The sequence below is a fragment of the Rhinatrema bivittatum genome, chromosome 19, assembly GCF_901001135.1.
Source record: "Rhinatrema bivittatum chromosome 19, aRhiBiv1.1, whole genome shotgun sequence".
NCBI lineage: Eukaryota > Metazoa > Chordata > Amphibia > Gymnophiona > Rhinatrematidae > Rhinatrema > Rhinatrema bivittatum.
In genome coordinates this window covers 41,688,074-41,758,052 of record NC_042633.1, presented here as the reverse complement: position 1 = coordinate 41,758,052, position 69,979 = coordinate 41,688,074, and the positions used below count along the sequence as shown (strand labels likewise).

At 53.6% G+C, this 69,979-nt stretch overlaps 5 protein-coding genes across 5 annotated transcripts in view; 1 reads left to right on the top strand and 4 right to left on the bottom strand.

The window, feature by feature from the left end:
* Nucleotides 1–11,802: 11,802 nt before the first annotated feature.
* LOC115080986 (DAN domain family member 5-like) lies at nucleotides 11,803–15,514 on the bottom strand. The gene is made up of 2 exons (XM_029585483.1): nucleotides 15,020–15,514; nucleotides 11,803–12,381 (listed from the first exon to the last, which is right to left on the bottom strand). The coding sequence occupies exons 1-2, from the start codon at nucleotides 15,491–15,493 to the stop codon at nucleotides 12,109–12,111; spliced, it is 747 nt and encodes a 248-aa protein (XP_029441343.1). The 5' UTR covers nucleotides 15,494–15,514; the 3' UTR covers nucleotides 11,803–12,108.
* Nucleotides 15,515–26,533: 11,019 nt separating this feature from the next.
* Nucleotides 26,534–28,350, top strand: LOC115080825 (growth arrest and DNA damage-inducible proteins-interacting protein 1-like). Its single transcript, XM_029585266.1, has 2 exons — nucleotides 26,534–26,983; nucleotides 27,397–28,350. Exons 1-2 carry the CDS (start codon nucleotides 26,634–26,636, stop codon nucleotides 27,692–27,694), a joined length of 648 nt encoding a protein of 215 aa, XP_029441126.1. The 5' UTR covers nucleotides 26,534–26,633; the 3' UTR covers nucleotides 27,695–28,350.
* Nucleotides 28,351–29,919: 1,569 nt separating this feature from the next.
* LOC115080826 (tetratricopeptide repeat protein 39A-like) lies at nucleotides 29,920–45,225 on the bottom strand. Its single transcript, XM_029585267.1, has 18 exons — nucleotides 45,154–45,225; nucleotides 39,851–39,955; nucleotides 38,688–38,819; nucleotides 37,788–37,855; nucleotides 36,528–36,595; nucleotides 36,111–36,175; nucleotides 35,541–35,640; nucleotides 35,194–35,259; nucleotides 34,912–35,020; nucleotides 34,385–34,453; nucleotides 34,199–34,278; nucleotides 33,907–34,068; nucleotides 33,687–33,778; nucleotides 33,486–33,606; nucleotides 32,940–33,051; nucleotides 32,727–32,841; nucleotides 32,510–32,626; nucleotides 29,920–31,808 (listed from the first exon to the last, which is right to left on the bottom strand). Exons 1-18 carry the CDS (start codon nucleotides 45,180–45,182, stop codon nucleotides 31,688–31,690), a joined length of 1,731 nt encoding a protein of 576 aa, XP_029441127.1. The 5' UTR covers nucleotides 45,183–45,225; the 3' UTR covers nucleotides 29,920–31,687.
* A 2,672-nt stretch (nucleotides 45,226–47,897) lies between these two features.
* On the bottom strand, nucleotides 47,898–54,140 carry LOC115080946 (UV excision repair protein RAD23 homolog A-like). The gene is made up of 9 exons (XM_029585420.1): nucleotides 53,902–54,140; nucleotides 52,726–52,887; nucleotides 52,052–52,263; nucleotides 51,310–51,365; nucleotides 50,768–50,895; nucleotides 50,324–50,399; nucleotides 49,944–50,074; nucleotides 49,497–49,661; nucleotides 47,898–49,292 (listed from the first exon to the last, which is right to left on the bottom strand). The coding sequence occupies exons 1-9, from the start codon at nucleotides 53,965–53,967 to the stop codon at nucleotides 49,179–49,181; spliced, it is 1,110 nt and encodes a 369-aa protein (XP_029441280.1). The 5' UTR covers nucleotides 53,968–54,140; the 3' UTR covers nucleotides 47,898–49,178.
* Nucleotides 54,141–63,025: 8,885 nt separating this feature from the next.
* Nucleotides 63,026–69,979, bottom strand: part of LOC115080868 (calreticulin-like) — an 11,289-nt gene continuing 4,335 nt past the window's right edge. Inside the window, exons 3-9 of the mRNA XM_029585326.1 lie at nucleotides 67,552–67,755; nucleotides 67,122–67,216; nucleotides 66,777–66,986; nucleotides 66,169–66,282; nucleotides 64,525–64,668; nucleotides 64,298–64,390; nucleotides 63,026–64,101 (exon numbers count right to left, since the gene is read on the bottom strand). Of these exons, the coding sequence (XP_029441186.1) occupies nucleotides 63,898–64,101; nucleotides 64,298–64,390; nucleotides 64,525–64,668; nucleotides 66,169–66,282; nucleotides 66,777–66,986; nucleotides 67,122–67,216; nucleotides 67,552–67,755 (1,064 nt within the window). The 3' untranslated portion in view covers nucleotides 63,026–63,897. The remainder of the gene's footprint in view (nucleotides 64,102–64,297; nucleotides 64,391–64,524; nucleotides 64,669–66,168; nucleotides 66,283–66,776; nucleotides 66,987–67,121; nucleotides 67,217–67,551; nucleotides 67,756–69,979) is intronic.

Genomic DNA, 69,979 nt, shown 5'->3' with positions numbered 1-69,979 from the left:
TATGGAGGGATAGGCCCCCAATCCAGGGGGTGCCTGGGCCGTAAGCCCCGTCCCGCGCAGTCCGGCCGCGCGGGCTGCCTGTCATGGTTTTGTGTCCCCGGCCGACGCCGTCCTGTCCCCTTCTGCCCCAGGGCTGGGATGGAAGGACAGGAGGCGCTGCCATTGACCGAGCCAGAAACTCAAGACACTGCTGCAAATTAAGCAATCACAGGTCAGGGCCCATAGATCTTGGTTTATCAAGCTTAAGCCCCCTGTTTTTGTTTTTTTTAGGCAAACAGCAGCCCCCAGAGAATCTCGCAGAGCAGGGCCACTCGGTCTGAGCACCAAGCTCTGGGGTAGCGGGGAAACACCCCCCCCCCCCCCCCCAGGGCTCTCTCAGACCTGGCATTCGGGACAAGGCAGGCGATGACATCCGCCTATGCCCTGCCCTCACCTTCATGGCACCGGCAGATCCCATCTCTCCCCGGTGAACGGGAATCCCCTCCATGGCCTCATTAATCTCTTCCGCCACCAGCAAAGGGGACCCCTAGGACGAGGCACCGAGTGGGCCAAGCAATGTCCCGGCCACCCAGTGACGCCAGGGACTACACTCTGAGCGGAGCAATAAAAGACAGAGCAACCATTTATATAGGAAGGGTTACAGGACGGGAGGAAGGTTACAGGACGGGAGGAAGATTACAGGATGGGAGGAAGAGTTATAGGACGGGAGGAAGGGTTATAGGACGGGAGGAAGAGTTATAGAATATAAGGAAGGTTTATAGGACGGGAGGAAGAGTTATAGGAAGGGAGGAAGAGTTATAGGAAGGGAGGAAGAGTTATAGGACGGGAGGAAGAGTTATAGAATGTAAGGAAGGGTTACAGGATGGGAGGAAGGGTTATAGGACGGGAGGAAGGTTACAGAACGGGAGGAAGGGTTATAGGATGGGAGGAAGGGTTACAGGATGGGAGGAAGGGTTATAGGACGGGAGGAAGGTTTATAGGATGGGAGGAAGGTTACAGGACGGGAGGAAGGTTTATAGGACGGGAGGAAGGTTTATAGGATGGGAGGAAGGTTATAGAATGTAAGGAAGGGTTATAGGTCAGGAGGAAGAGTTATAGGACGGGAGGAAGGTTTATAGGATGGAAGAAAGGTTTATAGGATGGGAGGAAGGTTATAGGACGGGAGACAGGCAGGAAGGGAGCAGACTCAACAAGTGAGAGGCTGTTCGGAGGATTGTCAGTGTGTGAACGTCTGTGCTGTCAGGAAGGCACAGAGAGGGGCTCTGCGCACACCACAAATATTACAACATTACCAACTGTCCCCCTGGAAGATGCCAGCTGGTCCCATCTGCCTCCCTCACCAGGCTGCCAGTCTGTGCTTTCTCTGCTTAGGATGGGCTTAGCCCAGCGTCATATCTCGTGCCAAGCAGAGCCACCTGCAGCAGCCGCAGCATCCAGAGATGTGGCAGCCCCCCTCCGTCCACTCTCCACTGACCACAGGAGTCCAGTGAGCTCCAACTCAAGGAGATATCTATATTAGCCAGGGCATCGTCCTACAGTGGCCGTATCTTGCTCACAGAGGATATACACATATATATCTCACACACAGGGACCACCCCTCCATAAACAAAACACACACACACACAATTAGAAATGATGCATTTATAAGAACCGATTCAACATTAAAAAGCACTACATTATATTTTATATATATATATTACCCAGGCATCGTCCTACACTGGCCGTATCTTGCTCACAGACTGCTACACCTCAAGGATATACATATACATATATATCTCACACACAGGGACCACCCCTCCATAAACAAACACACACACACACACAATTAAAAATGATGCATTTATAAGAACAGACTGTGCATTAAAAAGCACTATCTCCTGAGGTAAAAATAGCACTCACAGCAACCTCTACCTTATATTTACACGCACCGCTCTGGTGCCAACCCGAAAACCCTATTGAATCGCGTGTTGGACGTGGGCTTGACCCCAAGTCAGTCCTGAGAAAACAGTTACAGTACTGTACAGTAAACCCCCCCATACCAAAACAGCACTAACTGCTAACACTCAAGCAGTAACAATCTTACCTGTGAAAATGCAACACTGCAACTATAACACCAGCTCCTAAAACACCAATACACCTACTACTGGGAAACGGGACAAGCCAGGCTCCCCCCACGGAAACCACAGCCCAGCACAGAAGCTCATCTCAGTCCCACACCCAGAAACACAGACGGATCCCCACTAAATACAGAATAAACAGACCCTAAAGCAGGACTAAGCAAACCAGTCCTGGGGACCCCACATCCACAAGGAATACGCGTGAGATAAATTTGCATATCGTAGAAACTCAGACTGCCCTGCCTCTGCGGTATCTCCCCCGGGGGCCTGCCCCTGCTGTATGATATATAATACAGTGACCGCCCTGCCCCTGCTGTATGATATATAATACAGTGACCACCCTGCCTCTGCTGTATGATATATAATACAGTGACCGCCCTGCCCCTGCTGTATGATATATAATACAGCGACCTCCCTGCCTCTGCTGTATGATATATAATACAGCGACCACCCTGCCTCTGTGGTATCTCCCCCGGGGGCCTGCCCCTGCTGTATGATATATTATATAGTGACCACCCTGCCCCTGCTGTATGATATATAATACAGTGACCTCCCTGCCACTGCTGTATGATATATAATACAGTGACCACCCTGCCACAGCTGTATGATATATAATACAGCGACCGCCCTGCCTCTGCGGTATCTCCCACGGGGACCTGCCACAGCTGTATGATATATAATACAGTGACCGCCCTGCCCCTGCTGTATGATATATTATACATCCCTGCCCCTGCTGTATGATATATAATACAGCGACCGCCCTGCCTCTCCTGTATGATATATAATACAGCGACCGCCCTGCCTCTCCTGTATGATACATAATACAGTGACCGCGCTGCCTCTCCTGTATGATATATAATACAGTGACCACCCTGCCCCTGCTGTATGATATATTATACAGCGACCTCCCTGCCACTGCTGTATGATATATAATACAGCGACCGCCCTGCCTCTGCGGTATCTCCCACGGGGACCTGCCACAGCTGTATGATATATAATACAGTGACCGCCCTGCCCCTGCTGTATGATATATAATACAGTGACCACCCTGCCTCTGCTGTATGATATATAATACAGTGACCGCCCTGCCCCTGCTGTATGATATATAATACAGTGACCGCCCTGCCCCTGCTGTATGATATATAATACAGTGACCTCCCTGCCCCTGCTGTATGATATATAATACAGTGACCGCCCTGCCCCTGCTGTATGATATATAATACAGTGACCACCCTGCCTCTGCTGTATGATATATAATACAGTGACCGCCCTGCCCCTGCTGTATGATATATAATACAGTGACTGCCCTGCCCCTGCTGTATGATATATAATACAGCGACCTCCCTGTCCCTGCTGTATGATATATAATACAGTGACCGCCCTGCCCCTGCTGTATGATATATAATACAGTGACCACCCTGCCCCTGCTGTATGATATATAATACAGCGACCACCCTGCCACAGCTGTATGATTATATAATACAGTGACCGCCCTGCCCCTGCTGTATGATATATAATACAGTGACCGCCCTGCCCCTGCTGTATGATATATAATACAGTGACCGCCCTGCCTCTGCTGTATGATATATAATACAGCGACCTCCCTGCCCCTGCTGTATGATATATAATACAGCGACCGCCCTGCCTCTGCGGTATCTCCCACGAGGGCCTGCCCCTGCTGTATGATATATAATACAGCGACCTCCCTGCCTCTGCTGTATGATATATAATACAGCGACCACCCTGCCTCTGTGGTATCTCCCCCGGGGGCCTGCCCCTGCTGTATGATATATTATATAGTGACCACCCTGCCCCTGCTGTATGATATATAATACAGTGACCTCCCTGCCACTGCTGTATGATATATAATACAGTGACCACCCTGCCACAGCTGTATGATATATAATACAGCGACCGCCCTGCCTCTGCGGTATCTCCCACGGGGACCTGCCACAGCTGTATGATATATAATACAGTGACCGCCCTGCCCCTGCTGTATGATATATTATACAGCGACCTCCCTGCCCCTGCTGTATGATATATAATACAGCGACCGCCCTGCCTCTCCTGTATGATATATAATACAGCGACCGCCCTGCCTCTCCTGTATGATACATAATACAGTGACCACCCTGCCCCTGCTGTATGATATATTATACAGCGACCTCCCTGCCACTGCTGTATGATATATAATACAGTGACCTCCCTGCCCCTGCTATATGATATATAATACAGCGACCGCCCTGCCTCTGCGGTATCTCCCACGAGGGCCTGCCCCTGCTGTATGATATATAATACAGCGACCTCCCTGCCTCTGCTGTATGATATATAATACAGCGACCACCCTGCCTCTGCGGTATCTCCCACGGGGACCTGCCACAGCTGTATGATATATAATACAGTGACCGCCCTGCCCCTGCTGTATGATATATTATACAGCGACCTCCCTGCCACTGCTGTATGATATATAATATAGCGACCGCCCTGCCTCTCCTGTATGATATATAATACAGTGACCGCCCTGCCCCTGCTGTATGATATATTATACAGCGACCTCCCTGCCACTGCTGTATGATATATAATACAGTGACTGCCCTGCCCCTGCTGTATGATATATAATACAGCGACCACCCTGCCTCTGCGGTATCTCCCCCGGGGGCCTGCCCCTGCTGTATGATATATTATATAGTGACCACCCTGCCACAGCTGTATGATATATAATACAGCGACCACCCTGCCCCTGCTGTATGATATATTATACAGCGACCTCCCTGCCCCTGCTGTATGATATATAATACAGTGACCGCCCTGCCACTGCTGTATGATATATAATACAGTGACCGCCCTGCCACAGCTGTATGATATATAATACAGCGACCGCCCTGCCACAGCTGTATGATATATAATACAGTGACCGCCCTTCCTCTGCGGTATCTCCCCCGGGGTCCTGCCCCTGCTGTATGATATATTATACAGCGACCGCCCTGCCTCTGCGGTATCTCCCACGGGGGCCTGCCACAGCTGTATGATATATAATACAGCGACCGCCCTGCCTCTGCGGTATCTCCCACGGGGACCTGCCTCTGCTGTATGATATATAATACAGCGACCGCCCTGCCTCTGCGGTATCTCCCACGGGGACCTGCCACAGCTGTATGATATATAATACAGTGACCACCCTGCCTCTGCTGTATCTCACACAGGGACTGCCCCACCACAAGTATAGATATCACAAGGGACTGTCCTGCCTCTGCGGTATCTCCCACGGGGACCTGCCCCTGCTGTATGATATATAATACAGCGTCTGTCCTGCCTCTGCGGTATCTCCCACGGGGACCTGCCCCTGCTGTATGATATATAATACAGCGACCGCCCTGCCTCTGCGGTATCTCCCACGGGGACCTGCCACAGCTGTATGATATATAATACAGCGTCTGTCCTGCCTCTGCGGTATCTCCCACGGGGACCTGCCCCTGCTGTATGATATATAATACAGCGTCTGTCCTGCCTCTGCGGTATCTCCCACGGGGACCTGCCCCTGCTGTATGATATATAATACAGCGACCGCCCTGCCTCTGCGGTATCTCCCACGGGGACCTGCCTCTGCTGTATGATATATAATACAGCGACCGCCCTGCCTCTGCGGTATCTCCCACGGGGACCTGCCACAGCTGTATGATATATAATACAGTGACCACCCTGCCTCTGCTGTATCTCACACAGGGATGCCCCACCACAAGTATAGATATCACAAGGGACTGTCCTGCCTCTGCGGTATCTCCCACGGGGACCTGCCACTGCTGTATGATATATAATACAGCGACCGCCCTGCGTCTGCGGTATCTCCCACAGGGCCCTGCCACAGCTGTATGATATATTATACAGCGTCTGTCCTGCCTCTGCGGTATCTCACACAGGGACTGCCCCACACACAAGTATAGATATCACACAGGGACTGCCCTGCATCTGCGGTATCTCACACAGGGACTGCCCCACCACAAGTATAGATATCACACAGGGACTGCCCTGCCTCTGCGGTATCTCACACAGGGACTGCCCCACCCACAAGTATAGATATCACACAGGGACTGCCCTGCCTCTGCGGTATCTCACACAGGGACTGCCCCACCACAAGTATAGATATCACACAGGGACTGCCCTGCCTCTGCGGTATCTCCCACAGGGCCCTGCCACAGCTGTATGATATATTATACAGCGTCTGTCCTGCCTCTGCGGTATCTCACACAGGGACTGCCCCACACACAAGTATAGATATCACACAGGGACTGCCCTGCCTCTGCAGTATCTCACACAGGGACTGCCCCACCCACAAGTATAGATATCACACAGGGACTGCCCTGTCTCTGCGGTATCTCACACAGGGACTGCCCCACCCACAAGTATAGATATCACACAGGGACTGCCCTGCCTCTGCGGTATCTCACACAGGGACTGCCCCACCCACAAGTATAGATATCACACAGGGACTGCCCTGCCTCTGCGGTATCTCACACAGGGACTGCCCCACCACAAGTATAGATATCACACAGGGACTGCCCTGCCTCTGCAGTATCTCACACAGGGACTGCCCCACCCACAAGTATAGATATCACACAGGGACTGCCCTGTCTCTGCAGTATCTCACACAGGGACTGCCCCACCCACAAGTATAGATATCACACAGGGACTGCCCTGCCTCTGCAGTATCTCACACAGGGACTGCCCCACCACAAGTATAGATATCACACAGGGACCGCCCTGCCTCTGCAGTATCTCCCACGGGAACCTGCCACTGCTGTATGATATATTATACAGCGTCTGTCCTGCCCCTGCGGTATCTCACACAGGGACTGCCGCACCCACAAGTATAGATATCACACAGGGACTGCCCTGTCTCTGCAGTATCTCACACAGGGACTGCCCCACCCACAAGTATAGATATCACACAGGGACTGCCCTGTCTCTGCAGTATCTCACACAGGGACTGCCCCACCCACAAGTATAGATATCACACAGGGACTGCCCTGCCCCTGCGGTATCTCACACAGGGACTGCCCCACCCACAAGTATAGATATCACACAGGGACTGCCCTGCCTCTGCAGTATCTCACACAGGGACTGCCCCACCCACAAGTATAGATATCACACAGGGACTGCCCTGCCTCTGCGGTATCTCACACAGGGACTGCCCCACCCACAAGTATAGATATCACACAGGGACTGCCCTGCCTCTGCGGTATCTCACACAGGGACTGCCCCACCCATAAGTATAGATATCACACAGGGACTGCCCTGTCTCTGCAGTATCTCACACAGGGACTGCCCCACCCACAAGTATAGATATCACACAGGGACTGCCCTGCCTCTGCAGTATCTCACACAGGGACTGCCCCACCCACAAGTATAGATATCACACAGGGACTGCCCTGCCTCTGCAGTATCTCACACAGGGACTGCCCCACCACAAGTATAGATATCACACAGGGACTGCCCTGCCCCTGCAGTATCTCACACAGGGACTGCCCCACCACAAGTATAGATATCACACAGGGACTGCCCTGCCTCTGCAGTATCTCACACAGGGACTGCTCCCACCCACAAGTATAGATATCACACAGGGACTGCCCTGCCTCTGCAGTATCTCACACAGGGACTGCCCCACCACAAGTATAGATATCACACAGGGACTGCCCTGCCTCTGCAGTATCTCACACAGGGACTGCCCCACCACAAGTATAGATATCACACAGGGACTGCCCTGCCTCTGCAGTATCTCACACAGGGACTGCCCCACCACAAGTATAGATATCACACAGGGACTGCCCTGTCTCTGCGGTATCTCACACAGGGACTGCCCCACCACAAGTATAGATATCACACAGGGACTGCCCTGCCTCTGCAGTATCTCACACAGGGACTGCCCCACCCACAAGTATAGATATCACACAGGGACTGCCCTGCCTCTGCAGTATCTCACACAGGGACTGCCCCACCCACAAGTATAGATATCACACAGGGACTGCCCTGCCTCTGCGATATCTCACACAGGGACTGCCCCACCCACAAGTACAGATATCACACAGGGACTGCCCTGCCTCTGCAGTATCTCACACAGGGACTGCCCCACCCACAAGTATAGATATCACACAGGGACTGCCCTGCCTCTGCAGTATCTCACACAGGGACTGCCCCACCCACAAGTATAGATATCACACAGGGACTGCCCTGTCTCTGCAGTATCTCACACAGGGACTGCCCCACCCACAAGTATAGATATCACACAGGGACTGCCCTGCCTCTGCAGTATCTCCCACGGGAACCTGCCACTGCTGTATGATATATTATACAGCGTCTGTCCTGCCCCTGCGGTATCTCACACAGGGACTGCCGCACCCACAAGTATAGATATCACACAGGGACTGCCCTGTCTCTGCAGTATCTCACACAGGGACTGCCCCACCCACAAGTATAGATATCACACAGGGACTGCCCTGTCTCTGCAGTATCTCACACAGGGACTGCCCCACCCACAAGTATAGATATCACACAGGGACTGCCCTGCCCCTGCGGTATCTCACACAGGGACTGCCCCACCCACAAGTATAGATATCACACAGGGACTGCCCTGCCTCTGCAGTATCTCACACAGGGACTGCCCCACCCACAAGTATAGATATCACACAGGGACTGCCCTGCCTCTGCGGTATCTCACACAGGGACTGCCCCACCCACAAGTATAGATATCACACAGGGACTGCCCTGCCTCTGCGGTATCTCACACAGGGACTGCCCCACCCATAAGTATAGATATCACACAGGGACTGCCCTGTCTCTGCAGTATCTCACACAGGGACTGCCCCACCCACAAGTATAGATATCACACAGGGACTGCCCTGCCTCTGCAGTATCTCACACAGGGACTGCCCCACCCACAAGTATAGATATCACACAGGGACTGCCCTGCCTCTGCAGTATCTCACACAGGGACTGCCCCACCACAAGTATAGATATCACACAGGGACTGCCCTGCCCCTGCAGTATCTCACACAGGGACTGCCCCACCACAAGTATAGATATCACACAGGGACTGCCCTGCCTCTGCAGTATCTCACACAGGGACTGCTCCACCCACAAGTATAGATATCACACAGGGACTGCCCTGCCTCTGCAGTATCTCACACAGGGACTGCCCCACCACAAGTATAGATATCACACAGGGACTGCCCTGCCTCTGCAGTATCTCACACAGGGACTGCCCCACCACAAGTATAGATATCACACAGGGACTGCCCTGCCTCTGCAGTATCTCACACAGGGACTGCCCCACCACAAGTATAGATATCACACAGGGACTGCCCTGTCTCTGCGGTATCTCACACAGGGACTGCCCCACCACAAGTATAGATATCACACAGGGACTGCCCTGCCTCTGCAGTATCTCACACAGGGACTGCCCCACCCACAAGTATAGATATCACACAGGGACTGCCCTGCCTCTGCAGTATCTCACACAGGGACTGCCCCACCCACAAGTATAGATATCACACAGGGACTGCCCTGCCTCTGCGATATCTCACACAGGGACTGCCCCACCCACAAGTACAGATATCACACAGGGACTGCCCTGCCTCTGCAGTATCTCACACAGGGACTGCCCCACCCACAAGTATAGATATCACACAGGGACTGCCCTGCCTCTGCAGTATCTCACACAGGGACTGCCCCACCCACAAGTATAGATATCACACAGGGACTGCCCTGTCTCTGCAGTATCTCACACAGGGACTGCCCCACCCACAAGTATAGATATCACACAGGGACTGCCCTGCCTCTGCAGTATCTCACACAGGGACTGCCCCACCACAAGTATAGATATCACACAGGGACTGCCCTGTCTCTGCAGTATCTCACACAGGGACTGCCCCACCCACAAGTATAGATATCACACAGGGACTGCCCTGCCTCTGCGGTATCTCACACAGGGACTGCCCCACCACAAGTATAGATATCACACAGGGACTGCCCTGCCTCTGCAGTATCTCACACAGGGACTGCCCCACCACAAGTATAGATATCACACAGGGACTGCCCTGCCTCTGCAGTACCTCCCATAGGCAGTGCAAGACTCCGGTCATATAGCAGACGGCCTCTGCTGTACACCAGGCAGGAACCTGCCACATACAGTCCTGCTATTCCCCTTCTGGCTCTCATGCCTGATGACATTTTGGGAGCATGTACGCTGTGGAATGTGTTGGAAGAATGCACAAGATAAAATCCTTATTTTTTTTTTTCGTACATCAATCTTGTAAAAGATACAGATTTATTAAATCGTGATAAGATACACACAGGTGATCCTGACAGGATGGGAGGAATGATGTATAACATTTTTAACACACACACACACATGTGAAGGCTGCAGCCGTATGTACAGAGACGAGACAGGAATCAGAGAGGCCAGAGCGTGTGCGGGAGCCAGGATTCAGGAAGCAGAGGCAGCTTGCGCTTTGTCAGGGTTTGGGGGAATCGCCCCTCTGCCTCGCAGACAAGAGGGTTGTCGGGGAGCCTAGCCCCGAGCTACCGGCCCCTGGGTCAGCTCTGCCACTAAAATGAGGCATAACCACATCTCACGTGGCTAACGCCTGCGCCACTGGGGGGGAGGACGGGGGGGGTAACAGCCTGCTTATAAGAACCCCAGGGGGTGCATCCAGCTTTTTATCTGCCCCGTTTTCCATTCAGCACGGCTCGTCTTTCTTTTTCCCCCTTAAACACGGAGGATGCAGCTACTGCCGAGGGACGCCAGCTTGCAAGGCTCAGGATGTGCTCCATGCAGGGCTCGAAGGTAACAGGGTGAGCGGCGAAGTTAGCAACAGGGAAAGCCATTGCAACATCAAAAATCCTCTTCCAGTGCACAGTAAAAAAATAAAAACAAAACAAACACACACACACACAATCAGGTTACATGCACACACACACACACACACACACGATCAGGTTACACATACACACACACACAATCAAGTTACATGCGCGCACACACGATCAAGTTACATGCACACACACACACACACACACACGATCAGGTTACACATACACACACACACACACAATCAGGTTACATGCACACACACACACGATCAAGTTACACGCGCGCGCACACGATCAAGTTACATGCACACACACACACACGCACGCGATCAGGTTACATGCACACACACACGCACACACACACGATCAGGTTACATGCACACACACACACACGCACGCGATCAGATTACATGCACACACACACGCACACACACACGATCAGGTTACATGCACACACACACACACACGATCAGGTTACATGCACACACACGATCAGGTTACATGCACACACACACGCACGCGATCAGGTTACATGCACACACACGCGCACACACATACGATCAGGTTACATGCACACACACACACGCACGCGATCAGATTACATGCACACACACACGCACACACACACGATCAGGTTACATGCACACACACACACACACACGCACGATCAGGTTACATGCACACACACACACACGATCAGGTTACATGCACACACACACACACACAAACACACACACGATCAGGTTACATGCACACACACACACACGCATGCGATCAGGTTACATGCACACACACACGCACGTGATCAGGTTACATGCACACACACACAATCAGCTTACATGCACGCGCGATCAGGTTACATGCACACACTGCCCATACAAAACTCAACAGTGATGTTTTTCACCAGGAAACTGGGCAGATCCAAGAGTCACAGCAAAAACAACAAAATGCTGTCCCAACAGGTGCTGAAAATACCGGGGCCTCCTCCGCGGGCATCAGCCTGACCCCGACTCGGTAGGGTGCAACGCAGCCCGAACTGCCGAAGCCACGGATAAACAGCACAAAAAAAAAGTGATTTCGCTGAGAGAGTCTCCGTTTCACACAAGCTTTGTTCTCCCTCATTTAGTCAAGGATCCTCCATCCGCCCAAGTCCCTGAGAGAGGGAGGCCTGGCTCGCTTCGCACTGACACTCCTCCACCACCGTGACCTCCACAGCCCGGGCCAGCGCCTGCCGTCCACACCGCAGGGAGACCACCACCGTCCGGACCCGGCGGGGGGCGCAGCCGGAGCAGGGGCGCGAGCTGTCCCTCTGAGAGCCAGGCACATAGAAGGAGCTGCAGTGGCCAAAGCAGAAGTGGTTGTGGATGGAGACCGAGGAGCAGCCCCTCTGGGAAATAGTCTGCAAGAAGGAAGGAAGACGTTGTCCTTACAGCTCACCAGTCAGGTTAACAGAGACAACACCCTCCAAATTCTTTGACAAGATACCTGCCCTGCAGCACCCCCTGCTATTCCAGTACTGAGACCCTCACACACAGCTCTGCCAATGCACCTCACTCCTGCCCTGCAGCACCCCCTGCTATTCCAGTACTGAGACCCTCACACACAGCTCTGCCAATGCACCTCACTCCTGCCCTGCAGCACCCCCTGCTATTCCAGTACTGAGACCCTCACACACAGCTCTGCCAATGCACCTCACTCCTGCCCTGCAGCACCCCCTGCTATTCCAGTACTGAGACCCTCACACACAGCTGTGCCAATGCACCTCACTCCTGCCCTGCAGCACCTCCTGCTATTCCAGTACTGAGACCCTCACACACAGCTCTGCCAATGCACCTCACTCCTGCCCTGCAGCACCCCCTGCTATTCCAGTACTGAGACCCTCACACACACACAGCTCTGCCAATGCACCTCACTCCTGCCCTGCAGCACCCCCTGCTATTCCAGTACTGAGACCCTCACACACAGCTCTGCCAATGCACCTCACTCCTGCCCTGCAGCGCCTCCTGCTATTCCAGTACTGAGACCCTCACACACAGCTCTGCCAATGCACCTCACTCCTGCCCTGCAGCACCCCCTGCTATTCCAGTACTGAGACCCTCACACACAGCTCTGCCAATGCACCTCACTCCTGCCCTGCAGCACCTCCTGCTATTCCAGTACTGAGACCCTCACACACAGCTCTGCCAATGCACCTCACTCCTGCCCTGCAGCACCTCCTGCTATTCCAGTACTGAGACCCTCACACACAGCTCTCCCAATGCACCTCACTCATTCCCTGCAGCACCTCCTGCTATTCCAGTACTGAGACCCTCACACACAGCTCTGCCAATGCACCTCACTCCTGCCCTGCAGCACCTCCTGTTATTCCAGTACTGAGACCCTCACACACAGCTCTGCCAATGCACCTCACTCCTGCCCTGCAGCACCTCCTGCTATTCCAATACTGAGACCCTCACACACAGCTCTGCCAATGCACCTCACTCCTGCCCTGCAGCACCTCCTGCTATTCCAGTACTGAGACCCTCACACACACACAGCTCTGCCAATGCACCTCACTCCTGCCCTGCAGCACCCCCTGCTATTCCAGTACTGAGACCCTCACACACACACAGCTCTGCCAATGCACCTCACTCCTGCCCTGCAGCACCCCCTGCTATTCCAGTACTGAGACCCTCACACACACACAGCTCTGCCAATGCACCTCACTCCTGCCCTGCAGCACCCCCTGCTATTCCAGTACTGAGACCCTCACACACAGCTCTGCCAATGCACCTCACTCCTGCCCTGCAGCACCCCCTGCTATTCCAGTACTGAGACCCTCACACACAGCTCTGCCAATGCACCTCACTCCTGCCCTGCAGCACCCCCTGCTATTCCAGTACTGAGACCCTCACACACACACAGCTCTGCCAATGCACCTCACTCCTGCCCTGCAGCACGCCCTGCTATTCCAGTACTGAGACCCTCACACACAGCTCTGCCAATGCTCCTCACTCCTGCCCTGCAGCACCCCCTGCTATTCCAGTACTGAGACCCTCACACACAGCTCTGCCAATGCACCTCACTCCTACCCTGCAGCACCTCCTGTTATTCCAGTACTGAGACCCTCACACACAGCTCTGCCAATGCACCTCACTCCTGCCCTGCAGCACCTCCTGCTATTCCAATACTGAGACCCTCACACACAGCTCTGCCAATGCACCTCACTCCTGCCCTGCAGCACCTCCTGCTATTCCAGTACTGAGACCCTCATACACAGCTCTGCCAATGCACCTCACTCCTGCCCTGCAACACCTCCTGCTATTCCAGTACTGAGACCCTCACACACAGCTCTGCCAATGCACCTCACTCCTGCCCTGCAGCACCTCCTGCTATTCCAGTACTGAGACCCTCACACACAGCTCTGCCAATGCACCTCACTCCTGCCCTGCAGCCCCTCCTGCTATTACAGTACTGAGACCCTCACACACAGCTCTGCCAATGCACCTCCCTCCTGCCCTGCAGCACCCCCTGCTATTCCAGTACTGAGACCCTCACACACAGCTCTGCCAATGCACCTCCCTCCTGCCCTGCAGCACCCCCTGCTATTCCAGTACTGAGACCCTCACACACAGCTCTGCCAATGCACCTCACTCCTGCCCTGCAGCACCTCCTGCTATTCCAGTACTGAGACCCTCACACACACACAGCTCTGCCAATGCACCTCACTCCTGCCCTGCAGCACCTCCTGCTATTCCAGTACTGAGACCCTCACACACAGCTCTGCCAATGCACCTCCCTCCTGCCCTGCAGCACCCCCTGCTATTCCAGTACTGAGACCCTCACACACAGCTCTGCCAATGCACCTCCCTCCTGCCCTGCAGCACCCCCTGCTATTCCAGTACTGAGACCCTCACACACACACATGCACAATGTAATTCATTCCTGCCCTGCAGATCCCCTTGGTATAAAGTCTTTTAATAACACATATAAGGTAACAGAGTTAGTAAAGTGTCCTGCTTAGCTCAGGCACAGTTTGTAAGGGAAGAGACACTGACCTGATTGAATGGTAAAGCCTTACAGGAGGTCTTGGTGACTTCCCCTGGGCTGAGGGGCAGCACTACCCTGCCCTGCTGCTCGTCTCCCCCTCTCTGGATCGTTCTCCTCCACACCTGCATCGGTGGATTCGTGTCCACGTCGGCCGAAGTGGATGGAGGGGAACCCAGGAAATCCATCCCCACTCCCCCAGGAAGGGGCCGGGGGGAACCAGCAGCGGGGTTCCCCCTCCGGGTAGGACGCACAGAGGCCCCCGACCTCCGCAGGAGGAGGAGAAAGTGCGGGAAGGCGCCGGGGAGAGGCCGGACGGCGCGCACATCCCCCCCGGGAGGCTCGGCGCTGCCCGGCTCGGAGGCCGATGGAGACGTTTCCTCTTCAACCTCGCTGGGGTGGGGGAGTCCCGGCTCTCCCTCCGGGGCTGCTGACCCCGCAAGGCAGAGCAGAGCAAGGGCTGTTGCTGCCCATGCATTCATCATCTCCGGCCCTCGGGAGCGAGGCTGACCTGCAGCGGGGAGATTAAGTGCCCTCTGTCCTTGTCCAAGGTTATAACCAGTTAACCCTGCCGTCGTGTCCCGAGTGTGGCTGGCAGGGGGGGAGATACAGACCCTTTATACCCACCCGAGATGGGGGCTGGAACCCGAGCACAAAAGCTAATTATAACATCCTTATCAAGTGCAGCAGGGTCTACATTCAAGAGAGACCTCCTAATTAGATTGGCACGCCGAGGCGGACCACACAGCTATCAAAGGGGCTTCCGTGGGGAAGAGGGAGGAGGCTGGGAAAAGGCTCTTCTGAGCCCCTTTGTTTCATATATTAAACTCTGCGGGTACAGCACTGGCCCTGCCGAGGCTAGAACAGGTCAGGGTCCCAGAACATATCCTGTGCATGAGAGAAGACACCGCACCTCACTCCTGCCCTGCAGCAGCCCCTGCTATTCCAGTACTGAGACCCTCACACACAGCTCTGCCAATGCACCTCCCTCCTGCCCTGCAGCACCCCCTGCTATTCCAGTACTGAGACCCTCACACACAGCTCTGCCAATGCACCTCACTCCTGCCCTGCAGCACCCCCTGCTATTCCAGTACTGAGACCCTCACACACAGCTCTGCCAATGCACCTCACTCCTGCCCTGCAGCACCCCCTGCTATTCCAGTACTGAGACCCTCACACACAGCTCTGCCAATGCACCTCACTCCTGCCCTGCAGCACCTCCTGCTATTCTAGTACTGAGACCTTCACACACACAGCTCTGCCAATGCACCTCCCTCCTGCCCTGCAGCACCCCCTGCTATTCCAGTACTGAGACCCTCACACACAGCTCTGCCAATGCACCTCACTCCTGCCCTGCAGCAGCCCCTGCTATTCCAGTACTGAGACCCTCACACACAGCTCTGCCAATGCACCTCACTCCTGCCCTGCAGCGCCTCCTGCTATTCCAGTACTGAGACCCTCACACACAGCTCTGCCAATGCACCTCACTCCTGCCCTGCAGCACCCCCTGCTATTCCAGTACTGAGACCCCCACACACAGCTCTACCAATGCACCTCACTCCTGCCCTGCAGCACCCCCTGCTATTCCAGTACTGAGACCCCATACACACAAAGCTCTGCCAATGCACCTCACTCCTGCCCTGCAGCACCTCCTGCTATTCCAGGGCTGAGACCCTCACACACAGCTCTGCCAATGCTCCTCACTCCTGCCCTGCAGCACCCCCTGCTATTCCAGTACTGAGACCCTCACACACAGCTCTACCAATGCACCTCACTCCTGCCCTGCAGCACCCCCTGCTATTCCAGTACTGAGACCCTCACACACAGCTCTGCCAAGGCACCTCCCTCCTGCCCTGCAGCACCCCCTGCTATTCCAGTACTGAGACCCTCACACACAGCTCTGCCAATGTACCTCACTCCTGCCCTGCAGCACCCCCTGCTATTCCAGTACTGAGACCCTCACACACAGCTCTACCAATGCACCTCACTCCTGCCCTGCAGTACCTCCTGCTATTCCAGTACTGAGACCCTCACACACAGCTCTACCAATGCACCTCACTCCTGCCCTGCAGTACCTCCTGCTATTCCAGTACTGAGACCCTCACACACAGCTCTGCCAATGCCCCTCACTCCTGCCCTGCAGCACCCCCTGCTATTCCAGTACTGAGACCCTCACACACAGCTCTGCCAATGCACCTCACTCCTGCCCTGCAGCACCCCCTGCTATTCCAGTACTGAGACCCTCACCACACAGCTCTGCCAATGCACCTCCCTCCTGCCCTGCAGCACCCCCTGCTATTCCAGTACTGAGACCCTCACACACAGCTCTGCCAATGCACCTCACTCCTGCCCTGCAGCACCTCCTGCTATTCCAGTACTGAGACCCTCACACACAGCTCTGCCAATACACGTCACTCCTGCCCTGCAGTATCTCCTGCTATTCCAGTATTAAAACCCTCACACACACCTCTGCCAATGCACCTCACTCCTGCCCTGCAGCAACCTCCTGCTATTCCAGTACTGAGACCCTCACACACAGCTCTGCCAATGCACCTCACTCCTGCCCTGCAGCACCTCCTGCTATTCCAGTACTGAGACCCTCACACACAGCTCTGCCAATGCACCTCACTCCTGCCCTGCAGCACCTCCTGCTATTCCAGTACTGAGACCCTCACACACAGCTCTGCCAATGTACCTCACTCCTGCCCTGCAGCACCCCCTGCTATTCCAGTACTGAGACCCTCACACACAGCTCTGCCAATGCACCTCACTCCTGCCCTGCAGCACCCCCTGCTATTCCAGTACTGAGACCCTCACACACAGCTCTGCCAATGCACTTCACTCCTGCCCTGCAGCACCCCCTGCTATTCCAGTACTGAGACCCTCACACACAGCTCTGCCAATGCACTTCACTCCTGCCCTGCAGCACCCCCTGCTATTCCAGTACTGAGACCCTCACACACAGCTCTGCCAATGCACCTCCCTCCTGCCCTGCAGCACCCCCTGCTATTCCAGTACTGAGACCCTCACACACAGCTCTACCAATGCACCTCACTCCTGTCCTGCAGCACCCCCTGCTATTCCAGTACTGAGACCCTCACACACAGCTCTGCCAATGCACTTCACTCCTGCCCTGCAGCACCCCCTGCTATTCCAGTACTGAGACCCTCACACACACACAGCTCTGCCAATGCACCTCACTCCTGCCCTGCAGCACCCCCTGCTATTCCAGTACTGAGACCCTCACACACAGCTCTGCCAATGCACCTCACTCCTACCGTGCAGCACCCCCTGCTATTCCACACACAGCTCTGCCAATGCACCTCACTCCTGCCCTGCAGCACCTCCTGCTATTCCAGTACTGAGACCCTCACACACAGCTCTGCCAGTGCACCTCGCTCCTGCCCTGCAGCACCTCCTGCTATTCCAGTACTGAGACCCTCACACACAGCTCTGCCAATGCACCTCACTCCTGCCCTGCAGCACTCCAAACCTGTATAATAAGTCCGGTAGCTCAGCATTTCTAGTACTTCTTACAGCTCAGACATAATGTACAGGAAGAAAGGGGACTGTCAAAGTATCTGATTCTCCCCACAAACTATTCTGTTAGGGATGGAAAGCCACCATGGATCAAACCCTTTCCCTCGGCAGAGACTGTGTCTGCCGCAACTAAAAGGTCTGTGAGAGTCAAACTCTTTCTCTTCTAACCTCAAATTAAAAATAAAATAAAACAAAGCTAAACTTCCATAGTGCTGCAGTTTGCTCTGACCGCACACAGAACTGAGGGAGCCAAAATAAACCCTAACAAGGCCCCAGAGAAGAAAGAAGCCAGGAGCAAGCCAGGATCCACACAGAGCAATGGTGCAGGCGAGGAAAGGGGCCAGAGGGGAAGGCATTGCACAGCCAAGAGAGCAACACATGCATGCAGAGATACACAACCTCCCACACAACCATGCATAGATACACAGCCAAGAGAGCAACACATGCATGCAGAGATACACAGCCTCCCACACAACCATGCATAGATACACAGCCAAGAGAGCAACACGTGCATGCAGAGATACACAGCCAAGAGAGCAACACATGCATGCAGAGATACACAGCCTCCCACACAACCATGCATAGATACACAGCCAAGAGAGCAACACATGCATGCAGAGATACACAACCGCCACACACCATGCATAGATACACAGCCAAGAGAGCAACACATGCATGCAGAGATACACAGCCTCCCACACAACCATGCATAGATACACAGCCAAGAGAGCAACACATGCATGCATAGATACACAGCCAAGAGAGCAACACATGCATGCAGAGATACACAGCCTCCCACACAACCATGCATAGATACACAGCCAAGAGAGCAACACATGCATGCAGAGATACACAACCGCCACACAACCATGCATAGATACACAGCCAAGAGAGCAACACATGCATGCAGAGATACACAACCTCCCACACAACCATGCATAGATACACAGCCAAGAGAGCAACACGTGCATGCAGAGATACACAGCCAAGAGAGCAACACATGCATGCAGAGATACACAGCCTCCCACACAACCATGCATAGATACACAGCCAAGAGAGCAACACATGCATGCAGAGATACACAGCCTCCCACACAACCATGCATAGATACACAGCCAAGAGAGCAACATATGCATGCAGAGATACACAGCCTCCCACACATCCATGCATAGATACACAGCCAAGAGAGCAACACATGCATGCAGAGATACACAGCCAAGAGAGCAACACATGCATGCAGAGATACACAGCCTCCCACACAACCATGCGTAGATACACAGCCAAGAGAGCAACACATGCATGCAGAGATACACAGCCTCCCACACAACCATGCATAGATACACAGCCAAGAGAGCAACACGTGCGTGCAGAGATACACAGCCTCCCACACAACCATGCATAGATACACAGCCAAGAGAGCAACACATGCATGCAGAGATACTCAGCCTCCCACACAACCATGCATAGATACACGGCCAAGAGATCAACACATGCATGCATAGATACACAGCCTCCCACACAACCATGCATAGATACACAGCCAAGAGAACAACACGTGCATGCAGAGATACACAACCGCCCACACAACCATGCATAGATACACAGCCAAGAGAGCAACACATGCATGCAGAGATACACAGCCACCCACACAACCATGCATAGATACACAGCCAAGAGAGCAACACGTGCATGCAGAGATACACAGCCAAGAGAGCAACACATGCATGCAGAGATACACAGCCTCCCACACAACCATGCATAGATACACAGCCAAGAGAGCAACACATGCATGCAGAGATACACAGCCTCCCACACAACCATGCATAGATACACAGCCAAGAGAGCAACACGTGCATGCAGAGATACACAGCCTCCCACACAACCATGCATAGATACACAGCCAAGAGAGCAACACGTGCATGCAGAGATACACAGCCTCCCACACAACCATGCATAGATACACAGCCAAGAGAGCAACACGTGCATGCAGAGATACACAGCCTCCCACACAACCATGCATAGATACACAGCCAAGAGAGCAACACATGCATGCAGAGATACTCAGCCTCCCACACAACCATGCATAGATACACGGCCAAGAGATCAACACATGCATGCATAGATACACAGCCTCCCACACAACCATGCATAGATACACAGCCAAGAGAACAACACGTGCATGCAGAGATACACAACCGCCCACACAACCATGCATAGATACACAGCCAAGAGAGCAACACATGCATGCAGAGATACACAGCCACCCACACAACCATGCATAGATACACAGCCAAGAGAGCAACACGTGCATGCAGAGATACACAGCCAAGAGAGCAACACATGCATGCAGAGATACACAGCCTCCCACACAACCATGCATAGATACACAGCCAAGAGAGCAACACATGCATGCAGAGATACACAGCCTCCCACACAACCATGCATAGATACACAGCCAAGAGAGCAACACATGCATGCATAGATACACAGCCACCCACACAACCATGCATAGATACACAGCCAAGAGAGCAACACGTGCATGCAGAGATACACAGCCAAGAGAGCAACACATGCATGCAGAGATACACAGCCTCCCACACAACCATGCATAGATACACAGCCAAGAGAGCAACACATGCATGCAGAGATACACAGCCTCCCACACAACCATGCATAGATACACAGCCAACAGAGCAACACATGCATGCATAGATACACAACCGCCCACACAACTATGCATAGATACACAGCCAAGAGAGCAACACATGCATGCAGAGATACACAACCGCCCACATAACCATGCACAGCCTCACACCAGCACACAGATACGCACCCACCCTCCCCACCAACACACACAGATACACGCCCACCCTTCCCACCAACACACAGATACGCACCCACCCTCCCCACCAACACACACAGATACACGCCCACCCTTCCCACCAACACACAGATACACACCCACCCTCCCCACCAACACACACAGATACACACCCACCCACACAACATTGCACAGTAGGCATTCAAGTGGACTTACATGGCAGTCACCCTGCCAGAATTTATGAGTTTCATACACTCACAAACTGACCGACACATAGTGCATTCCCACATACAACACAGGCACCTTAATAAGATACACTTAGTCACACCCACAACCATGGACACACCACAAAAATCCACATACACACACCACAAGACACACTGACACCCAGAACTACAGACACCCACTTACAGAGATACACACATACAAGACACACTTAGTCACACCCACAACCATGGACACCCACCCACAGAAATCCACACACACACACAAGACACACTTACTCACACCCATAACCACAGACACCCACGTACAGAGATACACACAGACACACACACATATATTTCCCTTTCCTAGCAATGGTAAAAGAAAAGATAAACAAGTCCCAGATCTGCTGATGGTACATGAGCTGTGCCAGGCCAGGACAACTAATGAAAGAGGAAAGTAAAACCCTGTACAAGCTGAAAACCCGCAGTATCTTTCCACTCCCAATCTGCTGATTCCTGACTCTCTGTCTCCCTCTGCTGGTCTCACTGGTGTCCTCCTACTTTTATGTGAAAGCTGAAAAACATTTATCCACAGGACAGGTGCTGCACGGGAAGCCGTAGTGCAAGCTTCATGCACACACACACCCGACAGGTAATTAGAGGAGATGCTGAATCAGACAGATGAGACAGCAAGAAGAAAGGTGACTTGCTAAAGTTAAGAACGTGCCATACTGGGGTCAGACCAAGGGTCCATCAAGCCCAGCATCCTGTTTCCAACAGAGGCCAATCCAGGCCACAAGAACCTGGCAATTACCCAAACACTAAGAAGATCCCATGCTACTGATGCAATTAATAGCAGTGGCTATTCCCTAAGTAAACCTGATTAATAGCCGTTAATGGACTTCTCCTCCAATAACTTATCCAAACCTTTTTTTTTAAACCCAGCTACACTAACTGCATTAACCACATCCTCTGGCAACAAATTCCAGCGCTTTACTGTGCGTTGAGTGAAAAAGAACTTTCTCCGATTAGTCTTAAATGTGCTGCTTGCTAACTTCATGGAGTGCATTTAAATCGAATGCAACCTGTCCTTCCTTCATTCTGCATTTCTGATTTACTCCCAACTGAGAAATCCTCCCCCCAAGCCCTGGGACCTGTGGGCACTTCTTTGGAGCTGCGCCTGGCCCTGGCTTTGTCACCTTTTGCTGTTCAGGCCCTCACACTAGAAGCTGAGTGGGGAAAAGCAAACAGACAGCCCTTGAAAGAAGGCCGAGCCCTGGATCAGAAGAGGGCTTAGAGGTGTCAAGACTTTTAGCATTCACAGCTACTGTTCTTCAAAGCCCGCCTTACGGCTTCCAGAGAAAACACCCAGGCTCCCACGATGCTGTTCCTGTGCTACCTTTGCATTTATCACCGTCCTGCAGAGTGCAGGAGGATTTTAGATTAATTACTTGCCTAAGTCTTTTCCCCGAATGGGACCTCAAGCTGCGTTACAATTCAGGCTCTGTAGTCATTTCCTTGCGCTAGAGGGTTTACAATCTAACAGGCCGATACAGACCAGTGCGGAGCGCAGTTAACCCGCGATTGGACGCGCGCTAGCGTTACCCCTTATTCAGTAAGGGGCCGAAAACGCGCGTCCAACCCCCCCAGAAACTAATAGCGCCCGCAACACGCAAACGCATGTTGATGGCCCTATTAGGTATTCCCACGCTATTCACAAAGCAGCCAAGCCGCACATTTTACTTTTAGAAATTAGCACCTACCCAAAGGAAGGCGTTAATTTCTGCCGGCGCCAGGAAAGTGCACAGAAAGTGCTTTTCTGTGCAACCTTCAACTTAATATCATGGCGATATTAAGTCGGAAGTCCCGAAGAGTAAAAAAAGTAAATAAATAAATTTGAAGTTGGCCCGCGGCTTGAAAACCGGACGCTCAATTTTGCCGGCGTCCGGTTTCTGAGTCCGTGGCGGTCAGCGGGCTCGAGAACAGACGCCGGCAAAATTGAGCGTCGGCTGTCAAACCCGCTGACAGACGCCGCTCCTGTCCAAAAAGAGGCGCTAGGGACGCGCTAGTGTCCCTAGCGCCTCTTTTTACCACCAACCCTAATTAAAATACTGAATCGTGCGCTGGGAGAGTGGCCTGTGCGTGCGCCGGGAGAGAGGGCGTTTGCCCGCTCTCCCGCGGACTTTACTGTATCGGCCCGATTGTTGTACCTGAGGGTGAAGTCACTTGCTCTAGGAAGACGGGAAATGTGATCCCTGGATTCTATCATTTCTAGAGCGCTACGATAGCACTTCTAGTTCTAGCCATGCACAGACAGGCTAGGCTTTGAGTAAAGACTGTCCCCCTGCTGTATAGAGCTACAATCTATTCAACCCATTCTCCTAATAAGATTTTACAAGGAGAAGCTAGCAAAATGCGCTGAAAATACCAGAAGAGGCTGGCAAAACACAAGGTGCAGGGGCTGAGGAAAATAGAGGAGGCTCCGGCGAAGTGCAGAGAGCGCAGGGGCTGGAAATACCAGAGGAGACTCCTGAGAAAAGCAGAGAGCGCAGGGGCTGAAAATACCAGAGGAGACTCCTGAGAAACGCAGAGAGCGCAGGGGCTGGAAATACCAGAGGAGACTCCTGAGAAACGCAGAGAGCGCAGGGGCTGGAAATACCAGAGGAGACTCCTGAGAAACGCAGAGAGCGCAGGGGCTGGAAATACCAGAGGAGACTCCTGAGAAACGCAGAGAGCGCAGGGGCTGGAAATACCAGAGGAGACTCCTGAGAAACGCAGAGAGCGCAGGGGCTGGAAATACCAGAGGAGACTCCTGAGAAACGCAGAGAGCGCAGGGGCTGGAAATACCAGAGGAGACTCCTGAGAAAAGCAGAGAGCGCAGGGGCTGGAAATACCAGAGGAGACTCCTGAGAAATGCAGAGAGCGCAGGGGCTGAAAATACCAGAGGAGACTCCTGAGAAACGCAGAGAGCGCAGGGGCTGGAAATACCAGAGGAGACTCCTGAGAAATGCAGAGAGCGCAGGGGCTGAAAATACCAGAGGAGACTCCTGAGAAACGCAGAGAGCGCAGGGGCTGGAAATACCAGAGGAGACTCCTGAGAAATGCAGCGAGCGCAGGGGCTGAAAATACCAGAGGAGACTCCTGAGAAATGCAGAGAGCACAGGGGCTGAAAATACCAGAGGAGACTCCTGAGAAACGCAGAGAGCGCAGGGGCTGAAAATACCAGAGGAGACTCCTGAGAAATGCAGAGAGCGCAGGGGCTGGAAATACCAGAGGAGACTCCTGAGAAATGCAGAGAGCGCGGGGGCTGGAAATACCAGAGGAGACTCCTGAGAAATGCAGAGAGCGCGGGGGCTGGAAATACCAGAGGAGACTCCTGAGAAAAGCAGAGAGCGCAGGGGCTGAAAATACCAGAGGAGACTCCTGAGAAATGCAGAGAGCGCAGGGGCTGGAAATACCAGAGGAGACTCCTGAGAAAAGCAGAGAGCGCAGGGGCTGAAAATACCAGAGGAGACTCCTGAGAAATGCAGAGAGCGCAGGGGCTGGAAATACCAGAGGAGACTCCTGAGAAATGCAGAGAGCGCAGGGGCTGGAAATACCAGAGGAGACTCCTGAGAAAAGCAGAGAGCGCAGGGGCTGAAAATACCAGAGGAGACTCCTGAGAAATGCAGAGAGCGCAGGGGCTGGAAATACCAGAGGAGACTCCTGAGAAATGCAGAGAGCACAGGGGCTGAAAATACCAGAGGAGACTCCTGAGAAAAGCAGAGAGCGCAGGGGCTGAAAATACCAGAGGAGACTCCTGAGAAATGCAGAGAGCGCAGGGGCTGGAAATACCAGAGGAGACTCCTGAGAAATGCAGAGAGCACAGGGGCTGAAAATACCAGAGGAGACTCCTGAGAAAAGCAGAGAGCGCAGGGGCTGAAAATACCAGAGGAGACTCCTGAGAAATGCAGAGAGCGCAGGGGCTGGAAATACTAGAGGAGACTCCTCAGAAACGCAGAGAGCGCAGGGGCTGAAAATACCAGGGGAGACTTTTATATTAAATATTTGATAGGGTTAATTTTGAATTTCTTTTGTAATATCATTGTGATTTGCATTTGAAAGGAGCTGCTCTTGGGCCTGTATTAAGCCCCTGTTAGAGCAGGCAGTGCATCAGAGAGACAGTGCAGGGTCACTAAGACCTGCCCCCCCCCCCGGTTATAGGAGGAAAAAAAAAACCATACGGGCAGCGCGCCGAAATGTGCTAGAGGCGGAGTCAAGCAATGTGTCGGACAGCCCTTGCCAGCGTTCGGGCCTCCGCTTTATGGACGGGCGCCCACCTCTGAGCCAGAAGGACGACTTGGTCAAGCATCTCCCGTCCACCATCAGACACTCAATCTGGCGGTCGCGGCAGGAGGTCCCTCGACTGCGAGGTCCCCTTCCGAGGAGCGGCGCGCACCCCCGGCTGAAAGCAGAGCACTTCTGCGCGCTGCCCGCCAGGCGGCTGGAGGAGTTTGCCCGCCGGTGGACGGGGTGCTCTGCCCCCCCCACACTTTTTGAGTTAATCCTTAAAATTCGAGTTCCTTTTGTTGTAGTGATATTTTAAGTTGTGCAATTTTTGGATGCCCCTCCACCCCTCGCTAGGAAACAAAGTGAGGGGTCCCCCCCCCTACCCCTGGTCCCAAAAGGGATCCCCCCGTACAGGTGGCGGATTAGGTGCCCCCCTCCCTTTCAGCGCTGAGAGGACTGACGGTGGTTGATGGCCGTGCCCCCTCCCCCCCCCCCCCCCGAGGTAGGGTAGCAGCAGGAGCGTGAGGCAATGTGGCCTGCCAGTGCCCCTCCCCTGGTAAGCAGACACAGGAGGTATTTATAGTCACTCTCTGGTACCCTCACCAGGGGGCGCCGGAGAAAGGAATCTTCTCATTATTTTTTTGCTTTTCTCCCCCTTTTTGCTTGGAGGGGCGGGGCGGGGCGGGCCCCCCCCTTCTTTATCACCATTGGTCTCCGGCGCCCTCACTAAAAGGCGCCGGAGGAGAGGATTTTCCCCGCTTGCCACTTCCGCCCTCACCCGCAGTAAAGATGGCGGCGGTGGCGCTGGCCTTGGCCCGGACGGGGCGGCTCTGGCTGCCGGCGGCCGCGTCGGTAGCCCGGTACCACGCCAGGCCCCTGCGCCGGCTGCAGGGCGGCCTCTACCTGCCCGATCCGCGGGACGAGCGCACGCCCGAGTGGCAGCGCCGCCCCCGCTGGCAGGCCAAGCTGTACGGGCGGCACGGGGCGGCCTCCGGCCTCGACCCGGCCCAGCTCTGGCCCGACCCGGCCCGGCTGCGGGAGCTGCGCGAGGAGGAGGCGGCCTGGGAGCCGCCGCTCGCGCACATGCAGGCCCGGATCCGCGCGCGCGAGGAGGAGGAGCGGCGCCAGCGCCTGGACAGGTAGCGCGCGCGCGGGGGGGGGCAGACCGGGCTTTGCACTCATCCTCCTCCTCCTCCCTCTCCCGGTATTTCCCTTAGATTCCCCTCCCCTCCTTTATCGCCAGGTCACCCGAAAGGGCACCTCCAGGCCTGGTTTGAGGCCGGGGCATGCCGGGAGTTGTAGTTCCTGCTTTTTCTTAGCGCAGTCGAGACTACAACTCCCGGCAGGCAAGCCAGGACTGGCAACCCTACCTACCCCTACCCTCCATCGTTCCCAGCAAATGTTGCAGCCCTAATCCTGTGTATGGAGGCAGAGAATGGGGGATTCCCCTCCCCTCCACACCCTTTTCACTCTTCCTTCTGCTGGCTTTAAAAGACGTTGCTGTTTTATTTTATTACATTTATTGTTTGCTTTCTGAATGTTCTGCCCTCAGGGAGAAGCTGATCGCCGCCAACATGGCCCGGATGCCGCAGATGGTGGAAGACTGGCGGCGGGAGAAGAGGGAGAAGCGGGAGAAGCGGCGGGCGGAGGCGGCCCGGCGCAAGCGCCTGCTGGCCCAGGCCCAGGAGCGTTTCGGCTACAACCTGGACCAGCGCAGCCTCAAGTTCCAGGAGATGGTGAAGGAGATGGAGAAGGAGGAGAAGAAGAAGGAAAAGCTGGCCAAGAAGAAGCTGAAAGCGGAGGCTGTGGCTATGGCGGCAGCAGCGCCGCCCGCCCAGGCCGCAGCGTGAAGCCCTGACCCTGACCCTCACCTCGGCAGGGCCCTTCCTTACAGAACAAAATTTTAGACTCCAGCTGTGTCTCCGCCGCAGGGGACAGTGCACAGATGTGCGGCGGCCCGGGGAAGCGCTTTGCTTTTCCTTGCCTAGAGCAGGCCCTCCAGCTGTGGTGGCTTTTCCCTTTCTCCCAGCAGGTTGATGGAGCGGGGGTGGGTCTTCTCCAGGGAGAAGGGGGGGGGGGACCCTCCCTGCGTGACCCCGGGCATTTCGTATATAATCCCCCCGCTAGGAAAGGGTTTCAGGAGGTAGCAGTGCACGGGGGGGGGGGGGGATTCCAGCCGGGAGGAGTAGGAGCGGAGACCCCCCTGCTGGTGCTGCACTGGTCCCCACGCTACCTCTGTCCTGCTGCAGACACCATCTTGGGTGTGGGAATGGTGGTGCCTGAGTAGCTTGCGGAGAAGGAGCGGGGCTGCAGGTTAACCCCCTTTACAGCTGAAGCGCAGTCCAGAGTCGGGTGACAGAGCCGGGCATTGGCACTGAGGCAAGGGTTAATAAAAGTGCATACCCCCATGAGCTTACAAGAGAGGGGGGGGGGGTTAGAATACTTCCATCCGGGGTGATCCTGTGTGATGAAATAAAGTTAAGAAGTCTGGATTTCTAAAGGGCAAGTGACTCCTCTGTCTTTTTTTTCCTTCCTTGCTATTTAACCCTCTCATCCATCCGCTTTCCCTCCAGTTGTGGCCCAGATGTGTGGCCCCCGGTGTAATCTGGCGGAGAAACACAGCACTGCCTCTCACATGGCCGCAGCCCATCATAAACCACCCCCTGCTGTGCAAACAAACAAATTAACTTTTATTTTTATATTATGTACAGATTAAGTCATTTTTTGAATTTACAGAACAAAAAAATATATTAGCATCTGTTATGTCACATTAATTCTGTAAGATGATCCAATAAATTCACAAAAGCCCCAGCAGCAAACGTAATCCAGAGCCCCACACGGTCATATAAACTCACAAAATCGGTCAACTGGTCCTATAACTTGGTCTTCTACAAACTCCTACTTTATGTAAAAAAAAACTCTTTTCATGCAGACATTTATGTGGGACCCACGACCCTAAACTCTTCAATTTTATAAAAGAGCCAATTCAGGAGGAAAGCCCACTTTTCTTTATTCAATCCTATCTATGTATATTTTTTAATGTTACTTTGTATTTTTTCAGAAATCTTTAGAAATCACCAAAAATATATAAAAATCGCCAAAAGCAGTCCGGCACATTCACAGAACAAAATTCCTTTTCAAACGAGCATCAAAGTATTCCTGCACTTATCTTGTCTTCAAATGTCCGATCCGACCCCCACGGGAGATCATCTTTCAAACTTCTGTCTGCCTGGGGGGAGGAACCACATCCACGTGCTCACATTTTTATAGTGTTTTGTTATTCATGGGGGAGAAACCTGTTCCATATCCTCACTCCACTAAGGTCGGTCTTAAAATGCCGTCTGCAACGCTGCCCCTTTTATATCTTACTTCAAACAAACATGGGGGGGACCGGGAGAACAATCACCTGACCGGAAAAACCCTTGGTGTATCTCGGCAGTGTTCAACCAGGAACAGCATCCCCTCCATTGTTTGCTATTCCTACAGCTGGTAGTCTTCAATCAGGTAGTGCGGCAGACTGGACAAAAGGTCACTTAGCATGGCAGTTCTCCATCAGGTCCTCATCCCGAGCGTTCCAATACATGAGCTTCATGTAAATCGCCAGGCAGTTCTCCATCAGGTCCTCACTCCCCAGCGTTCCACTTCATGAACTTCATGTAAATCGCCGGGCAGTTCTCCATCAGGTCCTCCATCCCGAGCGTTCCACTTCATGTAAATCGCCAGGCAGTTCTCCATCAGGTCCTCAATACCCAGCGTTCTACTTCATGAACTTCATGTAAATCGCCGGGCAGTTCTCCATCAGGTCCTCCGTCCCGAGCGTTCCACTTCATGTAAATCGCCAGGCAGTTCTCCATCAGGTCCTCAATACCCAGCGTTCCACTTCATGTAAATCGCCAGGCAGTTCTCCATCAGGTCCTCAATATCCAGCGTTCCACTTCATGAACTTCATGTAAATCGCCGGGCAGTTCTCCATCAGGTCCTCCGTCCCGAGCGTTCCACTTCATGTAAATCGCCAGGCAGTTCTCCATCAGGTCCTCAATACCCAGCGTTCCACTTCATGTAAATCGCCAGGCAGTTCTCCATCAGGTCCTCATTCCCCAGCGTTCCACTTCATGTAAATCGCCAGGCAGTTCTCCATCAGGTCCTCGTTCCCCAGCGTTCCACTTCATGAACTTCATGTAAATCGCCAGGCAGTTCTCCATCAGGTCCTCATTCCCCAGCGTTCCACTTCATGTAAATCGCCAGGCAGTTCTCCATCAGGTCCTCATTCCCCAGCGTTCTACTTCATGTAAATCGCCGGGCAGTTCTCCATCAGGTCCTCGTTCCCCAGCGTTCCACTTCATGAACTTCATGTAAATCGCAAGGCAGTTCTCCATCAGGTCCTCATTCCCCAGCGTTCCACTTCATGTAAATCGCCAGGCAGTTCTCCATCAGGTCCTCATTCCCCAGCGTTCTACTTCATGTAAATCGCCGGGCAGTTCTCCATCAGGTCATCGACCGTCACAGCCTCAAGATGCCGACAGGAAGGACGGTGGCAGAGGTTGCAGAGTGCGGTGGAAGGGCCCCCGCCGGCTGAATCAGACATCCCGGGTCCCCGAGACCCTCCCTCCCTCTGCAACCGTCCTTCCTGTCGGCATTTTGGGGCCGACGGTCACAGCGGCAGAGGTCACCTCGCTGCCTTTTGGAAGTTGTACAGCGAAGAGCGGTCAATCCCGAGCGTTCCAATACATGAGCTTCATGTAAATCGCCGGGCAGTTCTCCATCAGGTCCTCATTCCCCAGCATCCAATTCATGAACTTCATGTAAATCGCCAGGCAGTTCTCCATCAGGTCCTCAATCCCCAGCATCCACTTCATGTAAATCGCCAGGCAGTTCTCCATCAGGTCCTCTTTCCAAAAAAAAACAAACCAATTGAGGATTACAATCAAACCTCAAACAGTAATTTAATGTAAACCGCGGGGATGAATCCAATCATGAATGGGACATTGGATGACAAGATGGGGGGGGGGGGGATACTTTGATGCTCGTTTGTTCTGTGAATGCGCCGGACTGGATTTTGCTGATTTCTAAAGATTTTTGAAAAAAAAAATAAATTACAAAATAACATAAAAAAAAAACCAGAGAGAGAGAGAGAGAGAGAGAGAGCTAGGATTAAGTAAAGAAAAGTGGGCTCTGCTCCGGCACTGGCTCTTTTATAAAACTGAAGAGCTTACTGAGGGTGGGGTCCTCCCCCATCAATGTCTGCATGAAAGGAAGGTTTTGGGGTTGGTTTTTTGTTTTTACATAAAGTAGGAGTTTATAGAAGATCAAGTCAGGTGACCATTTATATTTTTTTTGTTGTTGTTTTTGCGGATCACAGCCTTCGCTCCGCCTTTGCACGGTCGCTGGCAGCCCGACCGCTGCCTCGCTCCCTTCCCTCTGCAACGCGCCTCCAAGGAGAGGGACCTCCTGGGGCGCCCTAGTAAGTTCCTCTGCCGTATTTTCGCCCCCGACACCGGATTCTCAGTGAATGAGAGGGCTCTCTCGCTCTCGCTCTCTCTCACCAGCGCTGATAACAGGTCACATTGCGGCCTGGACTTTTGCTCCCCCTTACACAGCTCCCTGCGGTTCAAGGGATTTACAATTGTCTTTTTTTTTTTTTTAACAACTGCCCCGGGCTCTTACTGTCCCCTTCGCCGGAGGGCACCCACCATCCCGGTAAAGCCGGGGCAGATGGGGGGTGGTGGAAGGGCCCCCACAGGCTGAAGGAGACAGGCCCGGGTCCCCGAGACCCTCTCTCTCCCCCCCCTCCCCTTTGCACATCCGTCTGAAAAGGCTGTTGTCGATCGGGGGGAGGTCGCGTCCTAGGAGGAGGCGGAGGCGTCCAGGCCGTTGTCTTCCTGCTGGGCCACCTCCATCTTGGAGAGGGCGGCGTGGATACGGAAGAGGGTCCTCGACTCCATGGAGTAATTCTTGTAATTATCTCTGGAACAACAGGAGGGGGAAAAAATTATATTTAATCCGGAAGTAGAGCAAAGGCGTTAAGGGGTGAGGAAGGAGGGTCTCGCCCTCATCAGGGCTATTAATCTGCGCGGGCGAATCATTGCGTAGGGGGCCCCCCCTTCCCTAAGTCCCTCTCGGCCTCACCGGGCCCGGGCCGGAGGGAACTGCCCGTGGACCAGAGGGGTCCCTTGCGGGTCTCGGTTCCCCCCAGGAGCACCGGCCCTTTAAAAAGATGGCGTCAGGGACTCCTCACCGGGAGGTTCCGAGGCCCCCCCCCCCCCGCGCTTCTCTAGCGCCCCCCGCCCACGGCCGGGAGGTCAGAAACCGGCCGGTAATCATCTCTCCTCCCCGGGAGGACAGGAGCCCTCCCTCCTGCATCCACCACCCCTCCTCAGCCAAATTCTTCCCTGCGTAAAATGGACAGGGGGGAGGGAGGGGGGGGCCACGTCCAGAGGAAGCAGAGCTCGGCTTCCCCCCCCCCGGCGCTCACCCCTTACCACGTTCCACTGCGCATTCACCCACCTTCCCGGCTCGCTCCCCCCCCCCCCCCCCCCCCACGCCGGTCCCTTTACCTTCTCCTCCAGGGGGGTGGGGTGAAGCGCCAGACGCAGGGAAAGTTCCCCCCCCCCCCCCGCAGCGGGTGGCTCCTTCCATTTTTATTAAACAATCGCCGTGCCACTTACTTGGCTCTCCTCAGGCCCCCCAGGGCCTCCCGCGTCCTGCCCTGCCGCGCCTGCAGGAGGCTGAGCTCCAGCAGGGCGTTGGGCACCAGGTAGTGATCGTAGCGGATCCTCTTCTCGCTGCGAGAAAACAGCCGGCGTTAATGGTGGGGGGGACGGGACGGTGGGCTCTCACCCCCAGAGCCCGAGGGTAGAGGTGGGGGGGGGGGGGGCTCCTCACCTGCGCTGGACGGCAGTGAAGCACTCCTCGGCCCGGCCGCTCTGCCCCAAGTGCTTCAGGCACATCCCCTTCAGTAGCTGCACCAGGCTGCTGTCGTCCTGCAGGTACTCGTTGGCTGATAAAAAAAAAAAAAAGGGCGCTAAGTTACTATCCAGATGCTGCTGTGCCCCTGCCCTTCCGAACACCCCCCCCGAGCGTTTTGTTTTTTTGTACCCTGCGGAGCCTGAAGCTTCTGCTCTGCCTCCACCAGAATCCCCAGGATGGTTTCCGTCAGCTTCGGCTGTTTCCCCAGGACGCTGAATCCGTTCCACATGTACATCATCTCCTGCGAAGGTTAGGGGGGGGGGGTGACGGGGGACGACACACACACACAAGATTTCAGCCTGGCGCGCCGTGGTCGGCAAGAGCAGATTTCGTTCAGAAATCCGCCCCCCCCCCCCCCCCCCCCCCCCCCCGTCGTTCATTCGTTTCGACATGAACGAAGGGTTTTCGTTTCCCTGTACTTCCCTGTAACATTTTAGGGCGAATCTGTTCTGCTGTTTTTAGAAAGCCGGCTTTGCCCACTGTGAACTCTTTTATTTGTAAGAAATTATCGTCGATTGTTTCTGAAGTGCAGCGGGACGGGAGTTAACGGCGGCTTGCTGGGCTGAGCATGGGACGCGGCTGCCTTATTAAATGCCAAGCACCGCGCACAGGAGTGCCGCCCCCCTCCCCGTTCTCACCCCCTTTCCCCCCCCCCCCCCCCACCCGCAGCCTCACCAGCGCCGGCACGGGAAGTCCCACCGGTTCCTTCGCCTTGTACCTCCGAGCTTTCCGAACGGCGAACTTCTCGGTGGGAGGAGACTTCCCCGCAATCTTCTGCTTCAGGGAAGATACCCGCCTGTAGGGGGGGGGGGGGGGTGGTGAGAAACGGGGCTGTGAATCTGAGCGAGAGGGCAGGTGGCGCGCGGCGGGGGTTACCTGAAGAGGTCCGCCTCCTGCTCCCCCAGGGGACGGGGCTCCTCCGGCGGCAGCATGCTGAGGAAGGCGGCCTTCATGTACACGTACATCGCCTGAGGAGAGAAGCGGAGCGGGAGTCGGAGGAGGTGAAGCAGGGAGGTGGGGGGGGGGGGCGGCGGAGACACCGTCCCACCCGCGCCTGCGGAGAACCGTTACCCCCTTCCCCTCCCCTCCCGCTGACCTTGGACCAGCGGCTCTCCTGGCTGAGCAGGTCGGCGTAGAAGTAGGCCACCTTCCACACGGCCTGGTAGGCGAAGCACCACATGAGCTCCCAGTAACCCATGTGGTGGAGCTGCTTCCAGGCCTGCTGGACGGCACAGCCTTCCTCGAAGCGTCTTATGGCCTGGAGGGGATGGGGGGGGGGGGGGAGAGACGAGAGAAGCTTAGGGTGAGAAAGAACTCCCGGTGAGAGAGAGAGAGAGAGAGGGGAGGGGGCGACCTCTCCCTGCTCCACCTGATTAACTCCTCCTCACCTCGTTAATGTTCCCTCTGATTTCTTCTATCCTCCCCGCGAAGAACAGGAAGATGGCGCTCTGGAACGAGAGGAGGGAGGCTGAGGGCTCGATGCACGAACATCCCCCCCACCACCACCACCACCAGCCCACCCCGTTCGCTCCCTCCTCCTCCTCCTCCTCCTCCACCCAGCTCTCCCCTCTTACCCTGGGGAAGCAGCCGAGGGTAGGGCCTCAGGAGTCCTTCGGCTTCTTCGACGCCTCCGTCTCCCGTACCTGCGGGGGCAGAGCAGGCCCTGAGAAGGGGGAGGGGGTGTGGGGGCTAAGCAAGCAGGCGCCCCCCTCCCCCGAGGCTGGCGGCATCCCACCCCGAAGCGCTCTGGGAACGCGGTTCGGACGAAAGGCACAGGACGCAGCCGCAGGCCTGATGCAATGTTAAGGGAGCAGGGACGTGGGGGGTGGGTGGGTGATGGGGCTGGAGGAGGGGGATGTAGCGCAGAGCCTCGCGCTCCCGCGCCACTCCTGGAGACTGGATCTCCCAACGGGGGGGGGGGGGGGGGGCGAGGAACCACTCCCCCCCCCCCCCACCTTCCCGGCTGATCCGTGCTCGTCGAGGCCAAGAAAATGCAACAGAACCAGACCTGGCTCAGCCTGCGCCCGCCGGCCCCCAAATCTTTCCGAAGACGCTGATGTAAAACACCCCCCCCCCCCCCCCCCCACCAGCGCCCTCTTACCCAGGATGAAGGTGAGGAAGGTGTAATAGCAGAGCAGCAGCATGGTGCAGAGCAGCGAGCGCAGGTTAGGAGACGCCGCGCCTTCCTGCAAACGGGACAACCCGTAATCCTGCGGAGACAGGAGGGGGGGAGCGAGGAGAGGGTCGTCAGAGGCCTCCGGACCTGGCCACCCCCGGACCTGGCCACCCCCGGACACCCGGCCACCCCGGACCCGGCCACCCCCGGACCCACGCACCCCCCGTAACCCTGGAAGAAGGAAGGAGCTGCCGGACGGGTACTCGCCTTGTCGCCAGAGAATCCGGCAAATTCCAGGAGCTTGAGGATCCGCGGAGGGAAGAGCGAGAGAGTCTGCGGGAGACAAAAAAATAAAATTAAAAAAATCCAAGATGCCACCGCCTGCCCAAGAGGGACGGACGAAGCAAGGAAGACAAGACAGATCTCGGGGGTGGGATCTCTGCAGACAGTGGGGAAACACACACACACCCCCCCCCCCCCCCCCCGAGCGACAGGGCCGGCGCCATCTCCCCTGCCGAGGGCTCGGGCGTCCGGGGACCGCCGCGTCACGCCTAAAAAAAAAAAAAAAAAAAAGGTCCATCCCAGCACGGTAAGTCCACGCAGCTGCCGCTCACCAGGTTAAAGGCCCCGACCCCCAGCGCCACGCCCCCCTGCAGGTGCCGGTGCGACTCCCCGTGGCGGAAGTCCCGAGAACGGATGACGTTGTTCAGCTCTCTACAAAAAAAATAAAAAAGAGGAGGAAGAGATTATAAATTAATCTGAGGCCTTCTGCTAGCCGGGAGGAGGCGTTGCTCACTCTCCCCCTAGTGCCCTTCCCTGCCCTGTAATAAAACCTCGCGTGCGGAGGGCACCAGAACCCCCTTCAGACCATCCGACTGTATTCAAATCGACAACAGGAGCAGCCTCCTTTGCAAGCCGTAGCAGCGAGAGGCCAGAGTCCTGCTGCCTGGAAACTCCAGCGACAATCCCACCGCTGCCACCATTCTCGGTCCAGCGAAATCTCTTGGGTTCTGATCATTCGTATCTGTTCGTGTACCCCCTTTGTGTTCGTTCCTGTGTTTGATTGCAAATTGCGATTCAACCGGTATTGTAATTTTCGATTATAAATTTGACTGCGATCTGCCTTAAGAGTAACCTAGGAAAAGATGGAATTCCGAAATCTTTATAAATTCTTCCTCTCTCACCTGTATATTAGGTAGCTGGTCCGCACTTTGATACCCCCCTTAATAAAGTTCACCATGTTCTCATCCTAAGCGAAATCAACCGCATACCGGGAGAAAAAGACAGAGAAAAAAAGCAGTTTAGTGACCGAAGCGATGCATAGGTCACAGCCCATCAAGCCTCCGACGCTCCCGGGCATTTCAGGCTCAGCCCAGCAAAGTCACCGACACTCCCAGCCCAGATCATCTCAGGCTCAAACCCAGGAAGCCACCGACGCTCCCAGACATCTCAGGCTCGGCTCAGCCCAGCATTTCAGGCTCAGCCCAGCAAGCCACCGACGACGCTTTCCCAGCCCAGATTGTCGGCCCGGCACGCATCAACGCTCGCAGGAAGTCACTGGCATTCCCAGTCTAAGTCTACGGTTTGCGAGGTTTTATTACCTGCAGGAAGGTGAGAGCCGCTCTCTGCAAGAGACACTCTGCGTAGCACACCTCAGCATGGACCTGCTCTGCAAGGGTTAAAAACAGAAGGCACAACCTCTGTCCCACAACCTTCTTGGGATTATCAGCAGCAGGGGAGTGAGGGGTAAAGCCTGGGATTATCAGCAGCGGGGGGACTGAGGGGTAAAGCCTGGGATTATCAGCAGCGGGGGAAGTGAGAGGTAAAGCCTGGGATTATCAGCAGCGGGGGGAGTGAGGGGTAAAGGCTGGGATTATCAGCAGCGGGGGGAGTGAGGAGTAAAGCCTGGGATTATCAGCAGCGGGGGCAGTGAGAGGTAAAGCCTGGGATTATCAGCAGCGGGGGGAGTGAGGGTTAAAGCCTGGGATTATCAGCGGGGGGGGGAGTGAGGGGTAAAACCTGGGATTATCAGCAGCGGGGGAGTGAGGAGTAAAGCCTGGGATTATCAGCAGCGGGGGAAGTGAGGGGTAAAAGCCTGGGATTATCAGCAGTGGGGGGAGTGAGGAGTAAAGCCTGGGATTATCAGCAGCGGGGGCAGTGAGAGGTAAAGCCTGGGATTATCAGCAGCGGGGGGAGTGAGGGGTAAAGCCTGGGATTATCAGCAGCGGGGGGGGAGTGAGGGGTAAAGCCTGGGATTATCAGCAGCGGGGGGAGTGAGGGGTAAAACCTGGGATTATCAGCAGCGGGGGAGTGAGGAGTAAAGCCTGGGATTATCAGCAGCGGGGGAAGTGAGAGGTAAAGCCTGGGATTATCAGCAGGGGGGGGAGTGAGGGGTAAAGCCTGGGATTATCAGCAGGGGGGGGAGTGAGGGGTAAAACCTGGGATTATCAGCAGCGGGGGAGTGAGGAGTAAAGCCTGGGATTATCAGCAGCGGGGGAAGTGAGAGGTAAAGCCTGGGATTATCAGCAGCGGGGGGGTGAGGGGTAACGCCAGTGAGTAAGCAGAATCTGTGGTATTGTGGTAAGTTGTACAAATCGGCATGAGACGGGATGAACGTGCAGGTCTCCCGCTGCCATCATAAGTCTGCGGGAGAGGGAAGGAGCCCGTAGGTGTCTGATCACGACTGTAAATATTTTAATCTTTCGTAAGCAAAATGATCATTTAAAAAACAGGAAGGCGAGAGGAGGAGAAGTGGCTGCCGCCCTGCACGTAGGGTGCCCCCTTCCCTACTGAAGGAAGGAGGATCCGCGGGGGCCGGGGCCACAGCAGCTCACCCCCCCTGGTTTATGCGTGGGACTGACCTTCTGTGAATGCATCGCTGCCCGACTTGGTCACCAAAGAGCCAAGCAGTGGGGACTTCCTCCGAAACCTTAAGTTAAAAAAAAAAAAAAGGAGTAGGAAGTGTAAATTCATCAAAACAACAGTGGCACCCGAAGCACAGCACTGATAATTCACCCGAAGCACAGCACTGATAATTCACCCAAAGCACAGCACTGATAATTCCCCCGAAGCACAGCACTGATAATTCCCCCAAAGCACAGCACTGATAATTCACCCAAAGCACAGCACTAATAATTCCCCCGAAGCACAGCACTGATAATTCACCCAAAGCACAGCACTGATAATTCACCCAAAGCACAGCACTAATAATTCCCCCGAAGCACAGCACTGATAATTCCCCCAAAGCACAGCACTGATAATTCACCCAAAGCACAGCACTGATAATTCACCCAAAGCACAGCACTGATAATTCCCCCGAAGCACAGCACTGATAATTCACCCAAAGCACAGCACTGATAATTCCCCCGAAGCACAGCACTGATAATTCCCCCGAAGCACAGCACTGATAATTCACCCAAAGCACAGCACTGATAATTCCCCCGAAGCACAGCACTGATAATTCACCCAAAGCACAGCACTGATAATTCCCCCGAAGCACAGCACTGATAATTCACCCAAAGCACAGCACTGATAATTTACAGCGAAACCCAGTCCTGACAGGACGCCCCCCCCCCCCCCTGACCCTGCAGGGAGCGGCACGGAGAAGCCACCGCCTCGGCACCGGGGCTGATCCGGTGCGTCCCTGGACCCCGCGGGCCCCCACAGCTCCGAGAGCCAGGGCAATTTAATTTTTTTTTTATTTTAAATTATCCCAGGAGTTGCTGTGGACGGGGGGACGGGGGTGGGTTTTTTTTGGGTACCTCTGACAGATTTCCTGGGCCTCCTTCATGGTCTGTCCGGCCCGGACGAGGTCGTCGTGTTGGAAGGTCATCATGGCCTGCATTCCCAGGACGGTGGCGTGGACCAGGGCGTGGTACATGCTCTCTCTGATCCTGAGGGAAGGAGAAGTGGCTAAATTATGAGAGCCTCGTTCCCTGCGGAGACCTGGGGAGGGGACGGGGATTAGGAGCTGAATGTGCAGTCAGGGGTTCCAGGTCCCCGGGATTCGCCTTCCCGTTTCCTCTCCGTGGACCCTTAAATGGTAAGTCAGGCAATTCGGGAACATTTATCGATTTGAATTGCTTTAGCTTAAGGTGTAATTCAGTAACAAATGAGACAGTCCTGGGCCACGTCTTTTAAGCTCAGGAAATGCCTAGATTTTTAGAAGACTGTCAGCACTGTATAAATACCTCGTACAGCCTCGCACGCACTGTCAGCACTGTATAAATATAATAACACTTTGTACACCCCACATCCATTGTCAGTGCTGTATAAACACAACACCGCCTCATACAGTTCTGTGCACACTGTCAGCACTGTATAAATACCTCGTACAGCCTTGCACGCACTGTCAGCACTGTATAAATAACACCTCGTACAGCCCCGCACACACTGTCAGCACTGTATAAATATAACACTTTGTACAAGCCCCGTGCACACTGTCAGCATTGTATAAATATAATAACACATTGTACAGCCCCACATCCATTGTCAGTGCCGTATAAAAACAACACCTCATACAGTTCCATGCACACTGTCAGCACTGTATAAATAACACCTCATATAGCCTCGCACACACTGTCAGCACTGTATAAATATAAAACTTTGTACAGCCCCATGCACACTGTCAGTACTGTATAAATAACACCTCGTACAGCCCCGCACACAGTCAGCACTGTATAAATATAAGTTTGTACAGCCCCATGCACACTGTCATCACTGTATAAATAATACCTCGTGCAGCCCTGCACACTGTCAGCACTGTATAAATGTAATAATACATTGTACAGCCCCACATCCATTGTCAGTGCTGTATAAACACAACACCGCCTCGTAAAGTTCCCTGCACACTGTCAGCACCGTATAAATATAATAATACCTCATACACTGTGTCTGTCAGCACACACTAGTTGTGAGTACACACCTCGGTCGAAGACATTCCAAGCTATCACTGAAGCGGTTAGAGAGGAAGAGATTCAGGGCTTCCATGCACTCATCCAGAGAGGTTTTGAGATCCAGCTGAGGACAACTGTGAAAGAGGATACACAGGAGAATGAAAGACTGACCCTTCCAGGGTGACATTCTGGGACAGGACGGGCTCTGTGACAGCAGCCACCATCCCTGCTGGAGGGGGGGAGCCAGCTGTTCCAACCCCTGTAACGCACCGCCGTGCAGGAAGACATCAGCACGTGCGGCTTCCAGTTAAAACTCTCTTCCCTTAGGCATTGCACATAGGAAGGGCACTTCAAAGCTCGGGATGTGTTCTGTCCTAGTGGCTGGACAGCAATCAGCGCGGTTAGAGACATCCACCCAGGGCAAAACACATTCTGAGCTTCCTGCTCCACTTGCACTCTGCAGTAACCGAGTGACTTGAAAATGAACAGTTTCAACCCACAAAAGTGAGCTCAAGTGAGCAATAAGCCAGCAGATATGCTCACACACACACACACACACAGGCATTACCACAACAACCTTCTCACTGCACAGCTGGCGGGGATAAAGTTCCACTGGAATCAATAAATATCACAGGACACTAGGAAGCCTCATGTGACGCTTCTAAGAAAACTAAAAAGTCATGGGATAGGAGGCGATGTCCTTTCGTGGATTGCAAACTGGTTAAAAGACAGGAAACAGAGAGTAGGATTAAATGGGCAATTTTCTCAGTGGAAAAGGGTAAACAGTGGAGTACTGGGACCGGTGCTTTTCAATATATTTATAAATGAACTGGAAAGGTTATCAAATTTGCGGACGATACAAAATTATTCATACCATCCGGTCCAGGTGATTTGCTACTCTTTAGTTTGTCAATCTGGCCTACTACATCTTCCTGGTTCACAGTGATTTGGTTCAGTTCGTCAGACTCATCACCCATGAAAACCATCTCCGGAACTGGTATCTCCCCAACATCCTCATTAGTAAACACGGAAGCAAAGAATTCATTTAGTCTTTCTGCAATGGCCTTATCTTCCCTAAGAGCCCCTTTAACCCCTTGGTCATCTAATGGTCCAACCGACTCCCTTACAGGTTTCTTGCTACGGATATATTAAAAAAAAGTTTTTATTATGAGTTTTTGCCTCTATGGCCAACTTCATTTCAAATTCTCTCTTCACCTGTCTTATCAATGTTTTACACTTAACTTGACAATGCTTATGTTTTATCCTATTTTCTTCAGATGGATCCTTCTTCCAATTTTTGAAGGATGGGGTTTTTTTTGGCTAAAATAGCCTCTTTCACCTCACCTTTAGTGTTAGAGCTGCAGATTTACTTACTGTCCCCCTTCCAGTTATTAGTTTAAATTTGATCACGTTATGATCACTGTTGCCAAGTGGCCCCACCACCGTTACTTCTCTCACCAAATCCTGCATTCCACTAAGAATTAAATCTAAAATAGCTCCCTCTCTTGTTGGTTCCTGAACCAATTGCTCCATGAAGCAGTCATTTATTACATCCAGGAACTTTATGTCTCTACCAAGTCCTGATGTTACATTTACCCAGTCAATATTGGGGTAATTGAAGTGAACAGTTAATTGTTGTCACAACGAGTACAAAATCTTACAAAAACACGTTATGCAATTGACTTTTTTTTCAAAATGTGCAATGCAATTGTGAACTTTTTTGCTTCTTGCTAAAGGACCATCATAACACACGAGGGCATACTGACTTATTTGTAATCATGTATTGCCTCTTCGGGTCATACTTAATCATGGGTCCATGTCCTTTATTACTAAACACTTTTACTTAATTTTGTGATTTTTTGGGGGGTTTTTTCAAACAATATTTTCTTTAAAATGGTACCTTCCTTTGTGTGTTGCTTCTTCACTTTTCTCTTGAAGGGCTGAAGCAGGGCTAATCGCCCTTCAAGAGAAAATCATCCCCGAATGATCTTCCAAGTAAAAGCATCGAGCGCGGTTGCACCGAGTGAAGAAGCAATGAGTAAAAGCATCGAGCGCGGTTGCACCGAGTGAAGAAGCAATGAGTAAAAGCATCGAGCGCGGTTGCACCGAGTGAAGAAGCAACACCCAAAGGAAGGTACCATTTTAAAGAAAATATTGTTTGAAAAAACCCCCAAAAAAATCACAAAATTAAGCAAAAGTGTGAATATGAATCAGTTATTTACTTTTTAATATATAGAAGGACTAGGGGGCACACCATGAAGTTAGCACATAGCACATTTAAAACTAATCAGAGAAAATTCTTTTTCACTCAATGCACAATTGCAACTTGGTTTATAAAAGGTTCAGATAAGGTCCTGGAGAATTCCATAAACTACTGCAAAGGGTGCAGGGCCTCAGAAGCTGAGGAAGTCAATCCCTGGATTCCTCTCCCAGGGGATGCAGGGAGCAGTATGCAGATGAGCCTTCCAAGCCTCCTGTACTGCAAAGAGTATGGGGCTTCTGGAAGCTGGGGCTGTGGAAGTCAATCCCTGGATGCGGTGACCTCTGGACTCCTCTCCCAGGGGATGCAGGGAGCAGTATGCAGATGAGCCTTCTAAGCCTCTTCTACTGCAAAGAGTACGGGACTTCTGGAAGCTGGGGCTGTGGAAGTCAATCCCTGGATCGCTTGCGGTGACCTCTGGACTCCTCTCCGGGGGGATACTGGGAGCAGTATGCAGATGAGCCTTCCAGGCCTCCTCTACTATTAGGAGCTCCACCCAGGAGAAAGCTCTAGGCATCATAGTGGATAATACATTGAAATTGTCAGCTCAGTATTCAGGTGTTAGGAATTATTAGGAAGGGAATGGTGAATAAAACGGAAAATGTCATAATGCCTCTGTATCGCTCCATGGTGAGACCGCACCTTGAATACTGTGTACAATTCTGGTCGCCGCATCTCAAAAAAGATATAATTGCGATGGAGAAGGTACAGAGAAGGGGGACCAAAATGATAAAGGGGATGGAATGGCTCCCCTATGAGGAAAGGCTGAAAAGGTTAGGACTTTTCAGCTTGGAGAAGAGACGGCCGAGGGGGGATATGATAGAGGTGTTTAAAATCATGAGAGGTCTAGAACGGGTAGATGTGACTCGGTTTTTTACTCTTTCGGATAATAGAAGGACTAGGGGTCACTCCATGAAGTTAGCATGTGGCACATTTAAAACTAATCGGAGAAAGTTCTTTTTCACTCAACACACAATTAAACTCTGGAATTTGTTGCCAGAGGATGTGGTTAGTGCAATTAGTGCAGCTCGGTTTATAAAAGATTCAGATAAGTTCCTGGAGGAGAAGTCCATAAACTGCTATTAATCAACAGGGAATAGCCACTGCTATCACTGGCATTAGCAGCACAGGTTCTTCTTAGTGTTTGGGTACTTGCAGGTTCTTGTGGCCTGGATTGGCCACTGTTGGAAACAGGATGCTGGGCTTGATGGACCCTCGGTCGGACCCAGTATGGCAGGTTCTTATGTTCTTAGCAAGAATGGAGTAGTGAGGAGAAGCTGCTCCCAGGTACGGCAAGCGGGTCACAGTGATTGTGATTCGGAAGGTTCAGACCTCACAGCCACAACTTTCCCGCTGCTGCCCTGCTCGTGACATCCACCCCCATCCTGCCCTTTCCAAACAGCGCCGGTCCCTCCTTCCACGGGGGGGGGGGGGGGGGGGGGAGCCACCTTGCCCTTCCTGCTCTCCACTTCACAAACAAGGGCGCGGGAGGCCTGGACTTTGCCCACCCCTTTGTTTTCTCACCTGGGGGGAGGCGACTGCCTGGCCAGCGAGGGAGCGGCGCAGCTCACCAGCAGCACCAGGGGCATTACAAATGCCCTTCCTACCGCTGCAAGGGGGGCAGACAAAACTAGACCAGCGCACTCCCTCTCTCCACTGCCTCTGACTCTTTATTTCTCACCCCAGGGAAGTCTCTTTTGAAAGCAGCGCCTGCTCGTCAGACCAGCTCTTCTGAAGCTGAGTAAACTGGAGGGTGCGCTTGCGTCGAGGGTCATCAGTAAATCCGCTCCCCGCAAGCGTCGCACTGATACACGTAACGTATGAATACAGCACAGACAGCCGAAGAGCGGATTCTCATCAGAGCCCTATGCAGGCGTCACACTGATACACGTAACGTATGAATACAGCACCGACAGCTGAAGAGCGGATTCTCATCAGAGCCCTATGCAGGCGTCACACTGATACACGTAAAGCATGAATACAGCACAGACAGCTGAAGAGCAGATCTTCATCAGAGCCCCATGCAGGCGTCACACTGATACACATAACGTATGAATACAGCACTGACAGCTGAAGAGCGGATCCTCATCAGAGCCCTATGCAGGCGTCACACTGATACACGTAACGTATGAATACAGCACCGACAGCTGAAGAGCGGATTCTCATCAGAGCCCCATGCAGGCGTCACACTGATACACGTAACATATGAATACAGCACCGACAGCAGATCTTCATCAGAGCCCCATGCAGGGGTCACACTGATACACATAAAGCATGAATACAGCACAGACGGCTGAAGAGCAGATCTTCATCAGAGCCCCATGCAGATGTCACACTGATACACGTAAAGCATGAATACAGCACCGACAGCTGAAGAGCGGATCTTCATCAGAGCCCCATGCAGATGTCACACTGATACACGTAACGTATGAATACAGCACAGACAGCTGAAGAGCGGATTCTCATCAGAGCCCCATGCAGGCGTCACACTGATACACGTAACATATGAATACAGCACAGACAGCAGATCTTCATCAGAGCCCCATGCAGGGGTCACACTGATACACATAAAGCATGAATACAGCACAGACGGCTGAAGAGCAGATCTTCATCAGAGCCCCATGCAGGTGTCACACTGATACACGTAAAGCATGAATACAGCACAGACAGCTGAAGAGCAGATCTTCATCAAAGCCCCATGCAGGTGTCACACTGATACACGTAAAGCATGAATACAGCACAGACAGCTGAAGAGCAGATCTTCCCCATGCAGGGTCACGCTGATAAATATAAAGCATGAATACAGCACAGACAGTTGAAGCATAGACTTAGGGAAGGAGACTTGTATAACCAGGTCTTGTTACCATAATATTATAATAGCTACGCGGCTTTTCTTCCGAGTAGGAAAGTGAAAAGTTAGCCTAAGCCAGGACCAAGAGCAGAAGAGGAAAGGGAGAGCAGGTCTATTGCGCTGTTGTGACAGTGCCTTCTCCGGGTCAGCCCCACACACACCAAACCCCCCCCCCCCCCCCCCCCAGTCCCGGCTGAGATCGGAGGGCGGGGCCGCCTCACCTGGCCGCAGGTGCAGGCTCCAGGGCCATGTTGAGTGAGCCGGGACGGGGCTCCGGCTCCCTATGGCCTCCGCTGCAGGACTGGCAGTGGGGAGGGCGGAGCCGGCAGGTGGGAGGGGCACATCCCTGCCAACACCACCACTGCCCCCCCATCCCACAGCAGAGATCCGGGCCCTCCTGCAGGGCCAGCCCTCATGCATAGGCATGAATTGCATTTGCACAGAATCGAGGCAGTGCCTCTCTGCTCTTGGACATCCTAACCAGACTGGTTTGTGACCCTCCAGGATGGGACTTGCTCACCCCCTTCTGTAACAGGTAGTGTGGCACACCTACGACAGGTCGACTACCAACCCCTCCAGCACTCACATACGTGCCACGGCTACAGTGAGACTCACACCCGTGGCAGGCGCTGCCCAGCCCGGCAGTGACAGGTGTAACGTGACACACCTGCAACAGCCCCATGTCCAGTCCCTGGCGCCCATGAAGCCCAGCTGAGGTGACAGGCAGAGATGCCACTCGGGGGGGGGGGGGGGGGGGGGAAGAGTTGATAAGAAACCAACGCCTACAGCGTCTGCAGGGCCAGAGCATGCAAAGCTCCTGAGCAAACCGTCCTCCAGGTAGGGGGGAACTGCCATTCCCAGCAGCAACACACCTGTGACGGGTACTGTCACCCCCTGCAGGGACAGGCAGAACAGGCGCTGGCAACCCCAGCAGCAACAGACCCCTGACAGGTATAACACACACCTGATAAGGTAGGTGAAGCACCCGCGACAGGTGCTGCCAACCCCAGCAGTAACACACCTGACAGGTAAGCCGTCACCCCCAGTACTAAAGCACCTAGGACAGGTACAGTATGACACACCCGTGACAAAACAGTCTGATACGGCCGCAAAGGGTGCAGTGCCGAGCCCCGGCAGTAAACCGCACCTGCGGGAGGTGACGTCGAGTCTCGGCGCCTGCTGCCGAGTTAGCACTCAATACCTGTGCCCCCGTACCCACGGCTATCGGTGAGTTAAGTCGTGGAAAGGAAGAGCAGAGCTTTGAAGGGAAGAGCAAACATTGACAGCGGGAACCCGGCCAGACCCTTCAGCTTCTCCCCGCAACCGTTCCCCAAAAAACCGGATTTTCCAGAACCTGGGAGCGCAGGGCCAGGCCAACCACCCCGTGCACGTCCGCGTCCCTCTTATAAACACGCGGCGGCGGCGAGCGCACTCGCTCCGATCGCCGAGGCCTAGGGGGGGGGTTTCACGTCGATCCCGCGGTAATCCCCCCCTCCCCCTCTGTCAGGGGAGGTGCGCGCAGGCAAGGTCCCCCTCTTTACCTCGCTGAACACCGCAGGTTCTCAGCGGCTCTGCACGGGTCGGGAAGGCGTTCAGCGCCAGCCGCCGGGCCAGATGCACAGCAGCCCGCTCCGTCCCTGGCACCGGGATCCATAAACCCGAACGACAGCACAACCGCCAGCGCTGGGGCGGAGGAGCGAGCCGGGCCCGTTAAACCCATGCAGCAGCACCGAGGATATTCACAGCGTGGCAGGAGAGGGCCGGGGAGTTCCAGTCCCCAACCTCTGCCCCCCGCCCCCCCCCCCCCTTGTTTCAGGATCCAGCAAAACAGGTTTCAGTCCCCGGCCGAGCAAGGGGCAGCTTCCCCCCCCCCCCCCACAGGCACTTGGGGGCCACTCCCGGTGGGCAACTCTCCATGCACCGAGCAGATGGCGGCGAGGAGCCACCGTCGGCAAACGTTCCCTCCCCACCCATCACGCAGAGAAGGCAGGGGGCAGGAGGGCTGGTGCGCCAAGCCCAGGAGGTAACGAGAGGACTGAAGCACCTTCTCTCCCACTCCACACAGGCACTTGGGGGCCACTCCCGGTGGCAACTCTCCATGCACTGGAGGAGATGGTGGCGAGGAGCCGCCGTCGGCAAACGTTCCCTCCCCACCCATCACGCAGAGAAGGGAAGGCAGGGGGCAGGAGGGCTGGTGCGCCAAGCCCAGGAGGTAGCGCGAGGATCGAGACACCTTCTCTCCCCCCCCCCCCCCCCCCAGGCACTTGGGGGCCACTCCCGGTGGCAACTCTCCATGCACTGGAGGAGATGGCGGCGAGGAGCCACCGTCGGCAAACGTTCCCTCCCCACCCATCACGCAAAGAAGGCAGGGGGCAGGAGGGCTGGTGCGCCAAGCCCAGGAGGTAGCGCGAGGACCGAGACACCTTCTCTCCCCCCCCCCCCCAGGCACTTGGGGGCCACTCCCAGTGGCAACTCTCCATGCACTAGAGGAGATGGTGGCGAGGAGCCACCGTCGGCAAACGTTCCGTCCCCACCCATCACGCAGAGAAGGCAGGGGGCAGGAGGGCTGGTGCGCCAAGCCCAGGAGGTAGCGCGAGGACCGAGACACCTTCTCTCCCACCGACCCCCCCCCCCCCCCCCAGCTAGCCGCCAGGGGCCGTGGCCCTCCTCAGCGCGCCATCGAGCAGAGGGGGGCGGCGTCAGCCCCGGCTCCTGAGGACCAGCGGCCGATGCCTCCCCTGATCCCTTGGCAGAAAAGGTGCATTAATGGCGCTTCCCACCCCCTCCCCGAGCTGCCGGGGAAGCGCAGGCTGCAGGAGAAACCTCTTCCGGTCACCGGCTGCATCCCCTGCAGATCCCACAGGCAGGACACCCCCCCCCCTCCCAAGCAGAAATCCACACCCCCCCCCTTCCAAGAAAGCAGCGCAGAAAGAGGCTCGAGAGCGAAAGCAGCGCAGCCGCCAAGGGAGTTTTCAAAATCTTTATTCACTTCACACCTGTAAATTCGAAGCACTGCAGCTCCAGAGCTTTACATCAGGGGGGGGAAAACGTCAATAGCGCCAGTGCAAGATTCACTCTTAAACTACAGGAGGCGGCGGCTCTCTCGCTAAAATACGCTCTCCCCCCTCCCCACCACAGCCAAACCCCCCCACCCAGAAGCCAAGCACAGATCCGGCAAACAAAACTCCGTGCAAACATCCAGGACCCTCCCCCCCCCCTCCTCCCGCAGAGCACCAGCACCGTCCCGGGACCGGCTCCGAAATCTCCCGCCACACCCTGGGCAGGACCTCTGTGGATGCTGGGCACCCCCCCGCCCCCCTCGAGAGCGGCCGGGGGAGGAGTAAACAAGGAGAACCAGGGAGGGGCGGGACGGGGACAGGGGGGGGGGGGACGACACTGCAAGCAGTAATACTGGTACCGGGAGTGGGGGGGGGGGGGGAGCGAGCGGGATGCCACCCGCAGGAGTCTGTGCCGGGGGGGGGGGGGGGGGGGGGCATGCGAGAGGAGCCAGGGAGGAAGGACCCCGGGCCGAGGCAGGGTCTCGAGCATATTCCTGCAGCCACCGTCCGGCCGGGGAGGGGGGGGTTCAGTAACGGGAAAGCTTTTCCCTTCTTTTTCCCCAGCAGGAAAGGGGGGGGGGGGGCCCAGGGCAGTGAGGAGTTTTCTGCCAACCAGCAGCACCCGCTCTGACCAGAGAAGGGGGGGAAGGAGCTGCTCAGCCTTACAGGGAGCATTTCCTCCCCGAGCTGGCGTCAAGACTGGGGGGGGGGAGAGGGAGACATCACGTCAAAGACCAGAATCAGCGATAGAACGGGGGGGGCTGGCTGCATCCATATCCTCCTCTTATGTTAGCTAAAATTACAGCCCCCCACCCCCCAAACAAAGGCTACAGCTGCACCTTCCTCAGCACCTAAGGGAGGGGCCTGGATCTCTCACACACACACCCCCCCCCCCATCACTCAGACTATTAGGATCAGTGGAGGAAGGGAGGGGGGTCAGTGCAGGAGCTGCTCGGTGTCTCCCCCCCCCCGGCACGCTGCAGGCAGGGAGAGAGGAAGGGTGGGGGGGGGGGGGGGGGCATGGGCCCGAGGTGACGTGCAGCCGAGTTCAGGGGGAGGGGAGGGGGGCACCACCGCCACCCCCACCCTCACACCTCGTGTTTCCGCTTCTTAAATAAACATGAATAGAGCTATATTTATATATTTTATATAAAACTCTTATTCCCCCAGCCCCACCCCTCCTCCCGTTATTCCTCGTCAAAGTTCTGGCTTAGGAGAAAGTTTGCCGCCAGATTCTCGTTCTTCTCGCAGGCGAAATAGGCCTGGATGACCAAGCCCTCCGGGAACCCCAGCGCCTTTAGCTGAAAGGAGAAAGAGAAACCACGCACGGGGTTACTTTAAAAAAAAAAAAACAAAAAACCCCACAAACACAGACTCTCACACACAGACACTCACACACACACTCTCTCACACACTCTCTCACACACTCTCTCACACGTTCCTGCAGCCGGCCGACGAGGGCCCGCACTGCTGAGCCTTCCCACCAGCCCCCCCGGGCGCCTCACCCTCTCTATGGCTTCCTTCTCCTGCGGCGTCACCTGGATGTAGTTCATCTGCGGAGACTCCTCCCCGATGGCCCCCAGGTCCCCCTCCACGTCGGCACCGTCGCCCAGCTCCCCCACCGGCTCGTTCAACATCTGGATGAACTGCTCCTGATGCTGGCTGATTTGCTAGAGGTCACGTGGAGGATGGGAGAGTTAGAGACAGACGGGCAACGGGCAGATAAAAACAGAGAGAGACCACACCCCACTTCCAGAGAAAAGTAAAAAATAAAAAACGGACGTTTACAGGTCATTTCTGCCGCCGCCGCCACCACCACCACCCCTTCCCCCCCATACACCGGGAACACAAGGCCATGGGGGCAGCCTGGGTGCTCCCAGGCGAGAGAGACAGAGAGACGCCGCTCCACTCTCGCCAAGAACTGGACAGGATTGCGACTTCGTCCCCCATACCTGCAGTAGCTGAGGGTTCTCCTGACCCAGTTGCTGTAGCAGCGCCGGCAGCAGCGCCGGGTTCTGCTGGATCACCTGCCGCATGTTCTGAAACTGAGGCTGCCCCTGCAGGAACTCCAGGGGGTTCCCACCTACGAGAGAAAAGGGGGGGGAGGGAAAAAAGACTGGCGAGTTGTCAGAAAAAGTCACTCCCCCCCAGCCTGGCACCGGCGAAGATTTCTTGCCCCTTTTCTCAGCGAGCCGAGGATATCCTCCCGTCCCCGACGCACCGTTATCTCAAGAGCTCATGCTCAGTGAGCAGAACACGTCCCTGCCATCTCGGGATTATCCCCCCACCCACCCACGGGTAAAAAAAACAAACAAACAAAGAGGAAACTCGCCTTCAGAAACCTGAGGCTCCGCCGGGAGACTCTCCTCCGCCGGGGCGCTCTGAGGTTCAGGACTGCCAGGGATGCCCTGAGGAGCGACAACGTCAGAGGCCACCATCAGTAAAGGCTGAGCGGCGAGGAAGGGCAGAGCAGCGGCAGCAGGAAAGGAGCGTGCAGTTTGCCCAGCAAGCTTTATACAGGTAATATCTGCCGTGCGGGATACCCCCCATCTCTCTCTCAAGGGTAGCGTCTCCTGTATCCCCCCCCCCCCCCCCCCCCCAAGCCTTATGATAAGGGCGCTAACGTTTACAATCAAAGCCATAAGCAATTACCGCTAGCAACATTTTTTTTTTACTGGGCGAGGAAGCCTTCTCCACCTTGCTTGGGGAAACTCAGCTGCAGCTCGGGAGCTCGCGAGAGCAAGAAGCGCGCGGGGATCAGCGCGCGGCGCCTCACCGTCAGCAGGTACTCCACCGCCCGGTGCGGGTTATTAAAGCTCGCCCTCAGCGCCGCCACCACCTTCTGCCGCTCGTACCCCATCGACATGATCTCCGTCACCATCGTCTCGTACTCTGACCCCGTCACTGCCCCGGCGACAGAAAAACAGAGGAAAGGAAGTTTAACTGCACTCAGACAGGGTCAACAAATTAGGGAGGGACAAGGCAGCGGAGAGCTCAGAGCCCACCCTCATCCCCCCTGCCAGCCATGTCCTCCCCCTCAGAATAAAACTAAGGCCATCGCTTTTAATTCCCAAAAGCGGCCAGCAGAGGGCAGCACAGCCTGAACGGGTGCACAGGTCTCAGCTGCATTTACTCCGCTCCAGCGAAATTCATTTTTAGCCAAGGTAAAAGGTGTTAAATTCCCCCCCCCCCCCCCCCCCCCATCTCCGCCACTCTGAACCAGTTTTCTCTCTCTTATTTACCAAGTTTTACTGGTTTGGGTCCAGCAGAGGAAGCAAATCTCCACCACCCCCGACAGAGCGGCAAGCAAAGCCTTACCTAGTGTGGAAGCCGCGTCCTCTTCCCGGCCAGCACTACCTGAAGGGGGAACAGAGCTGAAAAAATTAAAAGAGAGAAAGAGAGAGTGTACCGACCTTCCTTTCACAGTCGCCGGAGACAAACCCTCCCGCGGGCCACGCATCCGACCTTCAGCCACGCCAGAGGCTGCCCCGACGGCCCCCCCCGGCCTCCCGAGACGCAAGAGGTCGGGAGCCAAGATCCCCGCCGCGCCACCAGAGGGCAGGAGGCACGCGGCTCCTCGCTCAGCCCAGGCTCGCCCGTTTCCCCCGTCCCCAAAAAAAAAAAAAATCACCCACCCTGCCGGCTTCTCATCTTTCGACTTTCTCTGCATGGAATAAACCAATCATTCGTGCTCGCTGTGTCTATTAACTCTCATCGAGGCCAAGCCTGAACACCGATGAGCTAGCGTGGCCGTAACGAGGCCGATTATTGACCTGAAACAGCACGGCGGCCCAACTTCCCCCCCCCCTCAGCCTGTCACAGCGGAAACGTCAAGATCCTGGGGCCAGGGCTAGGGCTTTCAGGAGATCCACCATGGATATGCAATGTCTTCGGGTGCGCGCCTGGTTAAAAATGGTTCTAGTACACAGAGCTTGCCAGCTTCAGGGCATTTACCGTCATCATCTCCAGGTCCAAAGGACCAGAAAAGCGTCCCAGCACCGTGGACCGGGCCCCCCCTCGCTCCGGGCTGGAGGTGCAGCGAGCAGGCCCCGTCACTTACCAGGTGGTGGATTCAGGTGCCGGGGGCGGAGCCTCTTCCGCGGGGCTCTTGGCCATCTCTTCGCCGGGGGCGAGCGGCAGCGAGGGCGCGGCGGTGGCCGCCGCCGGCGGGGGTAACAGCGTGCTGGCGCCGGCAGTCTGGGCGGGCTCCTGAGTGGTGGGAGCGGGCGCTGCCTCTGTGCACACGACTTGAGGGGGTGAGGAGGGTTTAACCTGAGAGGGGGGGGGGGGGGGGGTGTGTGGGGAGAGGAAGGAGATTCATGTGAATAAAACAAAAAGCAGTGCCCGGTCCCTTACTCCCATGAGCTGGTTGATACCTACTAACGTGCCGTATGGTGCAGGGGCGGCAGGCTCGCCCTCCTAACCCCCAGGACGTGGGAGAGCAAGAGGACAGCAGCAGGATTAGCCAGCTTTACTCTGGCACACATCTCTGCAGCATCGCATCACAAACATATGCCAGAGCTGGCTTATCTTTCCCAGGGTTATGAGAGATGTAATCTCACTGGGAATGCCACCAGAGCCCCTTCACTGCCCCTTCACTGCCCTTCATAGCTCTCAGCTATGCTGGGAAACCTCACTCTATATATATATATATATACACACACACACACAGACACACTGGCCTTGCGAATTCCTGCCCCCTGCACGCCCACTTCCCAGCCCGACGTTTCACACCTTCGTCACCATGACCACCACGAAGTTCTTCTCGTCGATCTTGTAATCCGCGATGGGAACATCATCGCTCAGGATCTTCCCAGCGTATATCAGCTTCTGGCCGGAGACCGGGAACACATCCCTGCCCTTTTCTGCCTCGATCTTCTCTTTCAGGACGCGCACCTGGAGAGACGGCAGAGGTCAGCGGCGGGATGGGAGTGGCGAGGAGCCACAGGGCCTCCCGCTCACTCTCAGTGCCCAAGGCCTAGGTCGGAGAACCTCATAACCCGGGCTGGCAACCTGGGGGCCTTGTAGCCTCAGGGCTGTTTGCATGCCCCTACAATAATCACAGCTGGTGGATTTGTCCTAGCACATGTCACCTTTAATCCGGTTTCAGTACCATGGTAAGATACAGAAAGTATCCTGCAGACACAATACAGCCTCATACCCCATCTAACCCGTGTTCAGCTGCTATGATGAACCAATGGCAACACGCCAGCTGGCCTTTTTGACAGCATGGAGTGGACTTGCGCCCTGGGCTCTCAACACTTTGTAAGTCAGCTCTAAGCCTCTCTAAGAGGAATACAGATTTATTTATAAAGACCCCGTGACAGCATCACTTTGCACATGAACAGCAGAAAGTCTCAGACAACTGATCTCAAGACCAACAGATTCTTTTCCCTCTCTTTTTGTCAGACAAGAGCGGAAGCACAGGTGCAGCCAGAGGAGGGGGGGGGGTGGTCTTGTACCCAGCGGCCTAGACCCACAGCCCCCTCTGCTGGCCACCATCCCTGTCTGGACTTCACACGCGCCAGACAAAGCCCCTCCCCCCCCCCCAGGTCTGCCTAGTTGCCCCCCTCCCACCCCGCCTGCTGGTATCAGTGCAGACCTTCCCGTGCAAAGCTCCGTACCGGACCCCAGGCTTGATCGGTTCCCCGTCCTCACCCACCTAAGTGGTCCCGGTGTGAGCCCCGTCCTCACCCACCTAAGTGGACCCGGTGTGAGCCCCCTCCCTGAAGCCCACAGGGGCAGGCAGCGGAGGTGGCCCCCTCCCCCGGCTGGGAAGCATCCTCCGTGCGAGGCGCCAGCAGCTTGATCGGTGGCGGGCCCACAGCTAAGGGTAACGCAGGGGAGCCCCGGGGTAAACGCCCTCCCCCGCATGCTCGGTCAGCGGGGGGGGGGGGGTGGAGGACTCACCGTCTCCCAGGCCTCCATCTCCACGCGGAAGGTTTGCTGCTGCAGCGTCTTCAGGGTGATCAGCATGGTGCCGGAAGCGGAAACCACCGAGCCGGAGAAGCTTGTCCCCTTTTCCCGGAAAGAGAGATAGAGAGAGAGAGAGGTTGCACCGAGGCTAACGTGCAACTCACGCCGCCGCCATCTTAGCAGGCCGCCCCGCTGCCGACGTCACTTCCGCCCTGGCAGGAAGCGCGGGGGGTGGGCACGTGACCGGGCTGGAGACGAGCAGGCGGCGGAATTGTCCTCGAGAGGGCTCTGCGTTCTCCCCCCTCCTCACGTGACAGGGGAGGTGGAGGCTCCGCCCACCGAGGCGCGTGCGGCGTGCTGGCCGCCCATTGCGGCTAGCGAGCCCTGGGAGGCTTAGCGGCCTAGTGCAAGCCCCACGGGCCACCTGCGTCATTGTAGCGTGGTCACCGCCTTCAGGCAGAGGCACCCAAAACCTGCAGGAGGAGGGGAGGGGGCCCAGCTGTCTTAAGAACATAAATGCCACGCTGGGTCCGAGCCAGGGTCCATCAAGCCCAGCATCCTGTGTCCAACAGAGGCCAAACCAGGCCTTAAGAACCCGGCAATTACCCAAACACTAAGAAGATCCCATGCCACTGATGCAATTAATAGCAGTGGCCATTCCCTAAGTAAACCTTGAGTACTAAATGTGAATTAAGAACATAAGAACATGCCATGCTGGGTCAGACCATGGGTCCATCAAGCCCAGCATCCTGTGTCCAACAGAGGCCAAACCAGGCCATAAGAACCTGGCAATTACCCAAACACTAAGAAGATCCCATGCCACTGATGCAATTAATAGCAGTGGCCATTCCCTAAGTAAACCTTGAGTACTAAATGTGAATTAAGAACATAAGAAATTGCCATGCTGGGTCAGACCATGGGTCCATCAAGCCCAGCATCCTGTGTCCAACAGAGGCCAAACCAGGCCATAAGAACCTGGCAATTACCCAAATGCAAATGTGGCCCACTTGAGACCAAAGATGCTTGCAGCCGAGCCGCCCCGGAGGACCTGCAGGGAAAAATGGAGGAGTAGCTGCTAGGGCTCTGGCCAGACCAGATAAGAGGGTTCTTCTCTCATCAGCACTGAGACCAAGGCAGTAGGGGGGTGTGCCTTAACCTGGCGCTCCCATCCATTGCCCGTTTTTCCCCCCTAAAGCACCCCTCCACCTCATGCCATGCATTAGATTAGCGAAATGAGCCTGCCGCCTTAGAAAGGAGACACGGGAAATCATACGTCCCTGGCGCCTCCTCGGCCACGGCAGGGCCGAGGAGGGGGCTGTAAGGGCAGGTTAGGAAAAACCGAAGCTCAATAGTGGTAGTGGCATACATAAGAGTCGGGCCACCTGTGACTGCAACTTCAGAATCCTCTCTGAGGTAAGGAACACCTTGCCTAGTTGAGTGTCGAATCTCACCCCCCACATACTGGCTCAGAGCGAGATGACTCTTTGCTAAGTTCACAACCCAGCCTAGTGACCTGACCAGCAATATCCGACTTCACCTAGATAAGCCAGTTTTCTAGATAAAGGAAAGGGGTTCTGGCTCACCCTTACCAGTGCAGCTGCCACACTACCATTACCTTCCTGAAAATCCATGGCACCATCACTAACCTGAAAGGCAGGGCCCCAAAACTGGAAATCATGCCCCAGCACCATGAAGCGAAATCTCTGATGCTCCGCGTACATGGGGACATGTAGGCAGGCCTCCGTTAAATCCAACGAGGCGAGAGACTCTCCCCGACTCACCGCCACTATCACCGTTCACAAAGTCTCCAGCCAAAAGTGTGGAGCCCGCAGCGCCACATTCTCTCTGCAGGTCGAGAATAGGCCAAAAGGTCCTTCCTCCTTGGGAGCCATGAAGTAAATCGAGTACTTCTCTCAACCCTGCTCTTTTCCCAGAACGATTGCACCTAACCTCCAAAGCAATGTATCCAGGACCACCTCTCTCGCTTGCTGCAGGATGTGCAGTGAGACTCTGTGACGGGGACAAGAAAACTCTAAAGCACAGCCAGCTCTTGTCACCCCATGGTCTGAGGTGATCCTGGGTCCATTCTCCATACAATCCCAGCAGGCATCCCCCAACTGCTTCCTCAAGAGTGGACTAATTTGGCTTTATTGCAAGGATTTACTTGACTGGAACTATCGCTGCAATGTCACAGAACTCTTGTTGGGACAAACCCCTCACATCCCAGAAAGGTCTTCCTGCCGCTTACCTTCTGGCAGCTTGTTTCCCTTAGACTCCCGCCACTGCTTCATTAATTGTACCCTGTTCTCGCCACCTAGCAGCATTTTTTTTTTTGGCTAGATTGCAGGTTTGCATTTCTGCTATCTGCTGGAGACAGAAATACTGACGGACTGTAGTTGGCACTTTCAGTTAAGGGTCTGGGCTACTATGAATAATTAAGAGTATTTGTGCCTTAAGTATTCCTTCTGTTGTCTCTGATCAAATAAAATAATAATGTATTGAATAGTGATTAACTTCTTGTGCCACATTTGTACTTTCAATTAAGTAACAGTGCCTTGAAAGCTTTTTAGTTGTCTGCCTTCATCCACTGGTCGGGATTCAAAACACACTTGTCTGGACTGATCGGGGATATGAATAGGAATGGGTAATAGACTCAGCTACATGAATTTACAGGTGATGAACACTATTAGCTAGCACTCAATTGGTCATGCATTAATTCCATTATTGCATTAGTGTGTCCAAAACACACATCCACTAGCCTTAACCAGTGCACAGGCCCGAGTGCCTGATACTGCATCTGCCTGATAGGGTGCAGAGGTTTCAATACACAATAGCATCTGCTGGAGGAAGGAGAGAAGCACGTGTGAAATGCCTGCCCTAACTAATGCAGATCCGATAGCACCCATCACATTTAAATTACATGCAAACAAAGGCTAAGGGCAGAAAATTTACTACAGCTCTTGAGCTAAAATTTGTTTGCAGTCATGGCTCATGAGAAACAAAGCATTTGGGCTTCTTTGTTGCGATAAAGGTGGCCCTTGTAGGGGAGGGGTTTTTAGAGAGATTAGGATAAGATTTAGTTATTGAGTTAGAACAAGAACTAAAAAAAAAAAATAGAGAGGGAGTTGTGGCAGAGCATGATAATTGGGTAAAAGACATCTTAAAAAGGAATCCACAATCTTTTGAAACAGAGATAAAGTTCTGAAAGTCTTCCGCCTGAAGAAATAGTCACCAAAAAAAAAAAATTAACCTTCAGGGTTAAATCCTTTACAGACACCTTCCTCAGTGGTCCAAACAATACCACCCATCCCCCTCAGAACCAAATTCAGAATACAGGAAGAACACAGCTTCCACACAGGTCACAAATGCTTCTCTCCTCCAAAAAAAAAGTGAACCCCATCCAGATGCAAAGACTCCCTGCACCTTTTCCCCCTCAGACTGCCTGAAGCCAGCACTTGCACCCAGTGCATTCAAGACTCTTTAACCAGATGTGGGATACCGAAGCCCAGGTAGGCCACACACCCTGACATAGGCCAAGGATGTGGACGGTCTTCCGGCCTGCAATAACGTAGCAGTATGTCCCTCAGGATAACCCTTCCATCTCAAGCCAAGCCAGGAGAAACTATCTGCCTCATCTGAAAATACTGGACCCTGACAAAAAACAGTCCTGGAAGGTGACCATAACAGACTGTCCACTGCCAAATTTATAAAGTCCATTAGTCACGGACAAGGCGACTACAGCACCACTAGAATCACCATGCCCGAGTGCCTCTCTATTTTTAGTAACAACTTGCCCTCCAGTGGTAACAGAGGAAACCCAGAAGGATCCCCCCCCATGGATGCACTGATTCTAGCGTGGCAATACCATCTCTGCTAGTGTTCTTGCCCCTGCATCTACAAAATTGGGGCACCTCGGCATTGTCTTAACACCATCAAATCCATATGGGGAGATCCCCACTTGGTCTGATTGAGAAGCATTGCCTCCTCTAACAGTTTTCAAGTCTCCAGCTTTCACCTGAGGGAGTCTTCCTGCACTTTGTCCACGCCACCTATATAAGATGCCAACTAGCATCACCCTGGTGCTGCTCTTCCCAGTGAACCAACACCTGAGCCTCTTCAGCAACCATTTGACTCCTGGTCCCATCCCTGCCAGTTGATACAAGCCACGGTCATTGCAGAGTCCAACAGAACTTGCCCCACCCTGCCTTATAACCATGGCAGAAAGGAATGTAACACTAATCTCGTCGCTAACCAATTGCTGGACCACAATACCTCCTCAGTCAACCACAGGCCCAGCACCAACTGCCCCTGACAATACATCCCAACCAGATACGTTAACATCCGAGGTCACTATTATCCAGCACAGGACTTCTAAGTCTTTCTCTCGTTCCAGATTGGCCCAATCAAGCCACGACAGACTGGACCTGGACCCCCCCCTGTGCGGAAGAGGAATCTGAAACTCCTCCAATAACAGGTTCCAACAGGAAAGGAGTGCCCTCTGCAGGGGCTGCATATGAGCACAAGGACCCCAGCAAATAATCACAAACTCTGCCACAAGAGGCGGCAAACCCCAACTCTGCAGTTTCACCACCTTATGAAACATCTTGCAATGCGGGTGTGAAAACGAGCTTTCGGTATGCCAGGGTCTGGGACGGCATCAAGTGACTTTGCTAGGTTCAACATCCATCCCAGAGACCTCAACCTCTCCATGACTTTCTGTAGCGCCTGCTGTCAGATCCGCTGACTTTGCTTGGATGAGCCAGTTGTGTCTAGATACGGGTACACCAGCACCCTTTCTCTGCTGAGTGCTGCTGCCACCACAACCATTACACTTGGGTGAACCTGCGTGGAGCCATCGCTAGTTTGAAAGGAAGGGCATGAAACTGAAAATGATCTCCCAAAACCATTAACTTCAGAAACTTCTGGTGCTCTGGCCTGATTGGAGTATGCAGATATGCTTCTGTGACATCTAAGGATGCTAGGAACTCTCCTTTGCAAACCACTGCTATGATGGAATGCAGTTTCCATTTGAAACATTGGTACCTTGAGGGCTGCTTTCCAGCTATTTGAAGTCTGAAAGTTTCCTCCTTTTTTGGCACCACAAAATATTTGGACTATCTTCCCTTTCTCTGTTCCTCTGTTCCTATAAGCCCCAGGTTCTACAAAGTCCACCGTTTGGCAAACTGCTACCTGCTTGGCCGAGAGCGCACAAGGGGAGACGATGTAGGGCTCTAGCACCGGTCGAACAAATTCTAACGCATGGCCATCTCCTACCACTTCTAGAACCCATTGGTCCATTGTGTCTACTTCTTAAAAGAGGGCTAACCACCCTTGAACAGCTGTAACAGAAGAGTGGATTGGTCTCATTTCATTATGAAGAATTCTCTCCCTTGGAGCCCTGGCCTGAGTTTCCAGGTAGCCTTTTGCTCACCCTGAAAGGACTGGATCCTGCCTGACCCTTGTCTCCAAGATGAAGGGCCTTTGTTCTGTCGAATTCTATTGTCCTTAAAACGCAACAGAACTGGAAAAGATCTTTCCCCACGTCGGTTTGTCTTTTGGTAACTTGTGCACTTTTGACTCGCCCAGATGTTTTACCAGCTGCTCCAGATCCTCCCCGAACAAGAACTTGCCCTTAAACGGCAGGGCTCCTAAATGTAGATAGTCCAAACATCTGCAGACCTGTTTCTTAACCAAACAGCTGGCTGGCAAAATTGACATTATGATTCTGGAAGACTTTCTAATCAAGTCATACAATGCGTCTGCCACATAGGCCACTGCAGCTTCCAAGCACTCAGCCTGCTTAGTGGAGGACGCACGGTAGATTGCGTTAGTCTGCTTGCAGGCAAAGGAAACATGCTCTCTGCATAAAACTGTTGCACATAGCTGCCCGGATGCCCAGAGACCTCAAATATTAGAGGTGAAGTTCCAATTTTCAGACCTGCACTTTTCAATGCTGTGGACTCTGCTACTGGAATGGTTGTCTTCTCAGTCACCGCCTTTGAAGCATTAAAAGCTCGACCGTTCCCTCTGGTAACAGATGCAATTTTGCCATCGCTTTTCTGTCCTTCAGACCGGTCTCTGGAGTGTACCATACTCTGACAATTTCTTCACCGACTTGTGGAAAGGCCTTCGCTGGACCTGTCAACCAGTCCATGACAAGGTCTAATCCTTCCTTTGACAATTTGATGCCCAGCACTTTAAGCACATGGGGAATTAAGGGTCACAATTTATGCTTTCAATGAATTGTGGACCACCTTAGAGTCATCTCCCCTCAGCCACTGGCACCTTCTCTGGATCAGACACCTCCGGAGCAGTCTCTGCTCCTGAGGAATCCGCTGCCAGACCCTCTGAACCCTCGGCGTCTTCCATCCCCCCCCTCCATGGGACTGCACAGCTGCCAAGCCAAGAAAGGAAAATAGGTTTTCATCTGCTAATTTTCATTCCTGGAATACCACAGATCAGGCCAGACAAATGGGTTTTGCATCCCTACCAGTAGATGAAAAACCAAAGACACCACTACATAATTGAGTGCCCCTCAGTCCTCAGTACTGAGCCCAATCCAAGATGAATAACCAGTTACAAAAATTAAACTCCCCCTTCTAAAATGAGAAGGAACCAGGTTGGACTCCCGATCTTGAATCATTACATCCAACAAGAAACTTGAAAACCTTCAACCAAATAAGGTGAACCACATAGCTGCACTATTTACAATTAGATAACATCCGGGTCTTTCAAAGGGAAGGGGATGGGATGAACTGCGATATTCCAGGAATGGAAGTTAGCAGGTAAGAACCAATTTTCCTTTCCTGATCATACCCCAGTCCAGACAAGTGAGATGTACCCAAGCTCCTTCTACAGTGGGTGGGCACCCAAAAGACCAGAACGTAACACCCTTTCTCAAAGGAAGCCGCCCAGGTCCACACATCCAATCGGTAAAGCTTGATGTGAAGAGAAGATCATGTCACTGCCCAAGAGCCTCAGGCAACCTCCAGACTCCTTTGAAGCCCAGCGCTTCCTAGGCAAAGGCCTTGGTCCCAGCTCCCTTCCTGGCCAAACAGGCCATATGCATGGAAAGGACGAAATCTGGAGAAAGCTTCCAGATCCGAAGGGGGGTCCGGCTCTGCCTCATCCCGGGTCTGCTCCCCCACCCTGCCACTGGCAGGGTCTTGTTCTGCAGGAAAAAAGCATGGGAGAGGAGTCCTGAGGCCCTGAAACAGCAGCCTGGCTCCCAGCACATGTGCACAAAATGGTTGCCGGTTCCTCAGCTCTCCCCAGGGCCTGCAAAGCCTGACCCACCGAATTCAGCTTTCTGCCATCCTCCTGGGGCGCCCATCCTTCCGGAGGCACATTATCCACAAAGCACGGCCGAACGGCGGTGAGCATCTTGAGCCGCAGCCCTGGCAAACCTTCCCACACAGCGCAGGAGATGGAATGCCAACAAAAGTGGCTTAAAAATAAACCCGGCCTGCAAGCAGTGCAGGAGGCGCTGACTGACAGAGGTGATCCGACAGGCGAAAATTAGTGATCTCCAAGTAACGCATCTCCAAGTGCCCACCTGACATCCAAACGCTTCAATTCACGTGCATGTGGAGAATTCTGATCCAAATCCGGGAACGCAGGCAACTCAACGGACTGGTTCACGTGAAAAGCCAATACAACCTCAGGCAGAAAGGATGGCATGGTTCCAAGAGAAACGCCAAAATCAGAAAACCTAAGAAAAGGTTCGTGACAAGATAGGGCCTGAATTTCCGAAATTCTCCGAGCCGAGCAGATAGCTACCAAAAACACCGTTTTGAGCGTTAAGGTCCTTCAGAGTGATGCAACGGGTTCACACAACGTCCTACACAACGTCCTACGGACCAAATTCAAACTCCAGGATGGACAAACAGCTCGACATGGTGAATGCAAATGCTTAGCACCCCGGAGGAAACGAACCACATCCAGATGAGCCGCTCTGGACGCACCATCCACCTTTCCAAACACCGCCACTTGAACCCAGAGAGAACTGAAAGCTAGCCCTTTTGCCAAACCCTCTTGCAAGAAGGCTAGAGTGTGGACTATCGAGGGCCGCCTAGGGGAAACATTCAACCTACTACACCGAGAGTCAAAAACCTTCCAGACTCGGACATACGTAAGAGGTGGAAGTTTTGCGAGCCCGTAAAAAAGAGTGGAAATCACCGAATCTGGATACCCCTTCTTTCTCAACTGCCACTTCTCATAAGCCAAGCCGCTAGACAAAAGTGATCCACCTGGTTGAAAAATACTGGATCCTGCTGCAGGAGATTCGGAAGATGACCCAGACGGAGCAGCCCGTCCACTGCAAGGTTGAGGAGATCCACGAATCACAGCCTTCGTGGCCATTCTGGAGCCACCAGCACCACCGCTCCCAGATGGGCTTCTTTCTTTCTCAAGATCTTGCCTACCAGAGGCCAAGGAGGGACTGCGTAGAGCAGAATGTCACGAGGCTATGGAAGGACAAGAGCGTCCACCCCTTCCTCTCTTCTGAGACTGAAGCATGGCGCCTTGGCATTCCCTTGAGTCGCTAGATTCCCAGTCTGGGCTGATCTGGGTACGTACAGGGATCTGAAAATATTTCCCTGCTTCTGGAGAAGATGGCTGAGCCCAGGCAAGCGACAGGGACCCGGAACCACCGACTATCCCCCCCTCCGAGGATAAGGGCAGAGCTCCCTAGGAGGACTAAGCCCCTGCTGTACCAGAGGGATGGCCCACAAAGGATCCTCTGTGAGCCAAAATCTTAATTCTTAATCATTACATTTTTTGAAAGCTTCAGACTGCAGACTGCTGGAGACAAATACTGAGGGACTGCATATGGCATTTGTCGCAGTGCCTCAGTTTTGTTCTCTGCCTCCATCTGCTGGTAGGGATGCATAAACCCACTTGTCTGGACTGATCCAGGGTACAAACAAGGAAAAAGCCATTAGAAGAGGGCAAGGCTCCAAGAGTGGATGTATTCAGGCAGTACTGTTTATACTTATCTCCCCCCTCATCCTTCACCTAGCCCTTTGGCATCCTAGGCAGTTACCTTCATGTTGGCTGCATAGTAGCACAATTCTAAACAATACCCCCACCCCCAGCCACAACACCATGCCACACCAAGGAATAGACAATTTAATTTAATTAACTTTTTTCACCATTCATACATTCAGATGAATACAGCAAGGACCCATGCTTTTAACATTCAGTTCCCCAATCAGTTTTCACAGAATGGCATGCTCCGTTCTGCAGAGCATAGGGTCCAGTTACCTAAGTGTCAGCTCCGGGGGGGGGGGGGGGGATAAGTTACTCATTTCCAGTCTGCAGTGATGGCACTAATGCATTCTCACCCAGGGACTGAGGGTAGGACAATAATACAGCATATGCAGGAAATACTCAGGACTGTTACACTGCTGGGCACTTTGGGCTGTGAAGAGGTACAAGAAGGGAGTCTAGTTTGGCAGTGCTAAACCACACATCTGCATTAGCAGCTGGCTTTGTAACTGTGCACAATACTGACACTCCCTTCAGTGCGCCCCTGCTCCAAACAAATACTGCTGCTCCTCCCTCACCGCTCAGGCCCTACATGGTGTAGGCCAACATCCAAAGGGAGGGAGGGAACAAGCACAGGGCACCAGACCCAGGAAACAGCAAGGAACCTCAATACAGTGACTGAAAAAAACACAAAGGAGGGAACACGAGCTTCCTCGGGGGGGGGGGGAATCAGCAGTGTTTCTGCAAAGCGGCCCCTTTGGATGTCTTCAGCAGCAGGAAGCGTCACACTACCTTCGCCCCCCACTCCCCCCCCCCGCTGCCCAAAGAGGCAGCCATACAGTCACTGCAGGGCTGAACTCGAAACAGATTTAGAAAAGGGCTTAAAGAAAAAAAAAAAGACAGTAAAAAATATAGACTTTGAGTCTCATAGAGACTGTTTTTACCCCCTGCTTTTGCCATGCTAGCTGCATTCCCCAGGTCAGTGGTGCCCTTGTGACACACTTAGAGCTCATCCTTAATAGCTTTCTCTTCGTCGTCGTCATCATCATCCTCCTCGTCCTCGTCACCCTCTTCTTCCTTTTCAATCTCCTCATCTTCCTCATCGGCTTCCTCTTCCCCACCTTCCTCTTTCCTCTTCTTATCCTCCTCCTCCTGCTTCTTCCTCTCCTCCTCGTCCTGCTGCTCTTTCATCTTCTTTTCAGCATCCTAAGAAGAGAGGCGGAAAGATGTCAGAGGTGAACAAGCTGCTGCTGCTGCGTGCTCTTCCCCCTTAAGGGCGGAGGGAAGGTTTTCCCCAAAGAGCCGCCCCTATAGTACACAAGGCCCAGAACGGAAAGCGGAGCGCACCCCCATTCCCCCCCCTTCACACGGAAGAGCCGTGCCGGCTGCGCTCTCCCCATACCTTTGTGGCACCCCAGGTCTCATTGCCATACTCCTCTGCAAATTTCTCGTCATCTGCAATCAGGAAGTTATCGAATACCGTGCCACTCTTCACCTGAAACCAGGAGTGGGGGAAACATCACGTCAATACCTCAGACTCGTTCACCCGCTTAAAAGCTCGCGTTTTGCCACAGTATTAGCATTTGTAGCTGTGCAGGGGGGTAGGTTTGGAGGTCACTAAGGTCCTACCTGCCAGAGATCCAAGCCTATCACTCCATAGTCATCGTAGGCATACAGGTTGGGTTCAGGGGTGTATTCTGGGTTATCGATTTCAGGGTGCACCCATTTCCCTTTGTAATTGGGATTGTCAATCTGTCGGGGTTTCCATTCACCCTAGGAAATGAAAACAGGCAAGAGGTTGAGAAGAATCTGCAAGACGTTCAAAATTCAGTCACAGCACAGCAGCAGACATTACTGGAACAAAATATCCAAAAAGAGCCAAGCCCAGCCAAAGGTGACACCAACCTTAGAAGCCAGCATTTGTACAAAAGAAACGGGAGCACAGCAGGGAAAGCTGAGAAAGCTGCATGTTCAGTCTTCTCCTGGGGGCCGAGATCCCCCTTTCTGGTCAGGAGCTGAGGGCGCTGTGGCAGGCCTTAAGCAAGAACCCCTTCCAGCTGCCTTCCTGGCCTTATGAAGCAGCAAGACAAACTCAGAGGAAGAGTCCGAAGCCGCCCCCGCGCCCCCCGTGGTCCTCTGAAATTGCCAAATCAGCAGGAAACCCGTGCCCCCCCGGCTGCAGGGATAAGGAAGATGAGAGTTCCCCTCCTCTCCCCCTCCAATTGTGCACTCTAAAGGCCAACAAAATGGCCTCCGTTCCCACACTGGAAAAAGTACAAAAACGTACCAGATCTACTCTGAAAAATGCCAGGTGATACTGCTACCAGTTCTGCCTGCAAGTTTGGGAGAGTGAGAAGCCAGAAACTTTTTTTTTTTTTTTTTTTTTTAAACTTGATCCATCCAGGTTTAAATAAAATAAATAAAAATGTCCTGCTGTAGCTGAAATGGGGGACCGCATGTTCTGCAACCTTCATCTGCTGGAGTCGGAGAAATACTGAAGGGACGCAGAGGGCGCTCCAGGCTATAAGAGAGCACCCTTCAAGCTTTTCTCTGACTCCATCTGCTGGAAGGGAGAGACAACCCACTGTCTGGACTGACCCGGGTATGTACAGGGAACGGACCGTCCGGTACGCTGCAGGTGAGCCCAGTTAGGGGTATCCAAACCCCCAGCGGGATGGCCCACAAAGATGCCTAACACCTCAGGGAGCAGCCCTGACCTGGAACCTAAAACTACTGTAAAACAATCTTTTTTTCCTTTTCTTTACCTAACAGCCTGCGGGTGCAGCTCTACCATCCGCTGGAGTCAGAAACACTGAGGTCCTGCAGGTGCGCACTCTCCGTTAAGTAGCAGTGCCTCAGTTTTGTTCTGACTCCATCTGCTGGAAGGGACGAATAACCCACTGGTCGGGTCTGGGTTTGCTCAGGAACTCTCAACTGGGAGAGGGATTTTTAGGTAACACTGGTGAGCAGGGTTCAATCTTTTCTCCAATTTAAAGGTAGAATTTTTTCCAAAAGGTACAGCGATCCCCAGTCGCCATCTGCTGGAGACAGAAATACTGAAGGGCTGGAGTCACTGAGGGGTTTATCTAGGCTGAGAGCTTTGAAACCTGCTGGCAGGGGAGCATAAACCCATTGGTCCCGAGTCCATCTGGCTACACACTAGGAAATGATATTCTGGGCAGCCATTGGTACTAAGCATTTGTTCTTAGTCCTTACTATTTCAGTTGGCCTCCCCACCCCCCAAAAGCAGAACATTAAACAGGTTCTCCTCACCTTATACTCCGGGTTCTGAATCATGGGAGGCTCCCACTCACCATCCATCTCCTCATCCCAGTCCTCTGGTTTCACAGCATCAGGATCAGGGACGTGTTCGGGCTTCTCCCAATCCTGAAATCAGATGAATTAGAGAGGCACCTTCTAATCTGGCTTCCAACACATCCCTCCAAAGGGACAGAGCAAAACGGGTATTCAGCTGAATCCCATCTCGGCAGAACGAATGGTAAACACCCAAGCCCACCTAGGATGACCCCCTCTTCCCTCCCTACACTATGACCCGGGTACAGAGGTGATGAGTAGCTGCCATACTGATGAGCATTGGATTGAGTGGGACTCGCAGATTATATTCTATCTAGGATATTAGAGAACCCATGAGGAAGAAAAACCTGATGCATGAGGAATGATTCCTCCTTACTGAACAGATCAAAATGGCCTCCCCAGTCTGTCCAGTACTGGTTAGGGTGCAAGTTGCCACAATGCAAAGTACACAGTACGTACCCTCGCAGTGTGGACTGCAATCACTGAAGAGACTTATTCTGCCAGCTACATGTAAAAAAAAAAAAAACTCTCCTTTTAAGCCTGGGGCCTTGTGGGAGGAAACAGACCTCTGGTTTTGTATCCTCTGGGTCATCGATCTTTGCCCGCTCATCCCAGTCCTCTGGCTTCTTGGCGACCGGGTCCTTGATTTTCTTGGGGGGCAGGAAGTCCCAGTCATCCTCCAGGCTGCCCGACTCCACCTTGCTGTTGTCAATCTTCACCTCGTACGTGTTGTCCGGGCGAACTATGAGGGTGTACAGGTGGGTGTGCATGTCATCCTGAGAAGGAGAGGAAAATGTCACACCCCTCCCCGGGATAGGACTTGTATCCCCCCCCCCCCCCTCTCCTGCTTCCAAGCAGAGCACAGGGTCTCTCCCCCCCATCACCGCACACACACACACACACAAGCTCACCTTGCACCTGATGTCTTTGTTAATTTGGACATTCTTTCCTTTGTAGTTGAAGATCACGTGCACTTTCTTGGTCGGAGGGCCACAGATGTCAGGGCCTGAGAAATCAAGGAATCAAAAAAAGTGTGAAGACAAGTGGGAGGGGACAACGCTGACAGCCAGCCTTTGGAACTAAGGGAATATTCAAATACTCTGCTCACAGCAATTGCCGCTTCGTTTGCAGTGCAGTCGAATGACCTTCAGCTGCAGTTTGCTGACTAAACGTCACCAATCATTGTTACTGCACAGCGAAGACAGAGCAGAGCTTGGGCCGGGTTTTCACCGTCCGGCTACAAACACGTACCGGGCTTTGCCCTCCATTGCTACTGTGCAGGAGCCTGGTAGATAAAAGGCAAGAGAAGGTACAGGGCAAGCTTGGAAAGGGAGCTCTCACCGAACATAATGTTATACTCCGAGTCCCCATGCATGTCTGACTGGTCAAGGCTGGAGGGGAAGAGCTTAATGTAGCCTCCGCCGCAATCGATGCTCTGCTCGTGCTTGACCGTGAACTGAATGATCAGAGTTTTCTCCTTGTTGCTAAATGGCTCAAATCTTGCAGACTGGGCGTAGAAGCGAGCATCCTGGCTTGTCTGAAGACCTAGGGAGGGAAAACAAATGTATAGAGTTTCATCTTAAGAGATAAATGCAAAAGCAGATCGCACAGCAGGCAAATATATTTACACAGGTGCCCCGGGTGGACATCCAGCCCACAAACTTAGTACTTTCAATGTTCCCCATGCCCAAGGGAAGAGACCCCGCAGGTCAGAACTGATGTGCACTAACAGAGCTGCAAAAGAGGTCTGTTTTGGAATGAGCAAGGGGTGCTGCTGCAGGTCTGAGCTCTGGCACGCTTTAACCCGATTTCCCTGACTGTGCTGACACCGCCAGTGTTGACGTAGGCCATGAAATGGTTTCCCACAATTCATTGCTGGAGAAAAAACTCCCAAGCACCAGGGTCAGATAACAGAAACCATCAGGTGCTTAGGAGTAAATTATCGTGGGTTCACCACAGCTCATGGGTCGGCCATGGCCCACAAGAACTAAACCCAAGCCAAAATCAAAAGAACCAAAGCACTCGTCTTATCAAACTGTACGCAACCAAAAAGATCAAGTCTATATGTCTTTATGCTCCTTGTAGCTGTTAAAAACATTTCTGCTTATCAAGAATTGTTCTTAGCGATGATGCCGCATCAGCAAGCCGGACGACGGCAGTGAAACACACTTGCCGCCCGGACTACTCCTCATTTGCGGTGTGATGTCCTCCGTAATGTTTTAACAACTAAACGTCCATTTAAATTTCATCTGTAGCCCGCATTTAAATAAAGTCCATCTGTGACCCGAAACTCAATGTGAAGGATTGCACCCGACAACGGCCGGTGTTTCGCGATGTGTCAGTCGCTTCTTCAGGAGTATTTTATGGAAACATCATCAGGACAGATGCTAAGAATTCAAAAAAAAAAAAAAAAAAAACAAGGGCAAACATTTAGAAATATTCCAATTGGATCAAATACTTAGCTTTGAGTGAACACAGCAACGCGAACCTTTCTGATGGACCCCGAGCGTCTCTTGTGTTTTCAAACAAACGGGACAGAGGAACCCTGAACTCTTTTGCCCTTTAAAAAAGCCCACGCTTTGCGTGCGTGATGACGTCATCACGTGCTTCCATCGTCAAAAGATCGAAACCATAGCAACTTACTGCAATAAAATGAGTTACTATAATAGTTTGCAAATTACTGTGCGGATCACAAAAAAACTTGGAGTTCTAATGCAGAATTAAGACCTCCAGGCTCTACTGTTCCAAGCCGGTGGATCCAGCGTTGTTCTGCACGCAGGAGGCGAGTATTAAAATTACCACCTCTCCAGTTGGGGGATAGTTGTTCCATGTACACAGGCTCTGAGATCTTCAAAAGCGTGTTGAAAGCGAATGCAATGAGAAGTCAATGGAGCTGTTAACCTGACCTGTAGATATGCAGGACCCATGTTCAATCAGCCTAGTCTTGAGTGCTCGTTCTGTCTTGCCTATGTATAAGAGATTGCAGGGGCACTGTATAACATAAATGACTCCTGTCCACCGACAATCAGTGAAATTCTTTAGGATGAATGTGAAACCCCCTCGTGTAAAATGAATGGCTGATGTATCAATCGTAACGTGGCATACTGTGCATGTGCCACACGCTGTATGAGCTCCTGTAGTAATTGTAGGCTGAGGCACTGTGGAATCGGAGTGCACCAACCAATCTTTCATGTTGGAACTCCGGGTAAAAGCAAATCTAGGGGCATCAAAAAACTCATTATGGGTCTGTAATATATGCCAATTGGTAAACATAATCCGCTTCATGGTCTGAGTCATCGAAGAAAAAGGCAAAACACAAGTTAACACGTCTGTGGAATCCAAACCGCGTGGTAGAAATAACCAGTCTCTGTTTGTAAATCTGGCCCGAGTGAAAGCCCGTTTCACACAACGTGGAGGGCAGCCTCTTTAATAAAACGATCTGTGAGTGGTGTGGCCTGATGCCGAAATTCATCTAATGAAGTGCACAATCTTCTTAGCCTGAAAAACTGACTGGCTGGCAAATTCTCCTTAAGAGAACGTGGGTGTGCACCAGTGAAGTGCAAAAAAGTGTTAGATGAAACTGGTTTCCTATAGATGGTAGTATCAAAACCAAAGGGTCTTTTAAAGATTTTTATGTCCAGAAAATGTATAGCCATGGAATTAATGTCAGAAGTGAAATGCAGATGACGATTCCACCCATTCAGCCAACTCAGAAATTCTTGAAAGGAAGCTGAAGTGCCTTTCCAGAAAATGAGTATATCAATATCTC

Coding starts and splice junctions, on each gene's coding strand:
- LOC115080826 (XM_029585267.1), bottom strand. CDS start 45,182: ATGGCCCTGGAGCCTGCACCTGCGGCCAG. Junction 35,021..35,193: donor CCGGATTCTCTGGCGACAAG/GCGAGTACCCGT, acceptor CTGTCTCCGCAG/GATTACGGGTTGTCCCGTTT. Junction 31,809..32,509: donor GGGGGCCTGAGGAGAGCCAA/GTAAGTGGCACG, acceptor CTGTTGTTCCAG/AGATAATTACAAGAATTACT.
- LOC115080825 (XM_029585266.1), top strand. CDS start 26,634: ATGGCGGCGGTGGCGCTGGCCTTGGCCCGGACGGGGCGGCTCTGGCTG. Junction 26,984..27,396: donor CGGCGCCAGCGCCTGGACAG/GTAGCGCGCGCG, acceptor TTCTGCCCTCAG/GGAGAAGCTGATCGCCGCCA.
- LOC115080986 (XM_029585483.1), bottom strand. CDS start 15,493: ATGATGAATGCATGGGCAGCAACAGCCCTTGCTCTGCTCTGCCTTGCG. Junction 12,382..15,019: donor AGGCTTTACCATTCAATCAG/GTCAGTGTCTCT, acceptor TCCTTCTTGCAG/ACTATTTCCCAGAGGGGCTG.
- LOC115080946 (XM_029585420.1), bottom strand. CDS start 53,967: ATGCTGATCACCCTGAAGACGCTGCAGCAGCAAACCTTCCGCGTGGAG. Junction 50,075..50,323: donor GGAGCCTCAGGTTTCTGAAG/GCGAGTTTCCTC, acceptor TTTCTCTCGTAG/GTGGGAACCCCCTGGAGTTC. Junction 49,662..49,943: donor AGAACCCTCAGCTACTGCAG/GTATGGGGGACG, acceptor CGTGACCTCTAG/CAAATCAGCCAGCATCAGGA.